This window comes from Melanostigma gelatinosum (assembly GCF_949748355.1).
Source record: "Melanostigma gelatinosum genome assembly, chromosome: 6".
In the NCBI taxonomy this organism is placed as follows: domain Eukaryota; kingdom Metazoa; phylum Chordata; class Actinopteri; order Perciformes; family Zoarcidae; genus Melanostigma; species Melanostigma gelatinosum.
In genome coordinates, this window is record NC_136639.1 from 15,653,637 (window position 1) to 15,713,636 (window position 60,000).

The 60,000-nt window shown below is 45.4% G+C and overlaps 3 protein-coding genes across 4 annotated transcripts; all 3 read left to right on the plus strand.

Moving 5' to 3' along the window:
• Positions 1-18,853: 18,853 nt before the first annotated feature.
• Positions 18,854-30,620, plus strand: riok2 (RIO kinase 2 (yeast)). Of its 2 annotated transcripts, none has more exons than XM_079269872.1 (10): positions 18,854-19,091; positions 27,219-27,357; positions 27,459-27,575; positions 27,871-28,046; positions 28,130-28,218; positions 28,335-28,526; positions 28,629-28,721; positions 28,987-29,406; positions 29,678-29,774; positions 30,127-30,620. In XM_079269872.1, exons 2-10 carry the CDS (start codon positions 27,225-27,227, stop codon positions 30,286-30,288), a joined length of 1,479 nt encoding a protein of 492 aa, XP_079125998.1. In that variant the 5' UTR covers positions 18,854-19,091; positions 27,219-27,224; the 3' UTR covers positions 30,289-30,620. The 2 variants fall into 2 exon arrangements, with proteins under 2 accessions (XP_079125998.1, XP_079125997.1); XM_079269871.1 differs by lacking the exon at positions 18,854-19,091 and adding an exon at positions 26,233-26,614.
• Positions 30,621-32,386: 1,766 nt separating this feature from the next.
• On the plus strand, positions 32,387-35,979 carry LOC306779140 (protein limb expression 1-like; the record flags this gene model as incomplete). Its single annotated transcript, XM_079270931.1, has 6 exons — positions 32,387-32,456; positions 32,970-33,175; positions 34,046-34,192; positions 34,283-34,378; positions 35,390-35,467; positions 35,572-35,979. The coding sequence occupies 6 exons, from the start codon at positions 32,387-32,389 to the stop codon at positions 35,926-35,928; spliced, it is 954 nt and encodes a 317-aa protein (XP_079127057.1). The 3' UTR covers positions 35,929-35,979.
• A 1,736-nt stretch (positions 35,980-37,715) lies between these two features.
• epg5 (ectopic P-granules autophagy protein 5 homolog (C. elegans)) lies at positions 37,716-57,106 on the plus strand. Its single transcript, XM_079269420.1, has 45 exons — positions 37,716-37,947; positions 38,297-38,917; positions 39,626-39,886; positions 39,984-40,182; positions 40,307-40,443; positions 40,567-40,674; positions 40,758-40,831; positions 40,984-41,092; positions 42,258-42,372; positions 42,451-42,601; positions 42,685-42,846; positions 42,936-43,093; positions 43,405-43,556; positions 43,828-43,968; positions 44,102-44,263; positions 44,350-44,472; positions 44,566-44,828; positions 44,917-45,057; positions 45,170-45,314; positions 45,732-45,929; positions 46,334-46,441; positions 46,518-46,640; positions 47,679-47,845; positions 47,955-48,191; positions 48,301-48,424; positions 48,568-48,712; positions 48,846-49,017; positions 49,182-49,344; positions 49,468-49,610; positions 49,701-49,857; positions 50,084-50,278; positions 50,374-50,587; positions 51,017-51,204; positions 51,344-51,551; positions 51,681-51,756; positions 51,986-52,089; positions 52,206-52,381; positions 52,888-53,112; positions 53,203-53,412; positions 54,447-54,591; positions 54,679-54,921; positions 55,233-55,446; positions 55,534-55,752; positions 55,865-55,979; positions 56,091-57,106. Exons 1-45 carry the CDS (start codon positions 37,894-37,896, stop codon positions 56,271-56,273), a joined length of 7,728 nt encoding a protein of 2,575 aa, XP_079125546.1. The 5' UTR covers positions 37,716-37,893; the 3' UTR covers positions 56,274-57,106.
• The last annotated feature ends 2,894 nt before the right edge of the window (positions 57,107-60,000 follow it).

Here is a 60,000-nt window from a genome sequence, read left to right on the forward strand (position 1 = left end):
AACAACTGAACAGTACAAGACCGACAGAGACAGCCGGGTGGACGAGTGACCAATGAAGTTCTTCTGGAGGTGGAAGGATTGACCAATGAGAGCGCAGGACTGATTGGAGGTGATTTACGTTCCTGACATCTTTAACCAAATTACCCGGCATCCCTTGCGGTGTGATTACTGTGATGCACAGTCTCGATGCCTGTGTGTAAAATCTGTGTGTGTGTGTGTGTTATTTCACTTCTCCCAAGGCAACAGCTCATGCAGAAATGGAAGACGGACACAACAAGTGAGCTTCAAAAGTCCCCAAAGAGTTTCTGTAATAGTCTGATATCTGCTATCTCTGGCAGCTATCACAGTCAGCATGCCCAGTGACCTGCAGGCGAGGCTTAGACAACATGTTCAAGGTTTTATGAAGTAATCTCATTGATCGCTAGCCAAGACTGCTGTCAGGACAATCCAGAAGATTTTCCCAGCATTTGTTTGAGTTCATGAGAATCTAACAAGCTTGTGTTTACATTTTCTAACACTGCAAAACAATTTCACACAAAATGCCTTTCTTCTAGTCTGAAGTCTAAAAATGTATCGATAGCTGTAACAGGAAAATACAATAAAAGGGTGCTGACATACATTTGATTAGCTGGCTGCCTGGTGACTACCAGTGTCTTTTTCCCAAAAGACTAAACCAGCAGCCTAAAGATTTTGAAATAAGCTGAGGGAAGCCTTTCTTTGTAGTCAGAAATATGTCATCCGCAGCATTCACTTTGAGATGAACGTGCCACCAAAAAACAGCAAGCGAGTGACAAAATACTATTAAGGACAGAATATAATAGGTACAATGTTGGGATTCTTTGTGGTTCACTTTGAGACGTCTCTCTACTGTCACCAGCATAGTTTCTATTAGAGCCAACAGGCTCATCTGACTGGAAGTGTGCTTGATCCATCAGTTCATTTCAGCCACTCTGCTCTCTCAGCCCTGCTCTTAAAGACAGATAGTGGGAGACTGTCTCATTTCACGCTTGCAGGAGTTAATGCTATTAAACTACACACAGATGCACTCAAATGTGCAAAGATTCAAACACACACATATGTGCACACACACACACACAAGATGTAGCTGCTATCTGATGGCCTGAACAACAACAACCTCTGAGATAAAGAGCAGCTTTCCTGTTCCAGTGATATGTTCAGCCTCTCGATGATATGTGAGTGTGTGGGTGGGTGGTTGTACCTTAGTGTGTGAGTACACATTTGCACCTGCACTGTGACCAATCCCTCTGTGATCCCATTACAAGGGTCTGACAACGGAGGGGTGTGTGTGTGTGTGTGTGTGTGTGTGTGTGTGTGTGTGTGTGTGTGATGGACAGGATTATCTGTGAACTGCTGTTAGTTAGCAGCATTCTCTATCACTGTGGCATGTTATTAACATTTTTGTGAGGACATTCCATTGACTGCATCCATTCTTTATTCCCCACAACTACATACATAGTTCCCCATTTCGGGAAATAGTCTTATTTGCCCTGTTAGCAGAGTTTAAGAGATGATTGATATGATTCTTTTATTTGGAGCAAAGAGAATGTTAGCTTAGCATAAAAACTAAAAACAAGGGGAAGCAGCTACTCCGGCTCTGTCATAAAGCACATCTAAAGCTCACTAATTCGCATTAGTGACCTGCTTTGCTTGACATGCGGTTCCAGTCCTCATCCTCTTCCTCCAGGATAAAACTTCTAAAAGAGGCAGTTTTGCGACGGTCCAGTGGTGTCCATTGTTTGTCGGCAGGGAAGGCACCCAGTGGGTCAAGTCCCACTTCCCGGTCCAAGCCAACAACTACCCGGATTGAAGCACCACAGACCGGGCCACAAATACAACATTCGTTGCCCCTTCACCTCGGCCCTCAGTTACCATCCATTTGCCCGCTCTTCCCTCCTGCAACCCTCATTGTTGGTGACTCCGTGGATAGAGGCGTTCACTTTTTTAACGCGGACACTTGCTGCTTTCCCGGTTCGACTGTTCAAGACATTCTGGCGAATCTCCATTCACTTCTGCCAAAGCTCCCCTCTTCAGTAAACAGACTCATCATGCACGTTGGAACTAATGACACAGCCAGACAACACTCTGAACTGACAAAAAAGGACTTTCACCATCTTCTGGAGTTTCTTGGAAAATCAGGAAAGGAAGTGTTTCTATCTGGCCCCATTCCGACTCTTGGCCGAGGGTCCGTTCGTTTTAGCAGGATCCGCACACTCAACACCTGGCTCCAGGCCGCTTGCAGGGCTCACAATGTGGGTTTAATCGATAACTTTAACTTGTTTTGGAATCGTCCCAGCCTCTATGCAAGAGACGGTTTACACTTGAACAAAACTGGCGCTGAAGTACTAACAGCCAATGTTCAATACACTGTTCACTCCTATCCAAATGATTGACTGTTTACACCTGGCACGCATGATCCTGGATCACCTGTCCGCTGTCACTCTTCCCTGTGCCCTGTGGACACCGCGTCTGACAGGCCGCGGTGGAGGCCTCGCTGTGGTCTGAAAGAATCAGTTCTCCTGCCACTTGGGGAGCACAGAATCCTATGCTACTTTCTTTTGAACTACAGCTGACTAAAGTGGGCCGGCTAAAGCCGTTTTACTGTTTTTTAATTTACCGACCTCCAGGTCCTGCAGGTCAGTTTTTATCAGAGTTCACAGACTTTCTGACCTCTATTATCAAGCTAGACAAAGTGCTTCTGGTTGGTGATTTTAATCTGCATATCAATGATACCACAGACTGCAGTGCCACTGAGTTTTTCAATATTACTGAATCTTTTAATTTCACGCAACATGTTTCTGTCGCCACTCACAGGGGTGGTCACACCTTGGACCTTGTGTTCTCTCTGGGTCTTGCTATTGATAATACACGTTGTGAGGACCTACTGATCAGTGACCATGAATGTATTTTCTTTGATCTTTCTGTCAATGCTGACCCCTTGTGTCTGAAACAAACATTCCTCAACCGCATTATTACTCAGAGTACAGCTGATCAGTTCTCTATGCACTTTTGCTGTGATATTAACACAAATCTCAATGATGTTGAACTGTTGATACAGTATTTTAGTGAACATTGCACCACTTTGCTGGATAAAGTGGCACCTCTTAAGGAAAGGACCAGGGCTGCCTACAACACTTCTCCGTGGATGACAGACGCTGTCTGCAGCTTGAGACGGACGTGTCGCAGGACAGAGCAGCTCTGGAAAGCCACTGGGCTAGAAGTGCATCGCTCATATCTCAAAGACCTCAGAGTTTCCTTTAATACTCGAGTAAAGGAAGCTAGAACTGCTTATTTTGCCAACTTAATCTCTTCCTCAAAGAGAAATCCCAAGATTTAGTTTGACACAATTTAGAGAATTGTTTCACCATCTGTCTCTACATTGCCATGCTGTTCTGTTGACGATTGCAACAAATTCCTTACCTATTTTAATGATAAGGTAACAGGTATTAGGTCTGGCATTCAGCCTAGGATTTGTTCATCTACATGTAGCTCCTGCTGTTCTGGACTCTTTCCAGCCTATCAGCCTTCAAGACCTGATGGACTTAATTAACAAAACAAAGCCATCATATTGCCCTCTGGATATAATACCAACCTCTCTGTTGAAGAAAGTTCTGCTAATTATTGGCCCTGCAGTAACATCCATTATCAATTCCTCATTGTCTACAGGAATTGTACCTTCCTATTTTAAAGATGTCACTATCCAGCCCATATTAAAGAAACCAAACTTAGATCCATCTTTGCCCATGAACTACAGGCCCATATCAAAACTGCCTTTCCTGTCCAAACTTTTAGAGAAAGTGGTGGCCAAACAACTTACTGCTGCACTGGAGAGGCACAACATGTACGACAAGTTCCAGTCTGGGTTTCGCAGACAACACTCTACTGAAACCACTCTCCTGAGGGTTTCAAATGACATTCTCATGTGTTCTGATGCAGGTGACTGCTCTGTGTTAGTTCTTCTGGACCTCAGTTCTGCATTTGACACTGTTGACCATAACATCCTGATTAAGAGGCTACGTGATTTGGTTGGCATATCTGGCATAGTGTTAGACTGGTTCACGTCTTACCTCAATGACAGAAGTTTCAATGTCTCTGTGGGTGACTTTGTGTCTGTTACCTCTCCACTGTCATGTGGCGTACCGCAGGGCTCGGTTCTGGGGCCTCTGTTATTTTCCCTTTATCTTTTGCCTTTGGGACTGATTATAAAAAGTTATAATGTGTCCTATCATTTATATGCAGATGATATCCAACTCCATCTGTCATTCAAACCCAGCGAGGCCTTCAAATTAACTAGGCTCCTGGACTGTGTCAATGCCATCAGAGACTGGACGGCAGAAAACTGCTTACAACTCAATGACTCTAAAACGGAGGTCCTAGTTATTGCTCCAGATGAGTTTGTCCCCATGATCAGGCAGAGTATTGGTCCACTCTCCTCTGCTGCCCATTTCAACCTGCGCAATCTAGGGATTTTCTTTGATCGATCCATGTCGTTTGACCCCCATGTTAAGCAGCTGTCCAGATCATGTTTCTTCCATCTAAGAAATATCAGTAAACTAAGATCTGTAGTATCAACACCTGATTTAGAGATGATCATACACACATTTATCTCTTCGCGCATTGACTACTGTAACTCACTTTTCACATCACTCAGTGCATCTGCTCTCAACCGTCTGCAGGTAATCCAAAACGCTGCCGCCAGATTGCTCACCAGGACAAATCGACGGTCTCACATCACCCCCGTACTCCGATCTCGCCACTGGCTCCCTGTAGCATTTAGGATACACTTCAAAATTCTCACCATCACTTACAGAGCACTTCACGGTCAGGCTCCTACTTATGTAGCTGATCTACTTCACCCATATTCACCCGCCCGCACTCTCAGGTCAAACGCTCTAGGTCTTCTTTGATATCATGTAAGCAGCCCGCACAATGAATTTGTAAATAACAAGCGCACACAATTTGAAAACAATGTCATTTACACTGGATGTGGCACTGTGTACACATTGTACTGCCAACTAGTCTTTATCTATATGCAAACCTGCCTTCCAAGTATCTTGTTATTCCTGTGCAGAGCCTAACAGTGGAGCACAATTCAGCAGGTCTAGTCCGCTGCAGACCGAGAGGCAGTTAAATCATGTACTGTATACTTACATACAGGCGAACGCATCCACATAAATTGCCAGGCCAAACACGTATACACAAACAATAAATATTCAATGAACCATGGCATTAAAAATAGGGTGAAAACATTGCATAAACTGATCTGTGTCTATATATTTTATCAGTACATAAACATGTGTATATCTGTTCTTAATAGCTTACCATGCACATCCTCATTCTATTTCATCCTTACTGACCGCCAGAGGCAGTGCTTAACACTGGATGTATCCCGTCTCGCGCATGCGCAGGTCGAATATTTATATCAACAAAGTCACGTGTGACCTCGGATGACCACCGTCATCTATAAGTTCCGGTGTCATCCTGAGCTCAGTCCTTTTTTTCTTCTCGCGTCGCAGGTTAGCTACCATGGTAGCTTAAACAAGGATGTGTCTACGATCAAGACATATTAGAGCTCGTCGCTGTAGCCTTGTGACTACCGGTCGGAGTTGCGGTTCTCTCGCCCTCCAAAGGCTGCGACGAGCTGTCCCTCTTCGGAGGGAACGGTGTGTTCGCCGTTCGGACATCGAGCCCCGGACTGGTGAACGCCCCTATCATCGGTCGTCACCAGTCTGATAAGGGTCAGCTAAGTCGTGATGACAGCAATCGGTAAGATCGATTAACATTGTTTTCTATAACAGTTGTTTGTTCCACGGTTGGCAGAGCGCTTCCGCTCTAGTAATCGAGTGGCGCGCTAACGAGAGCGTAGAATTACGCTGTCGGCCCGCCCTTCACAGTGTTACGGCTATCACAGTTAGCAGAGTGTTCCTGCTCAGGCAAACTTTGTGAGACACTAGTCCGCATTGGCGTTGTGTACATGGAGATTTAATCTTTACATCTGACGTAATTCGCAGTTAGCAGTGTCTTCACTCAGGCTAACTTGGATGCTAGCTGGGACTGCGTCCATCAACTTTGTAAACCTTACGGCTGTCACAGTTAACAGAGCGTCCTCGCTCAGGTTAACTCAGTGGAAAACTAGCTAAACAAAGCTGATACTGGGGCTGTAGCCATCAACTTTGTATCCTTACAGCTGTCACAGTTAACAGAGCGTCCTCGCTCAGGTTAACTCAGTGGGAAACTAGCTAAACAAAAGCTGATACTGGGACTGCGTCCATCAACTTTGTATCCTTACGGCTGTCACAGTTAACAGAGCTGTCACAGTTAACAGAGCGTCCTCGCTCAGGTTAACTCAGTGGGAAACTAGCTAAACAGAGCTGATACTGGGACTGCGTCCATCAACTTTGTATCCTTACGGCTGTCACAGTTAACAGAGCGTCCTCGCTCAGGTTAACTCAGTGGAAAACTAGCTAAACAAAGCTGATACTGGGGCTGTAGCCATCAACTTTGTATCCTTACAGCTGTCACAGTTAACAGAGCGTCCTCGCTCAGGTTAACTCAGTGGGAAACTAGCTAAACAAAAGCTGATACTGGGACTGCGTCCAGCAACTTTGTATCCTTACGGCTGTCACAGTTAACAGAGCGTCCTCGCTCAGGTTAACTCAGTGGGAAACTAGATAAACAAAGCTGGTACTGGGGCTGTGGCCATCAACTTTGTAGCATTACAACGATCACAGTTAGCGGAATGTGCTCGCTCAGGCTAACTCGGTGAATGCTAGTTGTACTAAATCAACATGGAGGTTGTGCCCATTGATGGTTTTGACGCATTACGGCTGTCGAGTTCGCTCCGGCTAACTAGACTAAGCTAATACTCGGTGTGTCCATTGATTGTTGTAAACATTATGGACATATCGGTAGCGGATATCAGTTAGCAGAGTGCCCTCGCTCAGGCTAACTGGTAGCACACCAAGAGTTACAGCACCTGTCCAAGTGGAGAGTGTCCTCGCACGGTAAGGACTGTGGGTTTTTTTGTCCGTTTTCACAGTAGCAGAGTGCTCTCGCTCAAGCTAACTGGTGGGACACCAATATCTGCAGCAGCTGTCTTAGTGAAGAGTGTCCTCGCTCCCCTCTCACTGTAAGGACTGTGTTCTTTTTGTCCGTTTTTTCACAGTAGCAGAGTGCTCTCGCTCAAGCTAACTGGTGGGACACCAATATCGGCAGCAACTAGTTTAGTGAAGAGTGTCCTCGCCCCTCTCACTATAAGGACTTTGCCTGACCTGTTTCCACAGTGGCAGAGTGCTCTCGCTCAAGCTAACTGGTGGGACACCAATATCGGCAGCAACTATCTTAGTGAAGAGTGTCCTCGCTCCCCTCTCACTGTACGGACTGTGGTCTGTTTTGTCCGTTTTTTACGGTAACAGAGTGCTCTCGCTCAAGCTAACTGGGGGGACACTAATATCTGCAGCAACTATCTTAGTGAAGAGAGTGGGCTTAGAGAGTGTCCTCGCCCCTCTCACTATAAGGACTTTGCCTGACCTGTTTCCGCAGTTGCAGAGTGCTCTCGCTCAGGCTAACTGGTGGGTCACCAATATCCGCAGCGGCTGGCTAAGGGAAGAGTGTCCGAAGGATCACTCGCCACTGACTGCCCCTGCCTGTTCTCTCAACATTCAGCAGAGCGCTCCCGCTCGGACTGATTGGGAATTCCGCATAAACTAGTGGGACAAGGGTTCCACCAGAATCGCGGCCATGTTCAACTCTCCCGGCTGTAGGACCTGTATAGCTCCTCTTCAGCCGGAGGACGGCCCTGACCTCTTGCCCTAGCAGGGAGAACCCAGGCAGGACCTGCGGCATCACGCCTTGAGCAGTAAGGTCTGCTAGGCTGGCCGAAGTGGAACACCTGATGCGGGAGGTCTACCTCCCCCTGTCAGGGCAGCTGAATCCAGACCAACCTACCCTGGTCATTGGTATGGCGCTTGCACGCCGGGCATACACAGCAGCTGGAACATCCACCTGTGAGTGCCTTCTTCAGGCACCTTCCCGCCCTCACCACCTTTCTGTTCCTCCCTCCGAGGAATATCTGAGGGAGTTGCGTGCATGGTGGAGACACCAGGGCTCTCTCCCGCCTTACATCAGACCATGCAGGAGGTGGCAAATCTGGCCTTGCACGTATGCCAGCCAGTTAGACGACTATGTCGTCCATCAGTTTCCCCTGAGGAGATTCTGAGGCCGATGCCAGGGGCCCTCGACCCAATGTCAGGCCAAAGATGACCCGCTATCCAGGGCTTAGGACACAGCAGCGCTGTGCACCGTATCGACAACTCCCTCTCCCACCTCAGGCTTTCCCTCGCAGATTCTCTGCAGCGGGCTACTTCGACGCTTCTGCTCAGTGATGCTTCATTGCAGGCGTTTGCGCTCATATCGAGGGAACGTGGCTGGTTCAGACTCGTCGCCAGGTTTGGCTGGCGCAGTCACCCCTATCTGAGACATGTAGGAGGACCCTCCATACTGTCCCAGTGGAGCCTGGTGAGCTGTTCGAGTCAGCTGCTGTACAGGCGCTTCAGCGGAGAGGCCGGACCGCTACCTATACAACCCTACTTACGTCCCCGTCCCCCCCGGCAGGGCTGCCAGGAGATGTCTCCAGGCCGGCTGTCGGGGTTCTTTCTCCCATCAGCGGATTTCCAAGGGAGAGTGGTTCACGTCTATCGACGCCTGTTCCCAGGGTGCATCACCACAACTTTCAGTCCTGGGTGCTTCCATTCGGACTCTCCCATCTCCCCATGGGTGTCCACAGTGTGTTACTGCTGTCCTTTCCCCCTGCAATCGCAGGGCGTGAACATACTGCCGTACTTAGACTGGCTGACCTAGGCGCCGTCCCGGCTTCAGGCGCCACAGGACACTGCTCGCCTTCTCTCACGTGGCCCGGTGGGCCTCAAGGTGAACATGGAGAGGCGCCCCAGTGCGGATGGCTGAACAGCCTTCACTTGGATGCCAAGTGGCACAGATACAGGGCAATAATATTATCGAAACAGTGTCTATTCATCTGTTCACTATCCCCATGGAGGGAGTGCATATCTGGCGAACAGTGTCCCAGGAACCGAGCCCCAGGGGCTCGGTTCCATTCCACCAGGAGATTGTCACAACAGTTACCTGCCTCTCAAGGCGGGTGCAGGGTGACAGAACGGGACAGCCTGGGGGCAGTTGTCTGCTAAAAGACCGCAGGTCCAGGTTCTAGAGCTAGCGCTCGAGCACTTCCTTCCATGTTTGAAGGGAAAGCATGTGCTTGTCCGGTGGACAGCACCTCTGCTGTGATTTCCCATGAACTATCGATGGGGCACCAGATCTGCAGAAGTTGCTACGGGGATCACCGTGGCCTTCTGACTTGGGAGGCCCCTCGCCTGACCAGCCTGTGGGCAATGTACCCACCAGGAGAATGGTACAAGGTTGTGGTTTTCCTGTTCCATTACAAGCCTCCACCGGGAGAGTGGCGGCTGCATCCAGAAGTGTCGACCCACTGCCCCCACTGGGTCTCCCTGACGGGGGGGACCAGCCCTCTGGGTCAAGATGCCCTGGCTCACACGTGGCCAGAGGATCTTCTTTGTGCCTTTCCACCAGTCCCTCCGCTTTTGCTATAAGCTTGTCAGAGTTCTTCCCCGACAGGAGGGATCTCCTGTCGCGACTAGAGGGTCGGATTTGGCATTCCAATCCCTGCCGCCTTCAATTAGGGGTCACGGGAGGGCCCGACCGGATGCTGAGTGGCTGCAGAACCAGTCTGACGGACTATTCTGAATGCCAGTGCGCGGTCTACCTGCCTGCAGTACAGGAAACAGGTGGAAGCTGTTCTCCGACTAGTGTGCGGCTCAGAACAAGGTCCCAGTACAGCGCCCCGTGCCTGCGGTACTGAGTTTCTACAGTCTCTCCTGGATAAGGGCGGTCTCCCCTGCATGGGACCTACCCTTGGTACTGGACAGCTTATGCTTGTCCTTTTGAACCCCTGGCACAGGCGGAGCCTAGATGGCTATCAGCAAGTCGGTTTTCTCCTTGCTGTCAATTCAGCTCAATGTGGGGGCGAGCTGCATGCCCTATCAGTGGAAGAATCATGTCTGAGGTGGAACTCAGATGGCTTGGGTGTCACTTTCTGGCCTAAGGCAGTGTTTCTCCCAAGGGGGTGGATACGTTCACATATAAACCGGCCTATCCAGCTGGCAAAGTTGACCCCCCCTCCCCCATCGGGAGAGGAGAGGTCAAGGCTGCTGTGCCCAGTGTGGGCCCTCAGAGCTTATATGGAAGCCACCGCCTGCATAGTCAGTTATGGTGAGCCTAAGAAGGGCTGTGCTCCTTTTTAAGAGAAAAAAGGAGAAACGGCACCTGTCCCACTGGATAGTGGAGGCCATTGCCGATACATACAAGGCGAGCGGCTGCGCTCGGCCATCCGGGGTGAAGGGTCACTACCAAGAGTGTCTCCACACCGAGGGCAAGCCTGAGTGGTGTGCCTGTGGGGGATACATGTGCGGCGGCCTCAGGGGCATCACCGAGCACATTCACCAAACACTACAGGGTTAACGTTGCCGACCCTCACCCACTGGGGAGGGTTCTTGGCCAATTTTCTCTGCCGGAGCTATAAGGGGTAGTTACTGTGCTTCCTCGTGACTCTTTTGGTATAAGTCATCCAGTGTTAAGCACTGCCTCTGGCGGTCAGTAAGGATGAAATAGAACGAAAGTTACGAACGTAACTACGGTTCTATGAATCCTGGATGACCGCCAGAGTTCTTGGTCACTCGGAATCCCGTGAACTCGCGAGAAGATTCCATAGGACTGAGCTCAGGATGACACCGGAACTTATAGATGACGGTGGTCATCCGAGGTCACACGTGACTTTGTTGATATAAATATTCGACCTGCGCATGCGCGAGACGGGATACATCCAGTGTTAAGCACTGCCTCTGGCGGTCATCCAGGATTCATAGAACCGTAGTTACGTTCGTAACTTTCGTTTTATTTACACATCCTGCATACAGTTTGTGCCAAAATATTCTCAGAAAAATTCCACTGTAAATGCTGTAAGCTGTAATATGTCCTGCATTTATTATGTGTCTGTATTTATTGGGTGCTAGTAGTGGTGTTGATCAAGACTTTCTCCACATCCACACTGCAACACATATAATAACTGTACGGTAAAACTCCAGAAAGAGAGAATGTGAACACATAAAGAGCTAATTGAGGCAAATAATCATTTCTGGATGTGCGTGTATCAGCTGTATCAGCTGGGCTTGGAACAGGTTATGCCTTCCCTCCTCACATTTCTCTTCAGGGCCCTCATTTACTCGCTGCTTGTACCAGCATCTGAGAGCAGATTATTGTTTAGGAGACTTGCAGCAGAACAGGCAGAGTAAGTAGATCTCTCCTCTGCCCTAATCTAATCAAATTTGATGTTTCCAAACACACAGCAGCTCGCTAAAGGCACAGCGATGATACCCTAGGAATAAAGCCCACGCTTGTTGTTGGAGACCTTCCTAAGCTTCTCCAATTCCTGCCTCAATTTAGCACTCTCTCCCTGAAGCTTAACGCTGGCAAACAACAATAAAGCAATTTAACAGGCTGACGCTGTGAGTGTGTGCTTTTGTGTATATGTGTTTTACCCTCAAAATTGTTCATGTCTGTTTGTGGAGCAGACATCCTCTGTGGGCCAGCCTCCCGTGATCCCACCTTCACTCTGAAGCAACACAGTGAAGGAAATTCAAACACCAAGAGACGGTACTGACATGAACAAACAACCTTTTAAAACTGTTTGGAAAACCTTTCTCCATCTGTTTACGTAAACAATATCAACAGCATGTCTAATACCTTAACGTTGGCTGTTCAGAGGTTAGTTGAGTGTTCTCAGTGGTGTGATCATCCTGTGAAATACATTTTAAACACATATTTTATACATAGGCAACATATTGGTGAAATAGCTAAACATTGGGAGTAAATTGGGGAGAGGTATGCTACCACTTTTAAGCTTTTATGCATTATTAAAATCATAAGAAATTTCTTTCTTCATGTGAATGAGATAATAGGGGGAAGGGCTGGTAGCTTTGATACACTATGTGTAAATCAACTGTAGAGATCACTTTACTTCAGTCGGTACTGCAAAGGTCCTTTCATCACTTTGACCTATCCAGCTCTCACTTTCATCTTACACTAACGAGGGGCTCATTCATTTCTAATCAAAGGATCCCGATTTACTGCAGGTCCATTGAGGATATTCAGCCCTCCACACACAGAAAATGGATGGGGTCATCACATTTTAAACAATACATCTGAAGACCAGTGGACACACGCGAGTGCTCACATAAACCCACAAGGTGATGGTGAATCTGTCTCAAAACATATATGGCCACTTTTTGATCAGATGTATTGGATTCGATACAGCCGAAACTGTGGCAAAGACAAGTGAGAGGAGGGAGAAAAAGATAGAATGGTATGAGCACTAAGAGAGCTGCTTTGTGTTGAAGCACCATGCTGGAATGGTGGAAAGAAGACACTGTGTGTGTGTGTGTGTGTGTGTGTGTGTGTGTGTGTGTGTGTGTGTGTGTGTGTGTGTGTGTGTTAATTGAAGCAACTGATTGTGCTCCCAATTATTGCCAATGCATTTCAGGTGTGAGTGTGTCATGTGACTGTCTATTTAAGCTGATGCACCTGCGCAGAATAAAATACGTGTTTTCTCAGAACTTGACCCAGTGGCTGCAGATTGTTTGTTCTCCCAGGTTTAAATGTGTTGAGTCGGTATATCTCTAGTCAAGCTCTGCAGAACAGGTTATGGGCCCAGATGCGTTAGACGTTTGTGCAAAGAGATATCCGGCGTGAGTAGCCACTGAGAGACATTTGCTTGTGTGCGTAGCTCACTGATTGGAGTGCCAGCACCATGAGCGGACATACGAGTTCACGTTGGTCTCGTCTTGTTTTTAATGGGGACGAAAAGAACTATGAACTGTGGGAGACAAAGTTTTTGGGACATCTGCGGTTGCAGAAACTGAAGGACACCATTTTGAATCAGCCCGCCGATGGCGCAGAAGAAAACGCACTGGCTGAGGATGCGGCGAAGAACGCGGAAGCGTACGCGGAACTGATCCAATTCCTTGATGACAAAAGTTTGTCTCTGGTCATGCGAGAGGCAGCGGATGACGGGCGTGGAGCGCTCAGGATTTTGCGTGACTATTATGCAGGCAAGGGTAAGCCCCGCATTGTATGCCTGTATACAGAACTGACTTCTTTGCAAAAGATGAGTAGTGAGAGTGTGACTGACTATGTCATACGTGCTGAGATTTCGATCACAGCGCTGCGTAATGCTGGAGAGGTTTTAAGCGATGGACTATTGGTTGCAATGATTTTGAAGGGGCTGCCAGACTCATTTAAGCCTTTTTCCATTTTTATCACTCAAAGTTATGAGACTCTCTCTTTTGCGGAGTTCAAGACTAAGTTGCGCAGTTATGAGAGCACTGAAGGTATGCGCACAGCTGCGGCCGACGACAATGTCATGAGGGCCCAGGCGCATCCAAGGAGGGCTGCCCCAGCAGGCGCAGGTGCACGCAGCACCGAGAGCGGGGACATTGTGTGTTTCCGTTGTGGCCAGAGAGGTCACAAGGTAAGAGACTGTCAGCGTGGTCAACAGTGGTACGGCCAGGGCGAGAGTACCGGACGGCGAGGAGGATGGCGACAGTGGCAGCGGGACAACGCGCGTGGAGTGTCCGAGGAGATGGATGACAACACCTTCGTGTTCAAGCTGGTGACCAGCGAGCCAGGAAGCGGTGTCACCAGAAAGGGCTTGATGGTGGACACCGGTGCGACGGCGCATATCATCACTGACCTGGCGAAGTTCAAGAACTTCGATGACCGATTCCAGTCCGAGACGCACTGCGTGGAGCTGGCCGATGGCACAAGCTGCACGGGGGTCGCGGAGCGCAGAGGAGACGCCGAGGTGTGTCTGATCGACAGCAGGGGGCGGCACCTCAGTACCACACTGAAGCAGGCGCTGTACATCCCCTCGTATCCCCAAGACATCTTCTCCGTGAGAGCTGCAACTTATCGTGGGGCAACGGTGATCTTCAAGGAAGGAGAAAACGTCTTGCAGTATAGAGACGGTACGCGCTTCCTCATTTATGAGCATAACAGACTGTTCTATTTGCCTACTGTGTCAGTAAACAATGACTGTGATGATCAATGTATGAGCTGTCATGATATTCAGACGTGGCACGAGATTTTGGGGCACTGTAATTTTGATGATGTCATGAAGTTAGAGAATGTTGTGGATGGAATGTCAATCAGGGGTAAAGCGTCCAAACCCATGATATGTGAAGTGTGTACTCAGGGCAAGTTCACTCAGAGCAGAAACAGGAAGCCTGATGTGAGGGCCAAATCAGCCTTAGAGCTGGTTCACACTGACTTGTCAGGCCCCATTGACCCAGAGTCCAAGGAAGGGTATAGGTATGCACTTTCCTTTACTGACGACTATTCAAGTGCAGTGTTTGTGTACTATCTAAAGTACAAGAGGGACACTGTAGAAGCCACAGAGAGGTTTCTAGCCGACACAGCCCCATATGGGAAAGTGAAGTGTATCAGGTCTGACAATGGTACAGAGTTCACAGGGCAGGGTTACCAAGCTCTACTGCGTAGGAATAGAATCAGACATGAAAGATCAGCACCATACTCACCACACCAGAATGGCACTGCTGAGCGTAACTGGAGAACCCTTTTTGACATGGCGAGATGTATGCTCTTGGAGAGCCAGTTAGCCAAGGAGCTATGGCCGTATGCGGTCCAGACAGCAGCAGTGGTGAGGAATAGATGTTTCAACAACCGCACTAGAGAGACACCTTACTTTATGCTGACAGGAAGGAGACCTAATGTCTCCAGGATGCAGAAGTTTGGTACTGTATGTTACGCCTACAGGCAGGACAGGAAGAAGCTAGAGTCAAGGTCTGACAAGGGCATCTTCGTTGGTTATGACAAGAACAGTCCAGCCTATATGGTCTACTACCCTGACAGCAGGAAGGTGATGAAGCACCGACTGGTGAGGTTCATGTCCTGTGTTGAGGGACAGCAGACTGATGACATGTCCGACGATGACACTGGTGTGCAGTCTAACGCAACCAGACCTGACCCTGACCAACCCGAGCAGAACGACATCCCAGAAGCTAGGCCAGGTCCAAGCCAGATAGGCCTACAGACAGGTGGAGTCAAGCCCGAATCCCAGTCTCCACGGAGATACCCTGCTAGAGAGAGGAGGAGGCCAGACTTCTATGGGATAGAGAGTGATCAGGCTCAGATCAACATTGATTATTGCTACAGGATGGTTTGTAATGTACCACAGACGTTCAGAGATGCTGTGTCTTCATCCAACTCAAGTAAGTGGATAGATGCAATGGATGAGGAGATGAAGGCACTGAGGGATAACAACACATTTACTCTGACCACCTTACCTGAGGGCAAGAAAGCAGTGGGGGGTAGATGGGTGTATACTCTCAAAACCAATGTTGATGGATCTGACAAGTACAAGGCCCGCTATGTAGCCAAGGGATACAGTCAACGGATGGGTGTAGATTATGGAGAAACGTTTTCTCCTACTGCCGACCTGACTAGTGTGAGAGTGTTGATGCAGAAAGCTGCCCAGGAGGATCTGATCCTGCATCAGATGGATGTTAAAACCGCCTACTTACATGCACCAATTGATTGTGAGATTTACATGGAACAGCCAGAGGGTTATGATGTAAAATCTCAGACAAATGGGAAGATGGTGTGTAGACTAAAGAAGTCACTATATGGGCTTAAACAATCAGGTAGAAACTGGAACATAATGTTGCATGACTATCTATGTGAAAATATGTTTGTACAGAATCCAGCCGATCACTGTGTTTATGAGAGAGAAACGGAACATGACAAGGTGATCCTACTGATCTGGGTTGATGACCTGGTTATTGCAGCCAGTGATGAGAGTGCTTTAAAAGCAGTAAAAAAGATGCTTGCTGTGAAGTTCCAGATGAAAGATTTGGGCAGACTGAAGAATTTTCTTGGTATCACTTTTGACCAGTGTAATGGATGTGTGACCATGTCACAGCAGAGCTATGTTGACAAGCTGCTTGACAGGTTTAATATGCAGGATTGTAAGCCCAGGTCAACACCTTGTGAACCAAAGCTGCATTACACTGATGAGAAGCTAGGTGACCCCAGAAAATACAGAGAGGCAGTGGGTAGCCTAATCTACCTAACCTCATGCACCAGACCTGATCTGAGCTTTGTTGTAAGCAGACTGTCACAGCATTTCAGTGAGCCGACAGAAGAGCAGTGGACAACTGTTAAGCATGTACTGAAATATTTGAAGGGCACAAATGACAAAATGTTGTGTTACAGAAAATGTGATGAGCTGAGGTTGTTTGCTTACAGTGATGCAGATTGGGCAGGTGATGCAACTGACAGACGCAGTACAACTGGTTATTGTGTTAGTCTGAGTGAGAATGGTCCTCTGATTTCCTGGAAGACCAAAAAGCAGCCAACGGTAGCACTGTCAACTTGTGAGGCAGAGTATATGGCGTTGGCCGCAACCACACAAGAGTGTCTTTACTTATCTCAACTGCTTGAACATCTTGATGACTGTCTGTATGATGTACCTAAGATTTTTGAAGATAACCAAGGTACAATTGCATTAGCCAAGAATCCAGTGAGCAGACAGCGATGTAAGCACATTGATATAAAATACCATTTTGTGAGATCAACTGTTAATGACTGTAAAGTATGTTTGGAGTATTGCCCAACAGACCGGATGGTAGCTGACCTGATGACAAAACCAGCTACTAAAGCAAAGCTACTTACTTTTTCCATGTTCTTGTTTGGGGCATAGCCAGTTAAGTGCAGTTAAGTGCAGTTGGTTTCCATGTTTTTCCCCTTGTATGATTTATGGTTGTCAATAATGTGTGATCAAGTGGGGGTGTTAATTGAAGCAACTGATTGTGCTCCCAATTATTGCCAATGCATTTCAGGTGTGAGTGTGTCATGTGACTGTCTATTTAAGCTGATGCACCTGCGCAGAATAAAATACGTGTTTTCTCAGAACTTGACCCAGTGGCTGCAGATTGTTTGTTCTCCCAGGTTTAAATGTGTTGAGTCGGTATATCTCTAGTCAAGCTCTGCAGAACAGTGTGTGTGTGTGTGTGTGTGTGTGTGTGTGTGTGTGTGTGCGTGCGTGCGTGCTTTGGGGCACGCGCATGCTGGAATGGTGAAGGAACACACCATCGGTCACTCTGGTCCGTGCTTGGGTGTAAGTAACTGTCCGGACTCAGGGAAACCGATGACTGCGCCTGTCCATCATAGGCTGTTTAACAAGAAATTCTGTCTCGAGACTCTCCTGCTGCTGAGAGCCAGAGGAGCAAACTACAAGTTTTATCAGTAAGAAACACCTTCAGTCTATCAGCCGAAACAATCGAAATCTCTACAGACTGTAAACCGTTAAAATGTCATATGCTTTCGTAGCTGTAGATTATTAAAAAACAAATCCTTTTAGAAAGTTACAGAACATGATAATCTCAAAACCAGCGTTGGTCATTAACCAATCAAGGTTGAGAGTTATCATGTTCTCTTATTTGCCTTCAGCATGCAACGAGAGAGGAAATTGAAAATAAATAAAGAATCAGCTTATTTGAATCAAAATAATTATAATAATAGATGTGGAGTAATCAAGTAGCATGTCGAGTATATTCATTGATCATTCTGATTATACATTTCAATATTTTTAAAAGCAGTCGGTCCAAGGTTGGTCTGCTGAATTGATTGCATTTATTAAAAAGATTAATTTAATTACATAAGCAGCATATATGAGAGTCAATCGTTTCCAACCTTTCCTTTCGGCTGAATAACATCTGTATTTTTCACAATGTGGAACAGAGCAACGTGGTGAAATAACAAACCCAGTGGTTCAGTTAACACTGTTCGGCCAACAATGTCACTGCCCTCTTACACTGATCCTGTAATCAAAGGCCTGCACCTGTACAAAACACTGTGTCTGCATAACACACATAACAGTTAAACAGTAGCAAAACCGAAGCCCTCCTTGTTGGCACTCCACACCAGGTTCAGTCATCCTCCATAACTCATCTCACCTTCGACGGTCAGGTCATCCCCCTCGCCTCCACAGTCAATCTGGGAGTTAAGTTTGACCCACACCTGTCCTTTAATGACCATATAAAACACCTGTGAAAAACCTCATTTTATCATCTCAAAAACATCTCCAAACTCCGCCCCACTTTAACCCTGTCAGATGCAGAGAAGCTCTTCCACGCCTTTATATCCTCAAGACTGGACTACTGCAACGCACTATTCACTGGGATCACTGCCAAGAACATCCAGAAGCTGCAATACATCCAAAACAGCGCTGCCAGGATCCTGATGAGAGTCCGGAAGTATGAGCACATAACACCCATTCTGCACTCCCTACACTGGCTCCCTGTCTCATTCCGGATTGATTACAAAGTCCTACTACTCACACATAAATGCATAAATGGACATGCACCTCCCTACCTACAAGATCTCATCACTCCCCAAATCTCCACCCGCACCCTCAGATCATCAAACAGCTCGCTCCTCCGGGTCCCCAGCACCAAGCTCCGCACCATGGGCGACCGGGCCTTTGGCTCGACAGCTCCACGCCTATGGAACAGTCTCCCTGACCATCTAAGGCAGGGATTCCCAAAGTGTGGTGCGTGCACCCCTGGGGGTGCGCGAGCTGCCTCTAGGGGGTGCGCGAGAGGAAAAATGTAATGGCGGTGCAGTCCTGTCTCCTAAAAATTACGTTCCCCCAAAACTAAAATGCATTCTCAATTACGTTTTACCACGAACGTATTTTCTCCCTGATTACGTTTGTGTTTGATGTACGTTTCTCATCAACATATCTTTGCCGTACTCTAGTCTTTATTATTTTTCTGTGATCTGCCTCGCCTCTACCCCGCCACCCACAAGTTATTGACCCGCGGCCTGTTCCGAGGGCTGAAGACCTGACGATCGGGTGCCTCACGGCGGGGGCGGCTGGAGACCTCGCGTCCCGGCGCCAACGGGTGAGCGCCGCCACTCGGAACCATAAAACCAAGTCCCGGATTTCACCCGGGGGATATTCTGGAGGTATTGTGACCGGGTGATGTGCCTCGTTGCTGGGGAGGTATGAGCCGAGAGTGGCGGGGTGTTATGGAGGTATATATTACAACTCGGTGTTGTTCCCGTGCGTGGATGAGCGCATTTCTGCCGAAGACAGGCGGCGTGTTGTGGTAGTATTCTGACCGCGTAATAGGGAGAAGGAGAGGCGGTGGTGGAGAGGGAAAATGTTAAAGAGATGGTGGCATATATGATTGGAGAGAGAGAAGCGAAAAAGTTGGACGTGATCCCGGTGTCCAACAACACTGTCGCGCGCATCGATGCTTTGTCCGAAGACATCCTGGCTACATTAGTCGGTCGCGTGAAGAATAGTGAGTTTTACTCTCTGCAAGTAGACGAGCCTACAGATGTGGCCAATCTGGCCAATCGTCCGTTACCTTCGTAACGTTAGGTCCGTTACCTTTTCGAAGGCACGGTGCAGGAAGAGTTTTTGTGTTTTTTATCTTGTAAACAAACGCCACGTGCGAGCAAACTGTTCTCTCATTCGTCCGATTTTTATGCGGCTGTTGCTTTTTTTTTTTTTTAAGGTGTGTGTGTGTGGGGGGGGGGGGGGGGGTGCGTGAACCCGGTCGGGATGTAGAAGGGGGTGCGTGGCCTAAAAAGTTTGGGAACCGCTGATCTAAGGGCAACACAGACACTGGTCTCTTTTAAGACTGGCCTAAAAACCTTTTTATTCAGGAAAGCCTTTCTGACCTAAGTCACTGTCAGTTATTTCTTTTGTGTTTCCGTTCATTCACTGGTTTTTTATTTTATTATAGTTTTTTTTATGTTTTAACTATGCTTTTTACTATATACTGGCTCTGTGGCACTGAGATTTTTAAAAAAAAATAATGAAAAGTGCGTTACAAATAAAATACATTTTTATTATTATTATAATATCACAAAGACACTTCAGTTCAGACAAAAGGCCAGGTGCACACACAGGAGGAATTAAACCAGAGACAAAAGACAGCAGCTCAGCTGCTACAGTAAACCTGTGTCACAGTGTCATCTTGTGTCGTCTTTAAGAATTGCAAGAATTACGAAAACATTTTCTGCAGTGGATTAATTGATAATGTAACCCACTTAGTATCTCGTGGTCGAGGACGAAGACGAGAATGATGAAGCTCCCAGGGGGCGCAGGGTGGCGAACAATGTTGTGAATGAAACCCATGTTGAGGAGAAAACTCAGGTGAACAGACTTAGGTCGAGGCGTTTAGCTCAATTCAAGCAATGTTTATTTGTAACAGAAGTATTATGTCCAGCAGTTAAACGTGCACGGACCAAAAGGTGCAAAAGTGAAACCTAAGAGCGCTTATACAGAGTACGCAGGCGTGTCATCTGGTTCTCCTTGTGGAGCCATTGGTCAAAATCAAAGCAGAGGCGGATTTGTTTCTAGCATTCAAATGGCCTGATGGAGCACTGGGCAACGTCACCCACAATGGCTCACGTCCGGGACCCGCCTTCTCTGGAACGTCAGTGTGTGTGAGATGTTGATGTACAGCATATTGTTAACACTTAAGTTGCAGAAAAAGGGTGCAATTCCAAACTACTTCGAAGTCTCTGTGTGAATAGATAAAAAGAGCTCTTCTCCTACTCTAAGATGGCAGTTTCCGCCCTAATCTGGTGGTTTAAGCAAGTGTTACTTTCAGGGCCACTGTATCTGTTTCTATCGTACGAGCGGGTGACGGAATGCCCCATTCGGCGTTTTTGACCTACTTACAGTGACCTCACAACTCCGCAATATAAGCTTTACAAGTATAGCGCATATTATTTAACAGTGAATGAATATATTTTATTTACAAATAGAAGAAGCCCACCAAGAAACGTGGGGGTGGCGATGATGATGAGGATGAGGCTCCCAAGAAGAAGCGAAAAGGGAGCCGAGTGAGGTCACCACACTCGGCTCTCAGCTATGGATCACACATCACCGCACTGAGCGTCCATCGATGGATCACACATCACACATCATCGATGGATCACACCTCACACATCATCGATGGATCACACATCACGGCACTGAGCGTCCATCGATGAGAACCGAGTGAGGTCACCACACTCGGCTCTCATGATGGCTCACACATCATCGCACTGAGCGTCCATCGATGGATCACACATCACACATCATCGATGTATCACACATCACGGCAGTGAGCGTCCATCGATGAGAACCGAGTGAACCGACTGAGCCTTCATTACATACGGCTTCACATGTATGTAGGTGCCCTTGCCTGGCAGGTCGGCTGGTGCTGCATCCACTTTCTTTTCCGCCATTTTTGTGGTGGACTGACTGACATTACACAATTGTAATTGTGGGCATTGTTGATTAATGTCCTCGTGGTCGAGGACGAAGACGAGAATGATGAAGCTCCCAGGGGGCGCAGGGTGGCGAACAAGAAGAAGCCCACCAAGAAACGTGGGGGTGGCGATGATGATGAGGCTCCCAAGAAGAAGCGAAAAGGGAGCCGAGTGAGGTCACCACACTCGGCTCTCAGCTATGTATCACACATCACGGCAGTGAGCGTCCATCGATGAGAACCTAGTGAACTGACTGAGCCTTCATTACATACGTCTTCACATGTATGTAGGTGCCCTTGCCTGGCAGGTCGGCTGGTGCTGCATCCACTTTCTTTTCCGCCATTTTTTGTGGTGGACTGACTGACATTACACAATTGTAATTGTGGGCATTGTTGATTAATGTCCTCGTGGTCAAGACGAGAATGATGAAGCTCCCAGGGGGCGCAGGGTGGCGAACAAGAAGAAGCCCACCAAGAAACGTGGGGTGGCGATGATGATGAGGATGAGGCTCCCAAGAAGAAGCGAAAAGGGAGCCGAGTGAGGTCACCACACTCGGCTCTCATCTATGGATCACACATCACACATCATCAATGTATCACTCATCAAGGCAGTGAGCGTCCATCGATGTATCACACATCACGGCAGTGAGCGTCCATCGATGAGAACCTAGTGAACCGACTGAGCCTTCATTACATACGGCTTCACATGTATGTAGGTGACCTTGCCTGGCAGGTCAGCTGGTGCTGCATCCACTTTCTTTTCCGCCATTTTTTGGTCCCGTAATTGCAGATGCTCGCTCATCATGGTCCTGTACTCCGATTGTGTCTTTTGGAGTCTCATTCGCTCATTTTCAGCCTGTTTGTTGACGCGTTTCCTCCAATTGTTCATATTTTCGAGAACATTTGTCACCCGGGCCTTGAATACTGATTCGTTCTTCTTTTCCTCTTCATATCTTTTAACGCATGCCTTTGTCGTGGGTTTGTCATCATCCATGTAATGTCTTTTAAACTTAATCATTATTTTTTGGAATTCTTTGTTGGTGCTAGTTTCATCAAAGAAATCCTCTATACGCGCCCTGAATTGCATGTAATCGTGCTGCACTGCTTGGATATCCTGCCTCAATTTTTTGTTCTCTGCATCGGAACTCCTCTGTCTGTCCTTATGAGTTGAAATGGTCAAGGTGAGCTTGGAGTTTACTGCCTTGGCCTCCTGCTTGGCCTCTTTCTCTTTTTTTAACTCGAGCTGCATTCTACTTATTTTAAACCCTTGGTCCTTTATCACATTACAGTTCAGGGCCTCTTTGGTTTTTAAAATTGCATATGAATTTTTCTCCTCCTGAAGACTGGATTGTACTTTTTTGAGGGACGGTTTTAAATAATGAAACTGTTTTTTCAGATCACAAATAGTCTTCTCATTTGTTTCACCAATCAGAATGAGATCCATGTTTTCCTTTTTTAGAAGATCCATGTCGAACAGCTCCTGAACTCTCTTGCACAGGATATGATTCTCTTCTCTCAGGTCATTGTTGACTATTTTCACCTTGTAGTATTCGCGTTTGAGGAGCCTTATCTCAGTGTTGGCTTTGTCTTCATTTCTGTTCTTCGCTTGCTGTAGTTCCATTACTTTATTCTTGTGGTTCACCTCTTTAGCCTGCCTTTCAGCCTCAGCCTCAAGCGATGATGTGTGAGCCATCGATGAGAACCGAGTGAGGTCACCACACTCGGCTCTCATGATGGCTCACACATCATCGCACTGAGCGTCCATCGATGGATCACACATCACACATCATCGATGTATCACACATCACAGCAGTGAGCGTCCATCGATGAGAACCGAGTGAACCGAGTGAACCGACTGAGCCTTCATTACATACGGCTTCACATGTATGTAGGTGCCCTTGCCTGGCAGGTCGGCTGGTGCTGCATCCACTTTCTTTTCCGCCATTTTTTGTGGTGGACTGACTGACATTACACAATTGTAATTGTGGGCATTGTTGATTAATGTCCTCGTGGTCGAGGACGAAGACGAGAATGATGAAGCTCCCAGGGGGCGCAGGGTGGCGAACAAGAAGAAGCCCACCAAGAAACGTGGGGGTGGCGATGATGATGAGGATGAGGCTCCCAAGAAGAAGCGAAAAGGGAGCCGAGTGAGGTCACCACACTCGGCTCTCAGCTATGTATCACACATCACGGCAGTGAGCGTCCATCGATGAGAACCTAGTGAACTGCATGTAATCGTGCTGCACTGCTTGGATATCCTGCCTCAATTTTTTGTTCTCTGCATCGGAACTCCTCTGTCTGTCCTTATGAGTTGAAATGGTCAAGGTGAGCTTGGAGTTTACTGCCTTGGCCTCCTGCTTGGCCTCTTTCTCTTTTTTTAACTCGAGCTGCATTCTACTTATTTTAAACCCATGGTCCTTTATCACATTACAGTTCAGGGCCTCTTTGGTTTTTAAAATTGCATATGAATTTTTCTCCTCCTGAAGACTGGATTGTACTTTTTTGAGGGACGGTTTTAAATAATGAATCTGTTTTTTCAGATCACAAATAGTCTTCTCATTTGTTTCACCAATCAGAATGAGATCCATGTTTTCCTTTTTTAGAAGATCCATGTCGAACAGCTCCTGAACTCTCTTGCACAGGATATGATTCTCTTCTCTCAGGTCATTGTTGACTATTTTCACCTTGTAGTATTCGCGTTTGAGGAGCCTTATCTCAGTGTTGGCTTTGTCTTCATTTCTGTTCTTCGCTTGCTGTAGTTCCATTACTTTATTCTTGTGGTTCACCTCTGCAGCCTGCCTTTCAGCCTCAGCCTCAAGCGATGATGTGTGAGCCATCGATGAGAACCGAGTGAGGTCACCACACTCGGCTCTCATGATGGCTCACACATCATCGCACTGAGCGTCCATCGATGGATCACACATCACACATCATCGATGTATCACACATCAAGGCAGTGAGCTTCCATCGATGTATCACACATCAAGGCAGTGAGCGTCCATCGATGTATCACACATCAAGGCAGTGAGCGTCCATCGATGTATCACACATCAAGGCAGTGAGCGTCCATCGATGTATCACACATCAAGGCAGTGAGCGTCCATCGATGTATCACACATCAAGGCAGTGAGCGTCCATCGATGTATCACACATCACGGCAGTGAGCGTCCATCGATGTATCACACATCAAGGCAGTGAGCGTCCATCGATGTATCACACATCACGGCAGTGAGCGTCCATCGATGTGAACCGACTGAGCCTTCATTACATACGGCTTCACATGTATGTAGGTGACCTTGCCTGGCAGGTCAGCTGGTGCTGCATCCACTTTCTTTTCCGCCATTTTTTGGTCCCGTAATTGCAGATGCTCGCTCATCATGGTCCTGTACTCCGATTGTGTCTTTTGGAGTTTTATTCGCTCATTTTCAGCCTGTTTGTTGACGCGTTTCCTCCAATTGTTCATATTTTCGAGAACATTTGTCATCCGGGCCTTGAATACTGATTCGTTCTTCTTTTCCTCTTCATATCTTTTAACACATGCCTTTGTCGTGGGTTTGACATCATCCATGTAATGTCTTTTAAACTTAATCATTATTTCTTGGAATTCTTTGTTGGTGCTAGTTTCATCAAAGCAATCCTCTATACGCGCCCTGAATTGCACGTAATCGTGCTGCACTGCTTGGATATCCTGCCTCAATTTTTTGTTCTCTGCATCGGAACTCCTCTGTCTGTCCTCATGAGTTGAAATGGTCATGGTGAGCTTGGAGTTTACTGCTTTGGCCTCCTGCTTGGCCTCTTTCTCTTTTTTTAACTCGAGCTGCATTCTACTTATTTTAAACCCTTGGTCCTTTATCACATTACAGTTCAGGGCCTCTTTGGTTTTTAAAATTGCATATGAATTTTTCTCCTCCTGAAGACTGGATTGTACTTTGTTGAGGGACGGTTTTAAATACTGAATCTGTTTTTGCAGATCACAAATAGTCTTCTCATTTGTTTCACCAATCAGAATGAGATCCATCTTTTCCTTTTTTAGAAGATCCATGTCTAACAGCTCCTCAAGTCTCTTGCACAGGTTATACTTCTCTACTTCCAGGTCATTGTTGATTCCTTTCAGCTTGTAGTAATAGCGTTTGAGGAGCCTCATCTCAGTGTTGGCTTTGTCTTCATTTCTGTTCTTCGTTTGCTCTAGTTCCATTACTTCATTCTTGTGGTTCACCTCTGCAGCCTGCCTTTCAGCCTCAAGCTGTTTTATTTCATATTTAAGAGTGGAAACTACCTCTTCCATTTGCTTTTGGTGGGTCACCTCCATCTCTCCCTTTTGCCTATTGAAGTCAGCTGTCATCTCCAACTTATCAGCTTCATGTGTGAGTGTTTGTTGAGCGACGGTTCTAGTGTGCATTTCCTCATTGCTCTCAAGCTGATATGTGTGCTTTGCGATCATCCTGCGCAGCTCTTCATCCCGAGCTACTATTGCGGATTCGTGTTCCGTAGTTTGCATTTCAAAATAAGCCAAATAATCTTGGGAGTTTTGGGATTTTGTGATTAATTCCTTATTGGCCAGTGCCAACTTTAACTCGAGGCCCTGGTTTATATCCTGCAGAGTTCTTACTTTTAGTTTAAGCTTGACCTCTTCAGATGATTCTAGTTTAATTTTGAGCTGATTTATATCAAGCCGAAAGAGTTGATTGTGATCCATATTGGAGTCCATTGTGATTGCTCGATTAGATCTGTGAAAATGTAGTAATAATGCAGGGACATGCAGACTATATGATTTCTGTGACTTCGAATTGAGTGTCATCACTGCCCTTATTCGTCATCACATTCCGTGAGTTCTGGAATGCTCTGCTCACGCCTTTATGACGTCATCGCATTCCGCTGGCGCAGCTGGTGCAACTTGCTGTGAAGTATTGTATTGTGTTAAAGATACCGGGTGTGTCCGGATGGCGTCATCGAACGTAAACCAGAAGTGACGTTTTCCCGTTCCCTGAACTTCCGACTTGCACGTGTGTTTACTAAACATGTGGACGATTGGGCCCTAAAAGTAATACTTTTACAAACACACGTATCGTTTGTTATCGGGTTGAAACATGGGGAAGCTGAATGTCGTGGTGTTGAGATACTTATCTCGAGATGACTTCCGAGTCCTCACAGCGGTAAGTAACGTTAGCTAGCTAGCTAACGTTAGCTAAGCTAACCGTTAACTGCTCGGTCCCAGCTGAGTTAGCCTCTGCTAGCTTGAGTTAGCCGGTGCATGTCACCGTTGCGGTGAGTGAAATGTCGTCAGTGTTGTCAGTGTAGAGTTGACAAAGGTTCACACTTTGACGCCCATCTTAAAACAATACTTGCTTGCCCATGGACCTTGAATAGGTAGTCGGTATTCCTCTTGTCCATACTGGCCCGGAGAGGAACCCTTCCTATTTCACTGTAGTGTTAACGTTACGTGATGGGGGACAACATCCTCAGTTCGCCTCATTCTGTGCCAAAACGTGTTCCAAACAGAGACTGTATATAAGTTAAGCTACAGATGAAGTTAGCTTAGCTCACAGTAGCGCTCCTCATGACAATTAAACTATCAGTCAAATGCCTCTTCGACGACATGTCATCATATTGTTACATTTAAAATCCCAGGCCATGCTCTCATCAAGCGGTGCTCATTTAATGTCAATTCAGCTCTGCAGCACTATTTCTGCTAGCAGGCTTGGATTTAAAGCGCTCTGATCTACTTCTGGTTCTTCATGTGAACGTTTCTGCACACAGGTTGAGATGGGGATGAAGAACCATGAGATTGTTCCAGTGAGTCTCCTGTCCTCCATAGCTAGCCTTAAACACGGCGGCTGCAACAAGGTTCTCAGAGAGCTTGTCAAACACAAACTCGTGGCCTATGAACGCTCCAAAGGTGAGAAAATACACAGGAATGCTCGCTGAACCTCACTAGTCTTGGTGGACATAGTACATTTGGGTCATAGTTGTAATGTGGCATGTGTGTGTGGATTTCAGCTGTGCAGGGTTACAGGCTGAACAATGGAGGATATGACTACTTGGCTCTGAAGACCTTGTGCGCCAGAGAAGTTCTCATCTCAGTTGGCAACCAGATAGGTGTGGGTAAAGAGTCGGGTAAGAAAAAAGTTGCATACGTAGTACATAGTCTGCATATGTTCACATAGCCACCTCTTTTTCTTGTACAAATCTCTGTAAAAATCAGGATAGAGGTTGTTGTTTTTACCCATAATAACCATGAAGAAATTCTGAGAAGTCTATCTGTAGTGTTTCAAAAGCCAGTAGTTCGTGCAACGTTTCCCTTGTTGTTGATGTAAATGACTTCTGTTCTCTGTCAGTTTCCCAGGCTGCTTGGACAATGTCAGAAACTCTCTTGTTCACAGAAATGATTGTTTGCGCTCACTTTCTGTAGATATATATATCGTGGCGAGTCCAAACGACGACCAGTACGCTCTGAAGCTTCACAGATTAGGTCGTACCTCCTTCAGGAACCTGAAGAACAAGAGAGATTACCACCAACACAGGAAGAACATGTCCTGGCTCTACCTCTCTCGCCTGTCTGCCATGAAGGAGTTTGCCTACATGAAGGTAATGGAACAAATCAGAGAAAGTTATGTGGACTAGAAAGAAAATGTCACCAGCAATTACTAAACTGTCTCCTAATGTTTCAGGCATTGTATGATCGGGGCTTTCCTGTTCCTAAACCTGTGGACTATAACAGACATGCTGTCGTGATGGAGCTCATCAATGGATATCCATTGTATGTAAACAAGCCATCCTTCTTTCTTGCTTTGTATTTTGCTTTAGTGATAGCAATAGCGCACACATCCTACTCTCTGTTCGTTGTGTAATTTAGAGTGTATTGTTGTCTTTCAGGTCTCAGGTGCATAAACTGGAGGATCCAGGTGCCCTGTACAATGAGTTCATGGAGCTCATAGTCAAACTGGCCAATCACGGCCTGATTCATGGAGACTTTAACGAGTTCAACCTGATGCTGGACGACCACGACCACATAACTATGATCGACTTCCCTCAAATGGTGTCCACCACACATTTTAATGCTGAATGGTTGGTGTCTGAGTTATACAATTGAAAATGAATGTACACGTACGATTATGAAACAGACATGAAGATGAATCCGTTGTTCACTTTTTCTAACTTTGATTATAGGTATTTTGACAGAGATGTCAAATGTATCAGAGATTTCTTTGCCAGACGATACAATTACGAAAGCGAGCTCTTCCCAACCTTCAAAGACATCAGGTAACTACGCATGGTTATGTTCAGTTGCAATAAAACTCCTGATGTACAAAGAAAGTTGTCTTGGTGTTCATTTCAGATGTGTGATGGAAAAACCTCATGTTGTCTGCTCTGTGTTATTTATTAAACAACTTGATTTTATTTACTTGTTCAACATTTTTCCAAGTGTTTACAAAAATCACATTTTGCATTGATAATTGTTTTATCTTATCGTTATTTGGAAAGCAAGTCTTACATGAACTTTTGTTGTAACTCTTTGTTCCTGCAGCCGCTCTTGTTCTCTGGATGTCGAAGTCTCAGCTAGCGGCTTCACCAAAGATCTGCAGAGAGATGCTGCATTGCTACACCCAGCTGGACCCGAGGGAGAGGAGGAGGACGATGATGATGAAGAGGAGAGCGACGATGAAGAGGAGGTAGAGAAAGAAGAAGAGAGTGTGGACATGGAGAAATATAAGCATGCAATGCTGGAACTGGAAGGTCTGAAAGTCAGCGACTCGCATGCAGAAGTCCAAAATGAAGAGAACATGAGTGAAAAGGGGGAAGAACAAAAAGAGACTGAGACGACATCTACTGCAAGAAGTGATGAAGAGCCAGATAAGGACTTGGTGGAAGAGTTGAATGAGGCAGTGGATGAGTGTCCAGAGCTGGCAGAACTTTCTGCCTCCAACAAAGAGTTCAAACCCTTCAGGTAAGCACAGTAGGACGTTATCATAATCAAACATGAAAAACATGTAAGATGACATAATGTTTGAATACGCCACACTGTGGTACCACCAAATCATTTTAGGTCTGTTCATACGAATTCCTGGTCGATAAATTTCAGATTATAAAATATAGCATCATTTGCATCAAATTTAGTAAGGATGTTTAAAAACATGCAAATTCTACCCTAACAGTGATTTACTGGTTTTTGTTGTGCCATAATAGCAGTTGGGTTTTTTGTGTGTTTTCTCCTGCAGAGACTCAGACAGTCTCCACATGGCAGACCACCGGAGGATGAGGACAGACAGTGAGGGTACAATGGGCAGCATAGGGGGCTGCTCCACAATACCACCGGTAAGAAAAACACAGACACACACACACACACACACACACACAGGGTCAAGGTGAGAGCGCCATACACTAATACAGTACCATTACACAATACAAACACTCTGAGGTGATCCCTGAATGTTTGGACACTTCACTAGGCGTAGCAATCCCAGTAATCAGTTTTGACAAGAGCTGAAATGTCCTGTAGGTGCTGCTGAAGAGCTTTCACATGGTGTTGCATTTTGTCAAAGAATTTGACGTTTGGCTCGAAGCAGATACAAAATGTCTACACACTGTTTTGCCTGCCTTGCAGAGACAGACAGTGAGTACATTCATCTGTAGTAACCAGCTGTCGTTATCTTTGTGTGTTCTGCAGGAGGTAGTCCGTCAGAAGGTGCGGACGCAGCTCGGCAAACAGCAGAAGGCTGCACAGAGGAGACGTCTGCAGAAAGGAGAAGCCAACTTGGTGACCAAATCCAGGAGAGAGAACCAAGAAAACATCACGTCTAGTCTGGATGGCGCCTCCTTCTGGGGATAACTGCAGAGACGGACAGACTGAATTTGCGTCAACATGTTTTTTTCTTTCTGGTTAACATGCATGCTGTATGGTCCCTCTGCTCCTTTTGTCTGAAGAGTTGAAAACAAGAACAACAACACAGCAAGAGTGTCTCTGCAACACCTCAACTGCTCCGTACTGCTTTGTGAAATACACGAAAACTGTGCATTCAGCAGATCACCACACATCAAGAAGACTATCTGTTTTTCTATCTGGACTGTAATTAACTACCATGTTAAGCGTACAGTGTAATTTAGATATCGACTCCTTATAATGAAGCTGTATGATTCATAATTAAACCATTCAAATCACCATTGATGTGTTTTTCTGTGTTTATTCAAAATAATGGTTTAAGAAGTGAGGAAATTTAAAACAATTTCTGACAGGACATCATATGCACCTGTGCATATCAACTTCATGATGGAAACAAAAGACAAACCTGTTAATTAACGTTTGCCATGAAAGAAGCATAGCTTTAGTTCATGCAGGACACGGAAGTCATACGCCCCCAGCTGTAACCAGCCGACAGCCAGACGATTGAATCATCGCTTCTCATCGGCCACACACCAATCACAGCCCACTCTCGCCTCAAGGAGGTTCATTTAAATGACTCCCTCCTCACTGATCCTTTCTACATCTATGCTATGACGGACATACTGCTTGCAAAGCTTTGCCTGCTCCACTCCAGCCTCCACCCTTTTTTAGATCGGAGTTCATTTAGCATAGCAAATGGTTGAAATGTATTCAAAGTTTACTTCGGGCTCATTCCTGTTAACCCGGGGGGGCTCCCAAACCATGGTGCTCCCTGTTTTGGCCTGGTAGCTGCTTGGCTAAATCCTCGGAGTATTTTAAGAGTGGAGCCACCAGCACCAAGTTTAGCTATTTCCATTTGCAATAAATGGTTAAAAATCTATGACGAGAGTGTTCCTGAATGAAGTGTATTATCAGGTTTATTTTGGGTATACTGCTGACTGGGTGACTAATGTGAGTGTGGCTTTAAGAATCAAACGGAATACAAGTTCATGAAAAGCTTCTGTTCTGTTCTCAACTCCCAAGGTTCAAAGATCTCCATACTATTATTGTAGTTTGAATAGGTCGCTATCTCCACCCTCCCAGCATCCAATCAGAAAAGTAGAGATTGATAAAAGCATGTGGCAACATACATGCTCCAAAACACACCAACACATTCAGCATGAAAAGGGCACGCATACGCCAACGCTCTGTGAGACGGACAGATGTCAAATAAGAGAAAGCAGAGGACTTAGGAGCTAGGAAACCACTTCTTTCTCAGAATTTGGTTCATTTATATGGAAGAGGCTTTCAGAGAGCGGGTGAATTCAGACTTTAACAAAGGGCATTCATATTGAAAAGGGTGAATGGAGCTCAGAGCCGGTGCTCCGTGGTCTCAAATTAGTGTGTGAAGTCAAAAGTATCCCACCCCCACACATCTTATACACTTCATGTTGGGTAGAATTGTCCCTAACATGGTGGGCACTGAGGGTATTTCATATAAAAAGAAGCATGAAGCAATATACCTTCCACAAATTAATATTATTCCTGTTCCTCAAGGTGGTACATTGTGCCATCTGTGGTTTAACTTGGCAACTTTGTGCAGGTCTTTAACTGACCGACTCTGTTCAGGGATTAGCCAGCTGCATGGCCTGAGGGGAGGGGCTCAGCATTCCAGCTCTGCACCTCTCTCTGTGTGTGTGTGTGTGTGTGTGTGTGTGTGTGTGTGTGTGTGTGTGTGTGTGTGTGTGTGTGTGTGTGTGTGTGTGTGTGTAGAAAGAGTGAGGGGCCCCCTGAGCTAATTGGCAGCGAGGGTGACAAAGGTGGTCCGCTTAAAAAAAGAAACCCTGGTGGGATGTTCACACAGGGGAGGAGGAGATGGGGAGAAAAGGAGAGTAGAGGGGCTTTCAGATTTTGAGTTCATTCCTCATGGTGTTCCCATCCTGAGCTGTGATGGCGGACGTGGCTGCTCATTTCTAGCGTCATGTGTGCTGTTGTTGATGGATCATTTTGATGAGAAAAGTGGACTGATTGTATTTGAGGCCACTGTGGAAGCAAACACTGGGTAAAGATGAGCGAAGTGGAGGAGAGCATCATGTCATACCTGTCACAGAGTGAGACTGACACCAGCACCAAAGACTGTGAGTAACTGAGGAGTTTCAACAGGAAATGGACATATCTTTTTGTTTTAGATAAAAGAATCAAATTGTTACAACTGTTGTAACCACTTGTTTTCTCATTACTTTGTTATATTGCTGCAAAGTATTCCTCCAACAAGTGTCAGTCTTTGTATCCCTGCTGCCATAGACTGAACTGCAGCCAATAGTTTGGCACAAAGTGAAGGACGCAGGAAACTTTTCAACTTTTTTCAGGGTCACAATAAGCTCAACGCGTTACAAAATGCTGATTTGTATAAGTTATGGGGTGCCACTTACAGCCGTTGATTCTATTTCAATAAACACTGTCTGGGAATGCTGATTTACAGATGTCTGGCTTCTATATTCATGTGAACATTTACACGTATTCTTACAGGTTTACTCAGAGCGAGACCAAAGAAACCTTGGGATGATAACACAGACGAGTTATCAAAATATTTTACAAATGAAAGTTCATCCGTCTTCCCTTTGACATGTGTCCTTGTTATATGTGTGCAGTGAATGTAGTGGCCATGCTCCATAACTTCTGGGAGCAGAGGCACACAGGTCGGTTGAATGGTTCCTCCAGTGAATCAGATGGTTCTGTTGGGGACGCAGCCATCCACACGGAGAGCTTGCTGCTGTACGAGTCTGCACCGTCCCCTGGTCCTCCATATGTCTGCTATGTCACCCTGCCAGGCGGAAGCTGCTTTGGTAACTATAAGGTGTGTCTATCATCATCTGGGCTGCCTGGCAGGTTGTCCTCCATGACGTTGGAAGTACACGTACTTGACCAAAAATAAACTACAAGTTAGCATTTTTTAAAGACATGATGCAGGTGATGTTTCTCTCTTGATGGTGACATTGCAGAGAGCGTGGAAGCATCAGTTGTAAATGTAATAACCAACACATCACTTAGTTTGTTATACTATATAAACGATTGGTGTGGCTGTAGTTTCAAATGAACTGTGCTTACATACATCGTAATAATACTGTTTAATCTGCAATTGCTTCTCTTCTTTTTGCTGCAGCAACACAGACTAGATCTCAACTAAATTATAAAAAAATAAAACAGCCCCTGGTTCACACAAACTGTTCATTTTCTGACCAAAAGTATTTGTTGTCGAACATCAACTTTCCCGTCAGGTAAGAGCTTACAAGCAACACTTGAAGGTCATTTAATGCAGATAAACACACAGTCACACACACTTTTAAGGTTTATTTAAATTTATGTTGTGCTGTTTAAATCCAACAATGCCTCTCTATGGGCTCACTGTGACCCAGACAGCAGCCCCCAGCTCAGAGAAGGCATGTGATTGGTCAACTGTGAATGCCTCTTATGTTCTAATCTCATTGATGAATTGAGGTCTGATCCCATGATTAGCTGTAATGAAGTGTAAAATCATCATCCTTTAACTAAGAGCGGGCGCCCATTTATAGACCGAACTTGTTCACTCAAATCAGTCAACCCCAGGCTCACATACATCAGCAGACCCATAAACCTCAGTTTGATGTGACAAGGTTTCACATCTTTTTTCTTTTTGCACTCTTTTTGGCATCTTAACCCTTTATGTTCATCATCTCCTCATCCGCAGGTGTGTGAGACTCAGGCAGAAGCTCGGAGGGATGCAGCTCGTGTGGCTCTGATGAACTCACTTGTGAACGAGCTGCCGTGTCGACGCATCAACCCTCAGTTCATCACTCACAGTTTGCAGCAGGCGGCCACAGACAGTGCTGTGAGTGTGAGCCGGTGCAAACGCGCGGTATTTCACTTTTATTATGAGAATGTAGTCGCAACATGAATGTTGACCTGCACCGTTGTCTCTGTAAAGGTCTCTATAGAAGATGCTTGTGATTCAAGCACCAGCATAGGAACCTACAGTGTGCTGCTCCGCTCCTACGTAGGAAAGACAATGCTGGAGTTTCAGGTAAAACATAAAGCCAAGGCCTATTTTTCTACTGTGCTCATAAATCATGTGGTAATTGCGTGAAATATCTATTTGCTTCAAAGGATTCAGGCTTTATGAAGGGGTACTTTGCCGCAGGGATCTGAAATTGTCTGTTTATAATTGGACCCCAATTAAAGCAGTATCATTTTACACAATAAGGAATTATTAAGACAAACATGACAAGAATGACAACCACTGGGGGGTTATTCCACCCTCCATTGTTATAATTACCCCCCCCCCCCCATAGAATAGTTTTGCTAATTTATTCCCATGCCAATATTTGTGTAAATAAGCAGAAGTCTGTAGAAAGGGGGTTATTAGCAGGAGGAAATAGGTCCATTATCATTCCTGCTAAAGAGATTCCCAGTAATATACACACCTCCATACATGCACACCTGTACATACACATGCACACAATGAAATGTATTCACACACATACATTAACATCTCTGCACACACAGCACCAGTGATGAGGTATTCGGCTGTCTGTGCTTCAGATCATCTCTACATGCAGTCAGTCCAGGAGGTGCTGGAAGTCATACAGAATCATAAATAAGTAGCTCAGGGTGGATGCAAAGCTGGAAACAGAGTAAACAGACCAGCAGATACAACATGGACTTCAACCCCAGACAACTTGTGTGTTATGCTTTCCATCTGGGTCTCATTAGGTCAATTTCAGTTCATGTATAGACTTTCTCTATTTAACACTAATGTCACCAGCTCTTAACACATGGCAGCTGGTCAGTTAGACAGCGTTTTATACATCAGGGTGAAACCTACCTGGTGCGTAAAGATTTACAACATCTTTTCAAACCAATCATCCACAGCTAAGCTGTGACCTCAAGAAATGCCCTCATAATATGTCATCTTTGTCAGACCTATGTACACAGAGCTGGATGTTTGGGTTTGTTATTCAAGTAATTACTCATGGATTGTACAAGTCTCTCTCTCTCTCTCACCCACTCGCTCCCCCTCTTGTTCCCTTTGTAGGAGATGATGACAATTTTCCAGTTGTTGCAGTGGAACGGGACACTGAAGGCTCTGAGGGAAAGGCAGTGCTCTCGACAGGTAAAGGTCATATCTCATCCCTGGTTTCAGCTAACTTTAACTAAAGCATCAGTGTGTATGCTGCTACAGTCTGATGATTGCTAATGTTCTTTCCTCCCCCTCAGAGTGTGATTTCCTATTACTCTCAGCGAGGACTTGACGAGTATATACGCAGCAGCATGGCTCTGGATTGGCTCGGACTGGAGCAGAGGTCACCGGGGCGACTTGGGGAGGAGCTGCAGGTGGCGCAGAGGGAGCTGGTGTTGGCTCACCGCAGAGGCATAGAGCTGCGCTTTTACAAGGAAAAGACAGAGATCCTCAGTTTGGCTCTGAGTCAAGCGTACGTTCACCACACACCTGAGGCCTTCAGCGAGGCGCTGAGTCACACACACAAGCAAGAACAACTTCCTTTACAAATATTATGCAGCCAGGACACAGAAGTCCATAACCCCGCCCTGCAGTCCTTCACCAACCCTCCATAAAAACACAAAGCAAACAGTCAAAACAGTCAAAACTCTCGCAAACACATATAGCCGCCGAACAGTCCTTCACCATGCTCATGGTAGACTTGTCTTTGACTAGATTGAAGCAGAAGGTAGAGGATGGACAGTAAAACGTGTCATTTGACTGTGTGGATGAGCTAAAACTCTGCCATCTACTAATCTCTGAGATTTTACATGTTTGCTAAAACCGAACATATTAAGCATTGTATTTTCTTCAGGTTTTCTGTGAACATAAGAGTTCTGTAATCACGAGAGTTACATTTTGTATAAACAATGTTTCAATGTTATTCACACTATTTTGTGATTATAAAATGTAAACATATGTGTAATGTATTTTCAAATTTAACCCCTACACCACACAAATGATTTCAATTCAGTGGCAGTACATTTAGCTGAACTGTAGCAGTGGCCATTTATCAATTTCTGTACAAAGAGCACTCTACTTAACAGCTTTTATGTATGTTCAATGATGTTGTCTTTTTGAGAGTATATTATGATACACAATATCCCCTGTATCTTAAAATGCAGGATTTTTAAACTATATATTTAGCCTATGAACTACTTCATCTACCAGCAATTTAATACTTCTCACTGCCTCCTGCTCTGTCTAGCATGTCATCTGGCGTGTCAATATCCTAAATGGAAATTACTTGCCAAGGCGATTCAGGATACTGACTGACTGTGTGACATGTTGGATGACGTGTTGGCTGGATGCTATGAATCAGACACTTTGTTATAATTCCGACACACATTTATTTGATAATGTCAAAGAGCAGCTGGATTGGAAATACAATCTGGGTTGAAAGAGATTTGGATGACTGGTCACGTCAACTGCAGCTGTAATTATAAGAACTAGCACATATGTTCCTTATGATAAAATGCACAAGGCTTAAAACATTAAATTATCTTTGGTTTGGTTGAGCAGTGAGAGGGAAAGACATTTAAAGGGATTTCTTTTTCATCATTGTAGTATTCAATTGTCAATAAATGTTTTTTTCTGTGACTCATGACCTGTCTGTGCATTCATATGAACACTGCTGGAATGGTCAGGTGCTTTTTAAATTCTAATTGTCTTGTATAATCACCTTTGCTGAGATCAGAGTAAACAATCATGCACTGAGGAGGCTGTTAATTGTGTGTCTTGATTTGATATTTTCTCATGGAAAAGATTTCTTGATATTAATAAAACTTATTACATTCGGTACTAAAATTACTCTGTAACATATGTTTCCTTTCAGAAAGCCAGTGTGGTGTTTGGTTGTGTTTACGGTTTACGTAATATACAGTTTGGGCTCTCTGACTTTCCGTAGAGAGGTGGAGTAGTCACGTGACTGCGATTGCGGAGTTCCTGGAACAAACACAACAAATGACAGCTGAGCAGCAGACGGGGCTACCTCCGCATGTCACGCGATTCGAGGTGTTAACATCTTATTTTGATGATGTGAGCAACAATACGGAACACTTGGAGCCGTTGGTAAATACATTACTTCGGAGAAAGACAGCGTAACGAGCTGAAAGCTACGCGTTAGCTTAGTTTAGCCTTGGCACAGCGTCTTCAGTTGTTTACGTTAGCGAAGTCGACTTTAATCAGCAGGGACTTGTTTCTTTACAAACATGTGTTCCCGAGATGTTATGTCTATGCTAAAATACATGCTAGCTGTTGCCTTGCTATCCTCCGACAGCGACGTTTCTCCATGCAGTGCTTTGTTTACAACCCGTGACAAGTGTTTATCTTGGCAACACAGCCAGCCACTAACTGCTTATCACAAGATAGACCTCGCTAGCTAATACAGATAATGGTTGCTGTTCGTGTGGATCTAGTTTACATATGAGGACTGTTTGATGTCAGTTCATCAGCATTGTTTCGATCAGGATACATCGAAGTCAGCTGTATGTCAAGGGGATCTGAGCAGTGGGGAAAGCTGATGTGAGCAGACATTAAAGATGGAGGCTGCAAGACCAAAGAAGACCAAGGCAAGGACCGGCGGAAAATCTCAGGTGATTAAACAAGTCCTTTATACTATATTCTCTTCTTTTGAGGTGACACAGGTGGAAAGACTATTTCAACAAGTGTTGGACTTGAGGCAGGACATGTCTCTCCAGTCCATCACAAGACAACAAGAGCACTCCTTTTCACAACTATGGACTATTTAGAGTGTCCAATCCAACATACGTGTCTTTAGAAATTAGGAGGAAACTTAAAAAATCTGCATAACATGGAAACCAAACATAAAGGCCCAACATCCAAACATATATAATCATTCATCACAGTGTTTGCGCTTTCGTCACATACACTTTGTCACATCTTGTTATGTTGTTTTCTCTGATTGTTGTTTTATATTTTCAGCTGGTCAGGAAGCAGAAGCAGGCAGAAGAAGACAAAAGAGCCACAGCTCCCTCAGCTGTCTGTGATGAGGCCTTCACCGACATCCCCCTCAGTCTGCCATATCAGGAGCCAGTGGAGGAGCAGCCCCCTGAGACCACAACACAGCCATCAGATCTTCCCTCTGAGACACAGCAGACCTCACATACTTTATCCACATCAGTGTTAACTGAGACTTTACAGTCACCTCAGACGTCACAGGATGCAGTGCATCTGACAGAATCAAATGACGAGGAAGAGGACGGTGAAGTGGCAGCTCATGGGGCTGAGCTTAACATTGCAGCACAGACCACAGAGTTGGAAAAAGATGAACAGTCGTGGAATCAGCCGTGTGTTTTAACTCAGTTTCAGATCCAAAATGTCCCGAGTGCCCCTGCACTGTACCCCTCTCTCCCAACACTGGAGGAGGGCTCCGTGATGCAGCTCTGCGAGGAAGCTGTGAAAAATAGGGAAAAGGGACCTGCAGTGTTGACACTTCCTGAGCAGGAATCTTCCTCCCCAAATTTGCAGCCTGTGGAGTTTGTAGCAGAACTTTCTAGAAGCAAACTCTACCCAGAGTTACCCAAGACAGCTCCAGAAATGCAGGTAATCTCACAGACCAAGAGGTAACATTAAATTAGATTATGAGTACAGCTGTGGGGTTTTCAAAATAATGAATAGGTTTAAATTCTATTGTGTATTATACATACATTTTAGTTGTTGTCGAACATCTCAGTATTTAAAGGTTGTCAATGTCTTTCCCCTGAAACAGCACAACATCTAAAAGGTAGTACATTATAACTTCACTCAGTGTTTCTGAAAAATTAATAATGTATTTGCTGTTGGCAAAATAATATTCACAAGCTGACTTGTGATAAAATTCGTTCATTTTCTCATGCAATTGCACATTGATTCACCATTTCAGCAGACTTTTCACTCTGTCAGTACATTCAACTGAAGTTTCACACAATAAATATCAACATGATAATAGCTAACTGTTTAATGGTTATTGTAATTTCAGTTTAATTTATGTTTTATGCTTTTAAAGTGACTGTAGCTTATTGGTGTTCTACATGTAGACGGTTCTAGCTGAGTGAGCAATAACTGCCTTTACCTGTGTTGTCATGGATATAAAAAAGTTTGTCATCCCCCAACATTATATTAGTGTATAAACAATATAATATTAGATATTTGATTTGGTCTATTTTGTCCAGACCTAGATAATAACATAGTTGTTATGTTGCTGAGATGATTGTGTCCTTACATATACAGATGCATTAACATGTGAGATCACCTCATGATTTTCTTCTACAGCCGTTCTCGCTGGAGCAGCTGAGTGTTTGGGAGCCCGGTGGAGGTTTGCAAGCTTGGTTAGAGGGTGTCGAAGTGTGTGCAGCCGAGTTCTGTGCTTTAGCCCGGCAGGAGAAACACGAACTGAACGAACTTCTGCAGAATTACTGGCGCTGCCGTAGACAGCTGACCCAATCTCACACGCTGCTACATACACAGTGCTCTGACTGCAAGAGCACGCAGAATCGTCTCTGGAGCTTCAAAGATGAACAGCTTACTCTTCAGGTGTGGAGGTTAAAACAAAAAAGCAGAAATATAATAAAACTATTAACGAATAGCCTTCTGCTGTCATGACACTGTTAATGTAATCCCTTCCCTGCAGGGTGTGTGTGCAGATCAGTCTAAGGTGTGTGGGTACCACCGCTTCCAGCAGGCGGAGTTCAGTCAGAGTGTGCTGGCTGAGCTCAGGAGACTGTTTGAAGCTCGCAGTGAACTGCTCCATCAGAAGGTGGCGCTGCATGCGTACACTGCTCTGCTGTCACGCCTCCAGGTGGAATCATACTTGTATCGTCTACTGAAAGGTGAGAAACGTATAAATTCGACATGCCCTGGAGTGGCCGTAAGAAGCCTGCTACAAGCACGCCTCTCATGCATAATACTACTGTTAAGCACATACATCAGCTTTGTGTGTATTTTTGTTTTCAGATTGTTCTGGCAGCCAAACACAGCCTTGTTCTCTCCAACCCTTGAAAGAGGCCATCAGTGTCCTGTTTAGCTTCACTCGTAGAGTCTTGGATGACACACAGTTCCAGACAGACATCCATCTCTGGCTGGAGAGATTGGTACACACACACACACACACACACACACACACACACGCACACACAAACACTGTACCACTTTTCTTACTCGGTCGAGGTGCAGTGTTGTTTTGTTTACTTACATGGCTCTGGTCAATTCTCCAGGTGGCGGTCCTGCTGCCTGTTGGAGGCTCAGGAGAGCACCTGTACCTGCTGTGTCATCTTCTATGCTGTCCTGCCGGGGTCGGAAAGTGGGCTGCACCCTTCCTTCAGGTAAGTCAGAGACGTCATTTAGTGTTGTCATGGCTAATGGTTGTACATAGTGACTGGAGTTGTCTTGCCAATTTCTGCCTCAGATCCAAGTTTGGGGGAGCACTTGTGGAGTGCTGCACTTTATGCAAGCTCTGGCCGTCCTAATGTCGCCTGCAAGGTAAATATCAGCGATCCTGTTCGCTACTGATCACTGACTGTGAACTCTACACTCCGGCTTTAAGTCTTTGGTTTTCCGTGAGTGTCCGGGTCATCCTGTCAGGGTCCAACAACCTGACATATTTAACCAGTGGCTTCTGTGTTTTGACTCAGACACCGTGCAGAGTTTCTGGGACATCTGAAGCCATGTGAGAGCCAGAGCTCCGCAGCTTCTGGACCGGAGTCTGGGAACTGGACACTAGTTGATGAAGCGGGAGAGGAGGTATGTTTGAGACTTTTAGAGGACCCCCCACACACACACACACACCCCATTTCAAAATAAAAGCCCCAAAGAGTGAATTCTAATTGAAATGCTTGTGATGAAGCCAGGCATTTAATAACCTCTGTTTAAGTGTGTCAGACATTATGATTATGTCTCCTCTCCCCCTCTCCCCCTCACCCAGCACCACCCTTTCAAAATAAAAGCCCCATGGATTAATTGTATTTAAACAAGCTCAAAATTAGGCTTTTTTGTTAAAAAAATGAATGCTCTTATTAATACTGCGACAACTACTGCTGCTGCTAATATAGTATTACTACTACTGCTACTACTACTACTATAACTTTTGCTGTTGCTACTATTACTACTACTGCTATTACTGCTACCATCAATATTATTACTACCACTACTGCTATTACTACCACTACTATTATTACTTATACGACAACTGCTACTACTACTACTGCTATTCATGCTACTAAAAGTAGTAATACTACTACAGATATTAGTACGACTGCTACTAGTACTACTACTGCTACTTCTTCTACTGCCATTACTATTACTACTACTGTGATATTAAATACTACGACCAATACTACAGCTATTACTGTGACTACTGATACTACGTCTTCTACTACTTCTTCTAATTACTAATACTTATACTACTACTACAAATATCACTACTGCTACTATTAGTACTTATTTCAATGCTACTAATACTTCTACTAATAATACTTCTACTACAAATATCACCAGTGATGAATTTTTTTAAGCCACAGAAACTGTTCAAATATCCAAATGTTCAGCTCTTTCAGGAGAGGTGTGATATGACTTTTCATATTTGTAATCTTTAAACTTTTTGAATTATTAAGCTTTTTGCAATTTCTTTTTGAATTGGATATCTATTTTCAGCAATGTTTTGCGATTAATTTCAGTTTTCAGCATTCCAAAGCATTTTCAGCAGGAAATGCTTTTTCTAGTTATGTAATGCTTTTTACTCTTTCACATTGTTTTATTTTTTAATGAAATTGCTTGTTATCAACATTATATATAAAAAACAGCCTCCACTTTGCATCCTGCCGTAAAAAACCCTTAGCAGGTTAAACAGGTGTATGGTGCAGTATGTGTTCATTTAGCCTCGAACTGCGTTTCCCGCCTCTGTGTTTAGGATGAGGACCCAGACAGCAGCTGGTTGTTGCTCTGTGAGGAGGATCTGATCTCTCTGCTGACCCAGTTTCCGTTCCAGCAGCTCTATTCACACATGCTGGGGATGAGCAAGCAGGGTGAGAGAGTCTGTCTGTCTGTCTGTCTGTTGGTTTGTATCACTCACTGAATTAATTAACACACCGCTTTCCCTCCAGTTGTGTATCAACCCCAGGCCTGTTCCAGTCAGGAGATGATGCGTGTTTTTGCTTTTGCCTCCTCACTCATTGAAATTCTGGCTCTTGGTCTTCAAACCTACAACAGAGCACGATACAGACAGCTAGTTAAACGAATAGGACAGATCATACGGTCAGTGCACCAGTAATATACAGTCAAACTATACGTACAGCACGGAACATTAAATAATCATACTGCTGTCTCCTCTCCCTCAGAATGACAGTGTGTTATGTCAGTGATCACTGGGCCCGGTATGTGAGTGTAGCTGGTGCTGGTGGATGCAGCTCTCATGCACACTCTTTGTCTTTGGACACACTGCAGCTGGAATATGACAATCTCTTCCTCAGAGCTGTGTTACATGTACTCAGAAACAAACGGTGAGGAGTTGGCCTCAAGTTTCCATTTGAACTTTTTAATGAGTTTACATTATGAGTTTACATTTATTTTCTGTGGTCGTCTCTTACAGGTTGGGAATTTGGTTGTTTATGTCAGAGATGCCATATGGGACTCTGTCCAGCTCTATGCTGTGGAGGGTCCTTCATGTTATGCAGTGCGCAGAGACAGCAGGACCGGAAACACTCGGCACTGCTACAGACACATGCTCCTGCATTCAGGCTCTTAGAGGTACCAGTATATGCTACTAACCTGCACGAAATATTACCGTTCTAATCCTAAAGAAAACACTGGCATGGGCATTCTAGTGACGCTTCTATGTGGCCCCATGGTGTCATCGTCATATTGAAACACTGAATGTATTGCAGAAATTTGAAGGAAGTTTTAAAAAACTTTTCTCAAACGACTTAAGCTCAATTTCCAAGACATTTGGCAGATTTATTGCGTTAAGATTTTTAAAGCCAGGCTAAAAAGCGTTATTCTTCTCAGTCTGACTTTGACATCTGCCACCGTCATATTTCATTGTATTGTGTCTGTTACAGACCCAGAGCACCAGGAGAGGTTTGAGCACTGGCTTTGTGAAGTGAACAGCTCTGATGGCATCTCCCTCCTCACCGCACTAGCACACATGGCCACACCGACTCAAAACTCTGACCCCGCATTCATCACAACCATAACTCTGCTGATGTACCAGGTATGAGTTGCGGAGGGAAAACACTAGAAGAGGGATGTATAAAGTAAAGATGTGGAGTAATTTAGACGTCAAACAAAACTACTGAATTACTCAGATACTATATATATACTGTGTTTTTCATATATATGACCAAAGGTAACCAATGTAAAAATAGGAGGGAAGCAAAGAGAAAACACAGTTTTATATTGTTAGAAGATTCATCACCCTGGTCCCTTGGTTAGAAAACAAACAGTGCCTTGTTCGTTTACATCTCTTCTTATCTGTGCTGCAGGTGTCTTATGTGAGTGTGACGACCAGAGAAACTTACTCTAAGGTGGGGAGAGAGCTGCTGGCTGCCATTGCAACAGTCCATCCCTACGTCATCTCTGTGCTCCTGGAGAGACTGAGAGAGACCATACAAGCTGTGGGAATGGTTGGTATTGCTATTCAATAAAGTCTTAACAGCATGCGGGGTGTCTACATTGAGAGCAAAATATCTTATTTGTCATTCAGCTCTGACTTTGTCTTGTCTGTGTTGTGTGTTAATGTGTGTGTGTGTGTGTTAGGTGGCTCTGTACTTGTGCAAAGAGCTGCCTTTGAGTCTGTGGCGCCCACGGCCAGAGGAAATCTGTGTGATCGGAGCCTGGCTGCTCCAACATCCTCTGTCTGCTGTGGAGAACCGGCTGGCTTGCGTCATACTGGAGGGTCTTAACTGGGGTTACACTCAGGTAGTCACTGATTCATTCAGAAGTATGTGTCCAGATACCATGAGTGCTGTTTAGGGGTTTGTAGGTAAACCGGTTTCCTCTTGCAGGATGGCTCCTTGGCCTTGTCGTCATCCTTCCACAGTGACGTGGCTCTGCTGGTTGCTGAAGCCTATCAAAAGTACCTCACCGACAAACCGTACAGTGGCCTCATATCAGAGGGAATCAAACAGGTGATGAACCTCTCTGCTCACAGATGTTTAGTGTGAACCACCGTAGCTTGTTGTTCCATCTTTCTCTCCCTCTCTCTTATCTTCTGCCTTCAGGTGTCTTACCTTGCCAGTGTCCTTCGTCTGGGCGTGTCTCCTGAAGCGTCCTTTAGTCAATGGGCTTGGCAACTGTTGCTGAGGTTGAAGCTCCATGCCAACGCCCAGAACCCTAAAGGAGCCTGGTCGGTCCCCGCTTTGGTGTCCAACCCTCCTCCAGAGCTCACACACTCTCCCAGCATGCACTCTGTTATCAGGGCTGTGAAAGCAGGCATCCCTATTGGATGCTACCTGTCCATGGCCATGACGATAGTGGGGCATAGGTTTGTACTCACTCGCACGCTGCCTCGTACTTGTCTAGTATTTCCACATTGTAGTTTGAATTGAGTTCATCTCCTGCGTTTTTTCTAGTCTTGAGCACTTTTGCACTGATGGAGTCGGGTTGTTGAAGAGTCTGATACAATCTCGCCACCTGACAGCTGCTGTGCATCTTCTGGACAACATCCTCCCCCCAACCTACCCTCTCAGCTTCTACCTGCTCAACAACGCTCAGTAAGAAAGACGCTTCACACACAGCCCATAACACATATTTATTGTAGCAGCTGCCTCATTTCCACTACTTAAATGATCCTCACCTCTGCTGTTGTCCCTCTGTGTATTGCAGGTTTGTAAGTTGTATCCAGTTGTTCTTGCAGTACGACAGCGTGTGTCCTCAAGGTGTGACGCAGCAGGTCACTCACCGGGTCGCACCGCTGCTCACAGGAACCACCTATGGAGACGTTGTCCGACATCTGAACAGCGTCATTCAGGTCCGTCACAATGAGCTTTTATGTAAAGATTCATTTACAGTCTTCAGCCATCACAGAAAATTGTTAAAATTCTGGATTTTTGTAATAGTTTGAAAAAAGGTGGAACATTACCATTAAAGAATAGCAGGTTAAGAAACAGACAGCAAAGTCTTTACATTGTTTATGTAAGTAGGTGTTGGTAATATCATAAGCCAGTCTTCAAAAGGAAAAGCATTGACATTTTACCCAGAACAATGTTGCTAACATGTGCACAAGATAAACTGCATGATATAGGTTTTAATCTCTCAACATTTACTCAAGAAAAAAAACAAATTCTGGCTTAAATTTTTAAGCAAAACCATCTTGCGAAATGAGATTAAGTTGTTTTGTTTTTTAGAGTACATGTACAAATACCGGTATGTGTGTTGTGTCTTCCAGAGCCACGTGGTGGAGAGCTCACGGCCCGGTCGTGTCGGTGCTGCGGCGGTGCTGGAGTTTTGGGTTGGGATTTTGACTCAGCAGAACTTGTGGTACCGGGACAAAACAGTCCTGTTCCTCATGGATCAGATCTGCTGTGCAGCTTTCAAACGCAATCAGGAGGAATGTGTGCAGAAACTTCTGTACCAACAGCACAAGGTATTTAACTCAGTCATGGTGCATGTTTGTATTATTTATGGACTCTTTAGGTCTCACAGGTGCAGCTGCTGAATTTAGCACTGCAAATTGCCTTCAGTTACATTGTAAAGATAAACATTACATGAACATTAATGGGCTGCACATGACAGTAGGAGCAGGAGCTTGGTGGTGAGGGATGCTGAACAAGCGCCTTAAACCCATTAAGCTGTAAAGTTGTGTTCAAGCATCTTCTTGTTCACACTGTGATAAACTGATCATTAGTGATTATATTCTGAAGTTATACTAACAATGAATCACTTTTTTAAATGTTTCCATCACGAAAACCCCAGTGAGCTAGGACCACTGAATAAGCACAGTGTCACCAACAATAGCTGCAAATTTAAACATTTTCATACGTCATGCAGAATGCCTTGGGTTACCATGGAGATCGAGGTTTGCTCTCCTCTCTGGTTAGCTGGATCGCTGGAAATACCACGCCTTCATTCGTAGAGGGCCAATCCCTGAGTGCGGAGGTAAGGTGTCTCCACAGCACCAACGATGAGTGCGAGTGCTCCTGATCGTGTTGGTAAAGGTGTCGTCTGTTTGCAGGTTTGGTTCGCCTGGCTGGTGCTGAACATGGAGGGCGTGTTTGAGGAGGATTCTCAGCTGAGACGCTGTGTTGAACAAGAGCTCTTGTCAGAGCCCAACATTCCCCCAGAACAAGCCTTAAAGGTATACAGACACAAAGTTGGAAATATTGAAAATAAAGGTAGCGTTTAGAAAAAGGTTTCACAACACAGTCCACAGTCAGTGGAGGAGAAAACGTTAATTATGCTGGTGTTGTGCACGTTGGCTCACTGGAATGACTGGATAGAATGGGAGCATAATTAATGTTTTTAATTACACCGGCAATGACTTGTCAAAATGGCTGCTCTGAAAAGGGCCTGTTGTGATCCAAGTCTTTATTCTTAAACGTCTTCTTTTTCTTCTGTATATATTTTTGACACTACACTCGCACACATTTCACACCGTGTGTTTGTTCATCAGAGCGTCCCAACTCTAACTCTTAATAACATGTAAGCGAGGAGGAGTTGCATTTTTTGACCCAGAAGCAGGCCTGACGAGGAGTCACTGAGCAGTTAACATCACCATGGCAACCTTTGATTGCTGCTAGACTGACTCAGCTGATTGAAATGAGCTAATTAGTGAAGTTTGACACACTCAGGACTTGCACATTTTCAGGCTTTACTGCAACTTGAATCTCATAAGATTGAAAAACGTGAACATATGAACCCTTTTCACAATAGCCTTTATGACATGACATTGCAATAGAAGTAATTATGGTCTTGTTATATTAATTATGTCACAACCATTTCAGTGAGCCAACCAGCACAATACCAGGCCTGAATAGAGCAGGGACATAATTAAAGTGTTTACCCTGCAATGACATGTCAAAATGGCCGGTCACACCAGCTTTCACTAGAGTGTCATACGTTGTACAAAATGGGTTACGTAAGAACAGACGAGAACAAATCTGCATAGCCTATTATAAACTATATTAAGACTTTAAGATTAGTGTTGGATGCTGCCTGATATACAACATCAGCGTAATTCCAATATTTGTGAGATGAGTCGTAACTAAACATAAACAGAGGACTTACTAAATCAAAGGTCAGTGGCATAGAGAGAGTGTTTAGCAGTCTGGTCTACTGCTGGTTAATGTACTGCTGTATGTAGATGGCGTTAACGGTGTGTCTGTGTCTGAGCCAGAAGGCCCAGCAGAGGCTCAAGTTGCCGGTAGCACCATCTCTGCAGCGACTGCAGGTGTACCGCTGGGCGTGTCAGGCCTTAGCCACGCCTCCTGACCACCCCCTCCTTCCCCTGGTCTGGCAGAAGTTTCTACAGCTCTACTTCAGACAACCAGGACCTGAGTATGGGTACGATGCATACACACACACACACACAGTACTATTCCTAGCCAGACAAACCAGGAATAAAGCAGAATCCATGTGACGGCTCCGTGTCTTGCGTTGTGTCGTCCACCAGGCTGGTTGCAGGTGGATGTATCGGCAGAAGGTTCTTCCAGGCCTCTTCTCAGGCTGCTTTACTCGGTAACCTGAGACAGAGAATACAGGAGGTGTCTGACTTCCACCATGCTGCCAGCCAGGCCCTCAGGGTGCCCCCACCACACACCCCTTCATCAGACAGCCAGGGCGACGAAAGCCCCGAAAAGCCCCGCCCCCCTTACCTCACCTCTCCTCAGCTACACACAGAGCTGGTCAGGTAGGTCCCTGATGCTTTATGTGTGCACTCAAATACATTCCTCCTTGCTGTTTGGCAGCCATTAGTGTGGTAACGGGCTCTCGGATCACCGCTCTTTGGTTGCATACAGGTTGTTTGGTGTATTTGCTGTCTGGTTGGATGATGAGACTCTGCAGAAGCAGGAAGTATACCTTCCTTCTCTTCCTCCAGAGTATGAACCACACCGACTGGCACAGGTCATGCAGCGACAGCAGGTGGGTTTATCTTTATGTGTGTTTACATTTATGAATGAAAAACATGCGGTACAGTACTTGTAACAGGCTGGTCAAATCTCGTTGTGGAGTGGTACATCATGTAGATCCTGCATTTTAATTTGTGTCGTCATGTTTCGCTGTAGGAACTGTGGCTGGAGTATGTCGACCAGGAGCGTCTGCAGTATGACGAGAGAGAGGTTCTCTCTCTGTGGGAAAAGGTGCAGAGTGAGCCAATCTTCTTGCAAGTTCAAAACCCCGGGTTCATAGACGACATCCCTCTCAACAATGGTACTGATCCAAAAGATTACAAAATGGTTAACTTCTGCAGACATGCAGTGGTAAATGGACAAGTGAACCATTTAAAACTATTTTTAGTAGTTACTAGTTTCAATGCTGTGCTTTTGTGTCTCTCTGTGTGCAGCAAGGGATCGTATCCTATCCAACCTGCAGAAGCATCCAGTCCCCCGTCCAGCTCCAGACCTGCGGCAGCAGAAGGCACCAGTAGTTGAAGTCCCCACCACCTGCCTTTCGGACTCTAAAGCTGCTGCTGAACTGCTGCAGAAGGACCTCAGCATCCTGCAGGAGCAGGCCAAGTACATGGAGTTCACACAAACATTCAAACATTTCCTCATAATCAGTGGCACACATGCATTCACAGAAATGCACACACACACTCGTTTGTACTCAATCCACACATCAAAACAAAAATCACAAGGCTACGCTGTGATTAGGGAATACTTGTTCATCTTGGTGTCAGGATTGCAGTTGCACGTGAAGCCCAGCAGGTGGCGATGGAGCAGGAGCTGCTGGAGAGCCTTCCTCTACTGTATAAGAACCAACCAGAGAAAGTCACCATGGCCCTGGAGTGTAAAGGGAAGGGTGGGCAGCCGTGCCAGGGACCCGCAAACATCACTGTCACAGTAAGACCACTAAACCAGCCACTAGCCACATTTTTTTACATAATATATATATATATATATATATATATATATATATTTATAGTGTGTTTGCCGTGATATATTAATGTGTTTGTTACTGCGTAGTGTGAGTGTGTCCAGAGGCAGGAGGCAGTGCAGACTCAGATAACGTCACTGCGCAGGGACGTCAAGAAGCTTCAAGCCGACGCCATGGCTCCTCCACCTCAAAGCCTGGCCCAGGCTGCTGTCCACACTGAGAACTTTATAACGTCAGTACAAACAGAGAGTGCTACTTTAAAAAAACAAAAACATGAACTATGTCACAATACATTTTGACTGATGCATGTTTTTGTGCCCAGGGCTCTGGTGAACATATATAAGGCACAGAAATCACCGGCCGTGCACAATGTTGGGGTGTCTGCCTTCTACCGGTTGGTCTCCTTTGTGTGTGAAGACACACTGCGACATCCCCCAACACGGCAGTACCTCTCCTCGTGTGTGGAGATACTGGGACAGGTGCGCAGACACACACACACACACACATGGCAGTACAAGATTTATATCAAGTACTCTTGATTTATATCAAGAGTAAATATCTATGGGTTGGATTGTTAACCCTACTTGATTCAGAAAAACTGCTGCTTTAGGGATTGAATAGGACACAGCTGTTCACACTCTTGTTAGTCTCCTTTAAAGGAATAACGCTTGTTTGAATTGCATTGTGCTCTTGTTCTGTGTCCAGGTGTTTATCCAGGGGAATGCAGAGGAATGTGGTCGTGTCCTGAAGACAATCCTGGAGCAGAGACGCCTTTGCCCACTCATTTCCCCGTTCTTCACTCCCAATTCAGCACCCAATCAGCTCGTCTTTCTCTACCAAGACGTGGTGACATCCTTGCACCTTGACAGTGCCGATGTCATTTTCATGCTGCTCACAAAGGTTGGCCGTGACACAAATGCAACACAGTGAAGAAATATGATAAATACCTAAAGCAGTACAGTTAGAGTAAACCACTTCTGCCTCTCCCTGTCCAGTTTGATTTGTCTCAGTGGCTGAATGAAGCCCATCCTGTGTTTTCGGAGAGAACCCGTTTGCTGGAGTTGGTCCACGGCGCTCTCTGCGTCTGCGGCCGAGACCCTGAGCCGGAACTTCTCATGCCTTTTCACCTTTTCACCAAACACTGGACCTGGCTTTTACGCCACCATTTCCCCGATCACTACAGTGACTGCTTGCGTCTGCTTATGACCAGTAAGTGTGTGTGTGTGTGTGTGTGCGCGTGTCCACATTGGACTACACACAGCTTTTCATTCTTCGGTCCTGGCTGGTAATACAATTCGGAGCAATCAGTCCTCTTGTTGCTCATTCAAGTGATTCATCAAAACACATTCATCCCTCTGAAAGAATGCCTCCTACTCATCTTCCGAACAATAAAAGATTTAATTAATTAATTAACAAAACTAAAGTTAGCTACTGAATCAGATATTAGTTGGAAAATGGTTTACGCGTATGTACATTTTTGTGTTTTATCAAGTTTAGGTCCTAATGAGATAAAATGATTCCAAAGAAGCCACAAATGCAAAATCAGAGATCTAAGTATTTTTATTCCAAGAATATTGGATTTAGATGTTTGATTTGCAACTTCTTCAACAAACTAAAGCCATTTCTTAACCTCACCAGGCTCCTCAAACCAGTTACTGAGTCCTGATTGCTGGAAGGTGACTCTGCGAGTGCTGGGCTGCTTACCTCCATCCCGCAATACCAAAAGCAAAACGGAACAAGCACTCAACACCACTGATGCCTCTGGCCGTGCTGTCGCATCCCCAGCTTCTCCCTACAGAGCCTCCATCAGCCTCTCCCCTCAGCAGGTAACTAATGTTGGTATTATTGTACAGATTGTTGCAGAATGTCATCCCATCTGTCTCACTAAATGATATGATGTTAATTGCATTATTGTATTATTGATCCAACAAGGCTGTGTGATTTGATTTCATTGGTTTTCAACAGGTGGATGAGACAGTTGCTTGGCTGAGTGATTACTTCCTGCGGAGTCGTCTCAGTAAGCCAGACCTCCGTAGTTTTGGCCTCTACTCAGCCTGGACTCCCTACATCAGTGAGGTGGTTTCCTTCTGGGACCATTTGACTGATTGTCTCATCAACGTGCAGCTCAGCGGCTGTGCCAGAGAGTCGGCGGGCAGCGGCAAAATAATGAAAGGTATCCGCCAATTGTCAGCACATGTTGAGGACCGTAAAACTTCATCAATAATATAATTCAGCTGATTTGGGAATATGCTTTGTTGTTCCTGTCAGTATGAAAGTGTTCTTTTATCCTGCACTCTCACAGCTCTGCAGGAGCTGCACAGTAAGATTGTGAAGTTATTCAAGCCTTGGATCTTTCCTCTGGACACTGATGATGGCGGGTAAGCATCACACACCCTCAGCTCTCGGGCAGTACATTACACACAAAATGAACTCAAAGACTACATTAGATATTTAGTTAGTTAGAACTTGAAGTCACAATGAAGTCTCTAATGTGGCCAGAGGTTTGTACTGTGATTATTCTGGTTGATACATGTAGAGAGCAGTTTATTGCTTTCCAGGGAAATGAAAAACAAAGAAGATGTCAATATCAGTGTCTCTTTGTCTCAGTAACCTCAAGTGCTACCCCTGGCTGGAGACAGACGCAAGTGCGGCAGGATGTCTGGTTGGCCTGTATGCTAAACTCACTGACGCACTGTTTCACAAGTTCAGAGGTGGGTACCCAGCAGTCCTTTGTTCACACATGAGTGAGTGTCTGTAAGTGCTGCTACTCTATTTTTCGTCTGCACTGTTAAAGTTATTTAAAACTTTGTCTGTGTGTATGTTTCAGATTGTCTGCTCCCCGGCCAGAGAGGTGCACTGTGGCTGTGTATGGTGCACTACTGTGAGAGCTGCACCTCTCACCATACACCCGAGTACCTTCTCTACCTTTACCACGCACACCTCCGCAGCCTGCCCTGGAGACACCTGCACCCGGACACCCAGCTAATGGAGCAGCTATTCAAAGTGAGACACTCTGCTCTCCGACTCCCAACCCCCTGACCCCCAACACTGCACGCTGGTCTAGACATGCATAACACGGGGGAGCTTGTTAATTTGAGACCTCAGTCTTAGCTCCTATTATTAGCTTGACTTCTCTGTTCCTGGAAACAAGCTCCAGTCTCTCAAGACTCACATGGATCTTTAGAGGCTGCTGTTCAGAAGCTGCACAGTTTTAAACATATGAAGTAACTAAAACTAAAATGCTGCTTATTATTGCTTATCCATGAATGGGAAAGCTTACCAAAAAATAAACCATTGTAACATTTTACCAATATGTTATTTTCACATGTATCCCACCCAAATTCGTGAGATACATGTATTTATAATTAGGATATTCAGATTCAAACAAATAGCCAGAAGTAATACATATTCTGAGCACAGTCGGTTAAGATACAATAAGTTGGATTTGTTTTCTAGTTCTGTATTCAGAGTGAATTTTTGACAATTTTCTCTCCTTCCTGTGACTGCAGGTGGAGAGAGGAAGTCCCAAGAGTTGCTTCCTCTTTCTAGGAGAAGTGTTGTGTAAAGTCAACTGGGTCAGTGTCCTAAGTGACCACTTACAAACGCCTCCCACCCTGACAACATATCCAACGCTACAGGACACGGGTACTCAGAAGGAGTCGCACACCATGTTAGTCTATCTACTATACATGCTAGTTTTTTTGGCAAAGGAGGAACAAATCCTGAGTCAGCAGGTAAATCCAGATTATTTTGGTTTGCCATCACAGTCAGTCCTCTTGTCCCTCCTTCCTTCAATCTTCATTTATTTCCTCCTCAACCTCCAGGACTCTCCTCTACTCAGTCTATTGGTCCAATCCACCTCTCTGCCCTGGCACCAACTGGACCTGTCCTCATACCAGGGCATTCTGGGATATGTCGGCACCCACTACCCGCCCTCCTTGCTGCTCAGTGCTGATTCTGCGCTTCAGCTGCTGTTGAAATCTCTGCGTAGTGCTGCTGGGCTCCGGCCCCTCCCTCAAGAAGTTCCACACAGGGTGGGACAATACAAACCTGTTTGTTTTACAAGTCAAATCCCAGATTTATGACGGCATCATGAACCTCTTAAGGTCTAAATTGAGCTATCATAGCTACAGTACTTTAAAGTTGGATAATCTCCTACATTTAAGCTCTGTATGTAGTAGGTGGCAGCCCAGTCGAGGTTTCAGGCCCATAAATATATGACAAAACATCCTCCGATGATACTCCGATACATAATAATAATACATCATCTTGCAGCTGAGATTTCATGAAAGTTCATTCATAGGGTGTATGGAGATACTAGATCGAGTATGAGTGCTGTTGAATGGCTGTATTTTACAGAGGAGGCCTTATGTTGAAAAATATAAAGATTATTGCATCTCTTTCATCTGTATCTACTCTGCCCCAGGCAGATGCATCTTGTGTTAAAGTGGGAGGCTCGGAACATCCGTATTAAATTTAGACTGAAACAATTCAGTTTTCCTTGTCAGCTCTATATCACTCAGCCAAATTACATAAATGCATCGCTCAAGTCCTTACAGTTGCTGTTGACGTAGAGCAGCACAAGCCAATTTTATACACCACTTGATGTTCCAAAGTGGCAAAATGCACTTCTAAGCTTTACTGTACACAGATCCAGCAATAATGTATTTCCTCTACTCCATTGTGTATTTCAACGCCATCCCTAAAAATACACTTTCTGTCAAACATACTGTAGGTACAACTGATTACAGCAAAAATATGAATGAAAAGATGTGGAAACTAGATGCTACTTACTAGTTGGTAACGTTACAACATATTTTACTTTAAGAATCTGTCGAAATCTCTTTTTTAAAATCAGATAAACTGCATGTTAACAGTAATAAGTGATGTAATGCTTGATACCTGAATTGTACACTTAACAATTAAGCTGTTTTGGGGGACAGGAGCTCTTAGTTTGGGGACACATACTCTGAATATGCACAATATATTCTAAATGACAAAGTAATGCATCTATTTCTGTACAGCATTGCCCCAAGCAAACGATGTAATCTGTGTTACTTTCCTCCAGGAGGAGACGCTGAAGGCTGGAGCGCATGTGTGCTGGTGTGTGCAGTCTTTGGTGACTCTGGAGCAGGGAGGCAGCATCAGCCTCAGCAGCCTGGAGGCTCAGCTGGAGTCTCTTCTGGAGAGCGTCGTCACATTCAACCCACCAGGCGAGTCGTCCTCATCGTCTTCCCCTCAACAACATCGGCCATCAGTAATGAATCCTTTCATCACTTTGACTGCACTTCCTTCTGCAGAGACGGGTTTGGAGCAGAGGCACATGGCGTTCTGCGGTCTGTTCAGCGAAGCTCTGGCTTTGCTGAATGGGGTCGGCGTGTCAACGGGCGAGGCGCTTGCCGCTCATGTCATTACCTGGCTGGACAGGAAGGGGAGGGGCTTCCCTATCCTGCCTCTCCTCACAGCTTGCTCCCGCTGTCTTGCGTCAGTGCGGCACATGACGAGGATCATGGAGGCGTGCATTACAGCGTACTTCAACCACGGTAACCAGAGTAACAGTTTTATTTCACTGAGATCTGACACTACTTTTTGGGGGAAAGCTTGTACGGTATACTGCTCACTGTTACAGTAAGAGAACAGTCATAAAGCATTCTCCTCTAGTAGATATCTCTGTCCTGTGCACATGCACATGTTAGTATGCTGTACATACTCTTACATAAGACTGTCTTACATAAGATAGACTTTTAAGTCTCGAGTTTTTCTTTGTCGGTCTTTTCCTTATACAAGTTGACCAATTTTTTCCAAAAAGTTAGTGAGTTAGTATTTTTTCCCACTGTCTGTGTATTTGTTTCAGCTGAGGAGGAGTCTGTAGGTTGGGGTCCTGTGTTGGCATCGCTGCAGGTGCCTGAGCTCACAGCGGATGACTTCCTCTCTGAGAGCCAATCGGGGGGCAGCTTCCTGACGCTCTACGCCTTCATCCTGCAGCGCCTTAACTCTGAAAACACAGCAGCCAATGAGAGGAGGACTCTAGCTTTAATTACCACATGGACCAATCAAGTGTTCCCCAGGTGTGACCCCTCACTCTCTCATTTAGTTGCTTGTTATGGCTTTTAGTCCTTTGTAGCATGTCAGTTTGTGTGCGTTTGTGTGTCCAGTGGTCCAGGGGATGAAGCCAAGCTGTTTCTGTGGTGGCACAAAGCGCTGAGTCTGTCAGCGGAGCAGCTGAAGCCGCAGGCGGGACAGACTGAAGTGTCGGGAGTCGTCATGGGTCTGTTGAGGTTGCAAACCAGGCTGCTTCAGCTGGGAGAAGAAAGACTGAACTCTGGATTGTTAGGAGCCATCGGCCTGGGGAAGAGGTCTCCTGTTTCTAATAGGTAAGCTTGCATGCATTTTAGTAGCCAATGAAAACACAGAGAAAACAGAGTAAGATATGTATTTGTCGTTGTTGATAACCCTCCTGTTAATCCATGTCCACTGCACATCTAGGTTCAGGGTGGTGGTGCGCAGTCTGGGAGCATTCCTGTCGATCCAGATGCCATCAGAGACCGAGCTTCGACTCCAACCCACCAGTGATTTGCAGCTCTCTGCGAAAGCACAGCAGGTATGCAACAAAAACTGCAATTGCAATGTTTTTCATTCATTCCTGTCTGCAGCCATCTCCTAAAAAAAAAAAAAAAAAAACGTTTGTTGCTCGTGTTTTCTGTGGATGCAGATGTTGGGGGTGTTGGAGGCCATGCCCAGCAATAAGCAGTATGCCGAGTTAGAGGAATCTGTGAATAAAGCCGTCCAGTTCATCCGCTACCCAGGACACTGTCTCAGAGATGGACCGCGCCTGCTGGCCCTGTTGGCCAACCTCCTATACCCTGACCTCAGATACCTACACATTATCCGTTAACCACGACTGAACCTGACACTGCTGGAGATCCAAGTGGACGTTTGTCTTGTCTGCGGCAAATACAGTGACAGTTGAACTCTCTTCTGTACAGAGAAAATCTTTCTGGAGCACAAAGTTTTCAAGTAGTGTCATTGAATGGCTGTTGCTTTTATATCAGCGAGAGCCACGTGTCTCATCAGCAAGGACTGTTCACCAGAGCTCGCTGTGCATTTTGTGAAAAATACTTTTTGACTGGTAATCTTCAATGAAGGGTCATAAAACCAGTCGCAGCCATAAGAAATGTTCGTGCTAACTTCTACTCTTTACTCGCACTTTGCTTTCTTCTCATGTTCATGCCTTGTCGCTCTTGATGTAACTTTGCCTGTTGGTCTTCAACCCTTCTGTTCTATTCTTGATTCGAGAGGAAGTTGCACATATATTATATATTGAAGCAGAATTCAATGCTGGGCTCTAGGTGTGAGTTTCACACCTGCATGTGGAATCTAACAGAAAAAGTTGAAGGGTCCACAGATTATTTGGAGAAAGTCGAAGGACAGATCTAATAAGCCTATAGATTCAGTAGTACCTTCTTAAAATGGGGCGGAGGAATGAACCAGAAAAGCTGTCAGCTGTTGTTGCTAGCATCTAGCTACAATCTCTCAATCGTAGATGCTGTACACATACAGATGAATACAATGACTGCCTGTTTGAAGTAATCATGTTTAGTAACAGAACATTCGCCAGTCTTGTGTTTTTGTCCCGCCGAAAGTGCTTTCCTTGTTTCTGCCAAAGAGATGCTATTTTAATTTGCTCAGCTACTTAAACCTTCTTGACCATAAACTTGTTTCATCTTGTTTCTTGTTGTTTCTGTTGGGCACAAAGACGGCAGCCTGAATAAGCACATGCACTAGAAGCTCCACTAAGCACCACTTACAAAGGCCCACACTACGTTGCCTCCTTATAAAGTAGTGTGTGCACTGGAATACAAAGTACTGATGCTGTTGGTATTACTCAAGAGACCTGGAGTGTCATGTTGTTGAAGCTAGTGTGACACTACGGTGAGGAACTATGTTCAGCGAGTTTATATAACTGACGTTCTGAGGAGCCCAGTCTAGCACTGTAAGCAACTGAGGTGTCTTTCCCAGGAGTGACCTGGTTGTAAGCCTAAATTGACATGCGTTACCATTGATGTGCGTTGTGTTAAGTACAACCTTCACAGACAAGTTTTTTTTAGAGTGAGAGTCCTTTTTATTTTGCTTTGCATGGATCCTAAAACCAAGTCTGTTTGCTTCCACCGACAATCAAACGCATCATTTGCAGAATGACAACAAAAGCTGTTACCGCCACAGCGGTCAAAACCCTTCCGAGGCCAGAAACACCCGACGACAACAGTGACTTTAGTACCTACATACCTGAGCCCAGGATATTAGTACAGCGCCTCCCAATGTTCACACAGAGAATAACAGTTACATTTCTTGATATTTCCAACACCATATTTGGCTCTCACACCTTATATAAACAAATGTGTTGGTCATGTGAGGACAAAGGCAGATTGCAGTTCAGATATATCAGACCGCCGCACTGCACTGCACGTCCAACGGTCTTCTAATTAGAATTTGCCTAGTCAGTTCCCCACTTCTGTTGCTCTGTGCCATCTCGATAATAATCACGCTGTGCTTCTGCAGCCTGAAGCTGGCCTTATTGCCTGTGTTATGTGGTGACTGTTAATGTCAAAAGCATTTATTTTGAATGAGTCGGGTCTGTAGGGCTGCTGGAGGAGGGAGCTACGGGGCTTGGCTGCCACAACGGAGACAAAACTAAGTTCAATAAAGGGAACTGAATGTCTCACAGCTGGTACTTACCGACTCGTCTGTAGTACGTGTAGCCTCTGAGAGCAGGAAGACTGATCTGTGCTCCCTGGACAGGCCACGTGGAGGGACACATTATGAATCGAGCTGTAAAGAAACTGTGAGAGAAACAAAAATAGTCCAGACGGCAATACAGGAAACATTGTGGAACCTCTACAACAAAACTGGCATTACGATCTGCATGCGTAACACTGCAGATGGTCAAACTGAAATCAAAGCCTGCTTGTCTAAGCCTGTTAAGACAAGCACGTACTGTGTCTTAGTAATTTACTTGTCATCCACATCCTGTTCTTTCTGTGTGAAGGTACAGAACAGTTTGAATGAGGATTGTTCAGGAGGGGGTGTGTAAATTGAGCGGTGTGCTTTTGTGTGCACATCATGCATCCAGCGTCCTCGTTTAACACCACCAAACGTGTCTGGGAGGAAACCTCTCTTCAGGCAACGGTGGTCTCTATGGTTACAGGAAGGGTAGAAGTGAGAGAGGAGGTGGAAAGGACGGGGTGTTCTGAGGCTGAGAGAGAGAGAGAGGAGGTGGGAGATGCTTACAGGCGCTTATCGCTGCCTCCTCTTCACACTCCAAAACGGCCTCCCGTGTATTCTGTGAACCCCTCACCTGACTCCGTCTGATGGACCTTCTGTTCTCCCGTCTCTCAGCTCAGGTGATGGAGAATACACGCACGCATGTCTACATACACAGTTGCTCAGAGGACACATTGCTGAGTATTCCTGGCAGATGCATCACTGTCTGGCAGATTCCTGTGTCACCATGGGAACCCTGCATCGGGTCAGGAATAGTTGCTCCTCGACTGTCTGAGTGCACTCTCGGCAAGGAGAGTGGCGCGTGGTGGCTCAGCTCCCCTCGGTCATCATTGGTAATTAGGCTGCAGACATAAAACAAACACACACTGTGCAGACGGCAGAAATATGAATGTGACGAGTAATGCAAGAGCTTCTGACAGAAACGAGTATGTTTATTGGGTAAACTACGTGTACATGTCTCTGTGTCCATCACAGGCCGAACACAGGCATGAATAACACGCCACTGCTGACCAGTTGCTCTTCTGGGACAGCTGCACTGGCCTGAAGTCCCTCCCTGCTGCCAAAACACACACTCCAGTGGACACACGGGAATGTCTCTCTCTCTCTCTCTCTCTACGTGCTTGCATTGTTTTGAATGCTTAGTGTGTTTGAGTACATGCATGTGTGTGTCAGACAGGCTCCTCTAATTGAGAAATCATTTTTTTTCGCACCTCCTCCCCAGTACTCAAGCTTCAATGAGTCTTTATTTCTCCTCTCGCTCTCTCTCTCTCTCTCTCTCTCTCTCTCTCGCTTTGACCCAGCAGAGCAGTAACACTTCGCCCCGCTGACAGTACCTACTCAACAGTAGAAGTCATCAATAATGACTCAGACATCTGCCTCCCGGTGTTGTTGTAAGTGTGATTTTTAGAAAGCTGGTAGGCTGCTTGTTGATGTGCTCTGAACAGTGGTGGAGCCAGGGAGGAACACTTGGCTTTTAGGATACACTGTGTTTAATTTGTTGTGAGAACCAAATCCCCCTACAACAAAAAATAAAAACTGAGAGGATATTTGGAAAGAAGTTCATGTTTGTTCGTATCTGGATTGTGGGAAGCGGGTTACTGTTGAAAGTATGGTTAGCTTGAGGTGGGATTCCCAACCAGGGTCTCAGAACTCCAGATGCGCAGTAGCTCCTGTCTCACAACTGGTTTCAATGTTTGAATTGGATATTTGTTTGGGAATAAACCGCGGAATATCAGCTGACATGATAAGGGTCTTCAGGTGGATCCTGCTCTACTGCCTTAAAGAGGGTTTTCATGTTAAAAGGTGTAAGACTGTCCTTCCACTATATGTCTCACAGCGTC

Excerpts from the sequence above, each read along its gene's own strand:
- riok2 (XM_079269871.1), top strand. The coding sequence starts at position 26,549 with ATGGGGAAGCTGAATGTCGTGGTGTTGAGATACTTATCTCGAGATGAC. Across the intron at positions 26,615-27,218 it reads ACTTCCGAGTCCTCACAGCG|GTTGAGATGGGGATGAAGAA; the intron begins GTAAGTAACGTT and ends TTCTGCACACAG. Across the intron at positions 28,047-28,129 it reads AGGAGTTTGCCTACATGAAG|GCATTGTATGATCGGGGCTT; the intron begins GTAATGGAACAA and ends CTAATGTTTCAG.
- epg5 (XM_079269420.1), top strand. The coding sequence starts at position 37,894 with ATGGAGGCTGCAAGACCAAAGAAGACCAAGGCAAGGACCGGCGGAAAA. Across the intron at positions 43,969-44,101 it reads CCATACAAGCTGTGGGAATG|GTGGCTCTGTACTTGTGCAA; the intron begins GTTGGTATTGCT and ends TGTGTGTGTTAG. Across the intron at positions 48,192-48,300 it reads CTACACACAGAGCTGGTCAG|GTTGTTTGGTGTATTTGCTG; the intron begins GTAGGTCCCTGA and ends GGTTGCATACAG.